This window comes from Lupinus angustifolius, chromosome LG14, assembly GCF_001865875.1.
Source record: "Lupinus angustifolius cultivar Tanjil chromosome LG14, LupAngTanjil_v1.0, whole genome shotgun sequence".
Classification (NCBI taxonomy): domain Eukaryota; kingdom Viridiplantae; phylum Streptophyta; class Magnoliopsida; order Fabales; family Fabaceae; genus Lupinus; species Lupinus angustifolius.
In genome coordinates, this window is record NC_032022.1 from 13,772,259 (window position 1) to 13,844,347 (window position 72,089).

Below are 72,089 nucleotides of genomic sequence, written 5' to 3' on the forward strand. Positions count from 1 at the left end.
TTGAGAACAAATAGGTATTCACAAAAATTTATATGGATCAAAATAGATATTTATTTACTTGTTAATGATAAGTTAATAAAATATTGGTAAGTAATTTTGTTTTTAATAAAATAAACTTAAACAAATAATGTAGACACTGTTAGTAGAGATGATAAAAATACATGTGCCCATTAATATCCAAAGTAGAACTTATGAGTTGTAACCAATATTATAATACTTGTCATGCTAGTATCCACATATTGATAAATGTGGTCAACAACAAGAACATTTATGTTTTAATTCACACAATACAGAAAGTTTGAGTTGTAATATGAAGAAAAATGAAATATTATTATTTAAGGAATTACATAGAGAACAACTTTAGTTCAAAGTATTATCCAAAACTAAAGTTTATGAATAAACATTTCAAAGTAGTTCAAATATAAATAAAATGAAAATACATTGTATGATGAGTAATGAATGATAAGTACTTGACTAATGTCTCTTCACTTTTGAATTTCGTCATCTTATATGAGTTTTATTCGATTCCTTACCCACTAAACTTTTGCTAATGGAGACGTTACCTATAATATGAAGCACGCCATCTTCTCACAATTGTGATGCCTCATTCAATGTTTTGGACCAACCGTATCTTTCACAAAACTTTTTGTTTTTCTGTCCATCAAGGGTGAAGCATTAATGCATTTGTCATACTTATGATTTTATATGCCTCCACATTCATGAAACCCCACAATTTAACTTTTTGAAAATATTCTTCTTGATTTTACCATTTGTTTGTACTATCAATGATATATCTTCACATTTTTTATAAAGAATTAATCTCTTCCAGAATTTGTGGCTGCTCATTCCAACAAATGTCGCTTTCAGAAATTGAATCATCGACCTTAAGAATCCAGTTGGACCTTATATCACTAGATCAACGCCTTGTTGATATGTTTTTACCTTAATTTGCAATTAGCAACCAGTCAAAATAAAATTAATCAGCTATTTAAGAGACATTTTGTACCCAATATCTCTAAGAAGTTATTGGAAATTTGATGTGTGGGGTATTTTCCCAGGACTTCAATTTTTGGTAAACCTAATGAAAGAGTTAATTTGTTCACCACTAAAAAAAATAAGGAGTTCATATATATTGGTCAAGTTAAAGAGTAATTTTTTTATTGTTACTTTTCATGAAAAAGATATTGTTACTAATTACGTATTTCATTTTCAATTTTATTAAAAAAATGTTTACTAAATTAACTTAAAAAGTAAAAGTTTATAATCTGAAAAACACATAAGGCATACATGTTCTACTTTTTATAATTAATATATAATTATTATACGTAAAAATATTAAATATTTTAAATTAAATTTGAGGTATTTGATTGGGAAATAAATAAAAAAAGTTGAATTTCTTAACTTTTTTTTAGTGACATGTGCCACCTAGCTAGAGATTAATCTGATTGAAGACATAAAGTTAACCTAACTAGGTTTTTGCCATTCTATACAATACTCCTTTTAGGGCTAGGCTCTTCTCGGAGACCACAAATTTTAACATGTGATATTTATAAATAGTTAATGGTTCAAATTTTTTTATTTTTAAATTTAACAAAATAATAAAATCATATTTCCTCTTACTTTTCTATACTAGACTCTTTAGTATTAGAGAGGAGTCCAATTCCTCCTTCTCATGATCAAACTCCTATGATTATGTTCAAAGAACTTGACTGAGGGGTTGGATTTTAGAATATTTCAATTTGTCTATCAGCACTCTACATATCCAATCACAAAATTACAAAAACAAGAAACTACATGTTCATTGGTTACCATGTGAATAAACAAATTGGAATTTTAATATCCTCACCCTATACTTAATTAGCGTCACTATGTACTTATTATTGGTCTCGTCGGTATTCTTAATTAATAGTAGTGTGAATAAGTTCTAAATTTGAAGTCCTTTATAAATTATCAACTAACTTATAATACTAAAGCTAAAGTCGTTCTTAATTTGATACATTTTTGGGACTCAAAAATCATGAGCTCTAAGTAAATTAGTAAAATGTTTTGGTTGTGAAGCCATTAATTAGAAGAGAAAATTATCGATAAAGAATTTTTATATTATCAATACATCACATTTCATTATTAAGAATTTTCCATTTATATAATAATTGTCTTGACTTGAAAAATAGAGTATACATATCAATAATAAGTAATTTATTGATAGTATTACATTAACAATACATATTATATTATGAAACTATAATTAAAAAGAGGTTAAAATTTGTTCACTAATAAGTGTAAAGTTTTTACATTGTGAGTACATTATTCATTATTGATTTGTATTATTTTTGTTTAATAGTCAATAATAGTCAATAAATTAATGGTAAATGATTTGCTGACATTATAAAAAAACACTTATATTGTTAGTGTGTAGATATTAAATCCAATTAAAAATCAAAATTAAATGTTAATGGCAAGAATGAAGCAGATCATGGCCCATTAGTTAATTTTGAAGATGACAGAATGATTTAAAATTCGTGCTACTTGTCAATTTTATATAATCATTTTTTTGAAACATTTGAGACAACATTTTCCAGTAGTAAAAAACTATAAGTTTTGTGCTTTGTTAAATTTTTCACACTGAATTTGTCTAATGAGAAAGGAAGAAAAATAGGTAGTAACATACCGCTCCAAGTTATATAGTATTTACTTAACTTTGTTTGTCTTGTTAATTATTATTTAGATTACTATTATCTTATCGCTTGTAACAATTTTTTTGACTATATAATAAATTACTTAGACTATCTCATATTTGAGTTTAACCAATATTTAACATCCTAAACTTCTATATAATTAATGGTCCTTTGGCATTGGCTTCCTCCATTGCACTTTAGAAGATCTAAGGAATAAAACACTATACAATTGTGTAATACCAACCATCACTATCGACTATACAACACAACTAAACCTATTCCTCATGCATGCATAAGTACACCCTTCTTCCTAATAATTCATTACCTTATCAACTTCTCAAATTGCCATCATAAGCTTTTTTGTTCAGAACAAGTCCTGCTTATTTTCTGTTTTCAAGTTGCTTTCTTAAATTGCTTTTCTTTAATTTTATTTTCTCGGGTAAGTCTCAACACAACAATAAGATTCTACGGGAGTAAAAAAACCTCTAATAACAAAAAAAAAACAGGAGTACTTTTAAAATAGCAACATTAAAAATAAAAACACATAAATTTCTCATATCACAAATGTAAATACACAAGCAAAAAACAACATTAATACCACACCAACCAAATTGAAATTACATTACACACAATACAAGCCCATCAACATAAATAGGCACTTAAAAAGACACACACACATATATAAATATACATGTTTATCATAGGCAAGCTAACATAACTTCAACATCAATCAAGTGGAAATTGTGAAAATGAGTGCCCAGGGTCCCATAGCTAGTGAAAATTTGTGATTATGGAAAAGCCAAAACCCACAAAGGATTTTCAACATGATAATGATACAAAAGAGTAAGTTAGAAAGGGTCCCATAACAGCAAAGAAGCGCGCACTCTCATCTTTTGGGTCTTTATCTGGATTAACCAATTTTCTCATTCAAAATAACCTCACATTCCATGCTCTTGTGTGAATGCTACTTTCTGTACACGAGGGGACTCATCATTCACTTTTCCTTTATTGTGACAAATAGACTCATACCTCCCTTTTTCTTTGCACACTACTGTTCAGGAATTACACTAGCCAAACCAGCTTATTTTCAAGTTTCAAACTCGATAACCGAGGAAGGGCTTCCGAAGTGGAACAAGTGACTATTTTAAGAAAGAGGGAGGATGGTGGTTACTTAGTTTATTCTGCAGACTCCAGGAACAACAACATACCAGAACATATAAAGCACTAATACTACTACATAGGTGATTAGTGACATGTATGGCTAAGATTTCTTCAACTTACAAAAGGCATCAAGTCCAAGCGATTTAGCCTTGAGTTTCAAGGATTTCAAGCATTGTATGGCATCACCGAAAAGCATGACCGGGTCCTTGTCCGTCCCACCGGGAATTATGCTCTGTAGAATGCTCAGAACGTCTCTTATCTTCTCCTTTCTCATCTTCTTACTGCCTGGCAAGGAACCCATTTCACCTGATCCTTCACCTTTGCTGCCAGAACATCTTGATTCCGCATCGTTTTCCATGGAAAAGGATTGGTTCTGCTGATTCAGAGAACTAGCGGTATCCATGAGTTGTATGTCATCATAATAACAATCTGATAGCCTCCGCTTCTTGGTTTTCCCAGCAGAGCTCGCAACTTCTTCTGCAGTTTTCTTTAAGGTTTCGTGGATATCATTATGAGTGGTCATTGTACTGGGAGAATGCCCCGTACTAGTAACTTCATCATCCTCATCGTCTTCTTCAGTAGGATAAACATCACTGTCCGAATAAAGCAATGCATTAATTTCTTCTGTGTCTTCATGCATCTCACTTTCGATGCCAGTTCCCTGATTCTCATCAACTTTATCAACCAAAATTGGCTCAGTCATATGATTCAAATATGTTCTTAATAAAGGTTCATTCCCATTCAAATTGTTAGCATCATGCAGCTTTGAATGCAAAGAAGAAAGGCACGCATTGGGACTCCCAAACCTAGAGCTATAGAACACAGTTGTTTGACCAGCCGTCTGGTCAATAACAACAAACTGCTTCTGAGAGGAGATTGATTCACCATAGGGAGCACTAACAATATCATCCCTAAAATGTTTCACATGGTCAGTAGGGAGTTTTTCCTCGGCAGTGAAGTCTGGAGCAGGAGTAAATCCCTGCCGAAAGCGAGGCAAACAATAAAACCAACCATGAGGTTCATTAGAATGTCCTAACTGCATACGAGGTAGCGCAGAGGATGCATAAACTGGCATTGTCTCATTTCTTGAGGCCATATTGATGGCAGGGTTCATAGCTTCAGAAATACCGTTATGTTTCATCACACCAATGGGACTCAAATTTGGTGATTGCCAACCAAATTGCAGATGTGGTATCCAGGTTCCACAATCTTCTCCCATTCAATCAGAACAATCACCTAAACATTAAACAACATATATCAAAGAAATCAATAATTAAAAAAAACGAAGGACGCTTTTAATAAGAATAATAATCAATAATGTTGAACATACCTGAATAAAAGCGATTTCAATCCAAGAGCTATCTGTTACAATTGATTTTTTTTTCTTCACAAACAAGGAAAACAACTAAATCCACCGGCTTAACCCACCCAAACAGAACAAAGTAAAACTATTCTACGTGACAGGCTTGAGCAATTGACGGAAATATTCAGCCTGGACAATAGCAAAAAAAACAAGCAATTAAAACTAGCTGATATGTTGTTTGTAGATCAACAAATATGGTCATAACAAAAAGAACATAAAGAGAAAGTTGGTGAATCAACATTGGACCACATACCTGGCATTCTCTGAGAGTTTGAAAGCAAGCAATGACTCTAACTATAATGGTGGAGCTCCCGGCACATCCATTCTCATGTTTCAATGCCCGAAATTTCGTTTGACTTGCTGCTTGGCACACCATAACTACACTTCCCAACCCTCTTCAATTCAAAACAGAAGAACCACGATCTTGCTGAAGACAAATAATCTAAACACTCCACCTTCCAGTACAGAAGGTCTTGATGAATCAAATGATAATAAAAATTGCACTTACTAACTAATAGAGACTGCAACAACTACACTCCTAGATTGGAAAATGCTAACGACGATTTTTTTATGCTATCCTTCAGCTGATCTGACGGACGTAGCAAGGAATAACAACAAAGAAATTGGATCCCATTTGGAAATAATGCAAAACAAAACTGATATAAAATGTTAAGAATATGAAATCACAAGATACAAACTACAGAATCACTTTGCAATACAGATTCAAAGAAATCCCTTTGCGAAATAAATCAACAGATTGTGTAAGCCACCACCGCATGCTTTTGTGTCCTCACCCACAGAGAGATAGTTAAAGCCACCAATAATTCTTCACTAAAACCAATTTAGCACCCTGCAATACAATTTCAACATTAAATATCTTGTTGCAATTTGTACATGTACGATGTAACACTTTAGATTCATTTCATGATATAATCAAAGCATAAAACAACATAAAGATTAAAACTTTTCCTGAATCCTAGAACATCCCAGCAAGATTATTCATGGGCTTCTGCTCAATCTAAGAAATATACTCTGAACCATGGAATAGATTTAAAAAAAACAAAATTTATTATAACAACACTAAAACCTTGAAAAACGAAAAAATGTGTAATTTAACATGAAATCACGCCCAAAAATCCAACTACAAAGGTGAAAAAGAAAATCAGCCCAACAATGATTGACAAAGGAAAGAAATTTAGAAGTATTACCAATAAACAATACTGAGCAAGATAAATGAAACTGAGGAAAAGAAAAGGTATGCACAAAATGAAGAACTTACAAGAGAGAGAGAATTGAGAAGTGAAAGTGAATCCCAAAACGAAAAAGTTAGGCAGAGAAAAAGAAGATGAGAAGAGCAAGCGTGAATGGCTACAGTCAAAGTAGAAACTCCAACCCACAACTCAGCAATGGAGTTTAATTATATATAAATATGTTTTGACATATATACCCTTCATTCATGTCCATCATAAAGTTGAGTTACCTTAACAAGTTTCATGATAACATAAGTTAAGGAATACATGTTCATAAAATTAATCTTAAAAATCCAAATGTAACCTTTCTCCAAATATTAAATGTAATTTTAAGCATAATGTCTTGTGGAGAGAAAGAACAACTTCAATTGATTTTTCAGAAATTAATTTTTTTTTGTGTCTCATAGATATCTTCGCACTAGATGTAATCATATCCGAATCGAGAACATCCACATATACATTGAGAAATTATTTACTATCCACCATATATGTTTATAATAATTATAACTATAGCCTATAAAATAGGTAACCTAGTCAAATGGAGTATGTATTGCTTCTAATTATGTGACTCTTCTCTTATGAACAGTTTTTAAGCTTGTTTGGTGTGGATGTTGCTATTTTTTTAAGCAAATTTAACACCATATTCTTATCTCACTTTGTGGTCTCTAATTATATTACATATTACATAGTAGATTGTGTGTCTAGATTAAAAACAAATATTAATCACCAATAAAGTGGGGGAAATATGAGAAAAATGTATGTACTAAGAGTTTTATATATTATGAGACTACTGTTTATTTTAAATTATTATTTATTCTTTAAAAAATATAATATAAATGAATGGTCGATGTATATTGAATATGTATAGATCTTTATACTAACAATGTATAATAATATACTCAAAAAAACTATATTTAGTAATCTTCACTTGTGAAAAACTTGTACATGCTCTTAGCTATGAACTATAAATTAGTGTTTATATAATATAAAAATTAATAAAATTTATTGTGGGTGTGGATTGATTGATTCATACGTGCGTGTGAGTAGTGCAAGCAAAAGATTTTTAAGTTGACAATGATGAATGACAATGGCTTATTAGGGAGGTTGTGGAAGAAAAGAGAGAAAGATGCATGTCCCCGTGGGTGGTTCTATAATGACATAACCTTGTGAATATTTTTTGTTTGGAATTGGTATGGGTCCAAGTAACCATGTGACTTGTTCATCATAACCATAGGTTTAAACCTAACCACTCTGTCTGGTTAGTCTGGTTGGCCTTGTCTCCATTTTACTGGACGAATCTAAAACCCATCATGTGCAGTTTTACACACGTATCTTCAAATGCCTATACATAGCCTCCAACACTGACCATAATGCTTATGATAATTCAAAACTCTCTCAACTTATTCTTTATTTTTAGATAAGGAACTAACTCATTTGAGATGTGTGACTGTCTCTCTTCCAACATGTGTCACTCTCAGAAATTAAATTATTAACTTTTTGGTCATTCTAAAGATCTAATAGAGTTTTATACTACTAGACTAACACATGATTTCTAAAAGAAAATTTAACTATTAATTAAAAAATGTTTTGAATGCATTTTACATTTCCAAAATAGTGTGCATTTTTTTTCATTTTATAGTTTATTTAATATTAAAATATTTTCTGGAGATTATTTTTTTAAATTATGAGTGTTCACAAGTTGATTCCAGAACTAATGCTTAGGAAATCCAAGCATGGCAGTCTCACTTCTCCGTCTAGTTTAATACTTTGTTCAGAGTTTTTATCACATTTTGTATTATTGATTGTATTATTCTATTATTAGAGCATCTTCGATGGTTGTCTAAAGCTTTTCCGGAAATTTTTTGAATGGTCCTTAAAAATGATGCACCTCTAGGAAATGTTTATATTTGTCCATAATTTGCTATAGTAAAGCAAACACACCACTATCCATAAATTTAGGTTCATTTTTATGCTATAAAATAATACCAAGATATTATATTGATTCAGAAAGATCAAAAGGTCAAGAGCTCAATTCTTATTAACGATACTTATTGAAAAGAGTAATCATATATTCTAAAATAGATTAGTTCTTACCCATATGATAAAGAGATATATTTGATAGTACCAAAAGATTATTGTTTGATTTAATTATATATTTCATAATATAAATGTGGGGTCTATTATTTGAAGGAAAAATTGTAAATTGTAGGATTAGAGTGGAAATGAAGGAAGTTGTTTAATTTATTAAAAAAATAACAATAATTATCAACTTATTTAAAGTGGATTTTTTTTTTGGATTGTGGAGGTTGTTGCTAACCTCATGATCCCTATGTAATAACCATTAGAGTGGATGTATTGTGCCTCGTGAAGATGTGATTGACATCCTAAATCATGCAATAATTTCTCCATGTAAGTCATGCAACAGTTGATTTCTCCAGAGTTATGGATTCTGATGTAAACTAAAGGGAGCACCATGTGATTTTTGGAAGACAGATCATTCGACTGGGAGAATTTCTTGGATACAATGTTATTAATAAATGAGAATTTAATTTTCATGTAGTTTTAGAATTTATGTTTATTTTTCATTCAAGTATTTTAGTATTTAATTTGATGTATTTTGGGATTGGGAAATTATTTATTTCCTTGTAATTTGATGTATTTTGGTATAACATAAATAATGTGGCATGAAAATAAGAAGGATGTAAGAGCACAAGAGGGCACATCTACAAATATGCAAGGCTTGAAAGATAAATAGGGAGATTTATTCAATTTCCTTGGCCAAATCAGATTGGTTTAATCACCATATGGTTACTCCTTGGGATAAGGTAATGCACAAGTTAAGGAGATGATAAGAGACTGATTGGAACAAGTCAAGGCCCTACTTGGCTTTCAATTTCAGAACCAACTTGTGGCTATACTTAAGGGATGAAGATAAGATGATCAAGTCCAATCAAGCAAGAAAACTCTATGATTAAATTCGGCCAAATTAATTGGAGGAATTTTTAAGGCTAATTCAAATCCAAATCTTCAACCGTTCAACAACTCAATCCAACCGAAATTGATCAAATCAAATTAGATTAGGCTTGTTAGGATTATGTTGGTTAGAATTTTATCTTCAAATTTCAATTTGTTAAATTAGATCTTATCTTTATCTTTTTAGCAAGACAAATCTACCTATTTATAATTTTGCTTATTCATTAATAAAGTTAAGTTTAATTTTGAGAAAACCTTGTGTTTATTTTAGTTTAGAGAATTCTACTAAAAACCTCCATCGTTGGCTATGGCTACTATTGATGAATTCTTATAATGCTTCCTAGCTTGTGACGAATAACACAAGCTTATCAAGCATTCTTGCTTCTAGTGCTTCCTCCTTCTAATCTTTTCCATTTCCCTCACCAAAACAACCCCAAATTCACCATAATTCACCAAAACTGAATTACAACTTAAAAACTCAAGACTTCAAGCTAAAAAGTTCCTAATTCTAAGGCAGCCCCCTTGAGGTTGTCATCAAGTGGTCATCAGAGCTAGTTTTAGCTTGAAATCCAAGTCATGGCCAATGAGACCAACCAAAGGACAAATATCTTCCATTTTAGGTGTTTGGTCCAAGGAAATGTCTGCTTATTAAGTATTGATGGGGGTTGTACCAACATGGTTAGTTCAAGGTTAGTTTCAAAACTAAACTTTGCGACTAAACTACATCCCACTCCTTACCAACTACAATGGTTAGGTGAGATTGGGAGATTATTTTGAACCAGCAAGAGGAGGTTCCCTTTTCAATAGGAAAATATGAAGATGTAGTTCTTTGTGGTGTGGTTCACATGGAGACCAGTCATATATGTTTGGGTCGTCCATGGCAAATGGATAAGAGAACCATCCATGATGGATTCTCATACAAATATATCTTTTTCACAAAAACCGAAAGATGGTGTTATGTCCCTTATCTCCTGCACAAGTGATTGAATACCAGAAGACTATGAAGAAAAGAATTGAGGAGGAGAAAAAAGAAATTGTGTGTAAAAAGGAGATTGAAGAAGAGGGAATTGGAAATATTTTGGTTTCAAAACAGCCCCTACCCCCACTCCAGGGTAAAGAATTTTTTTTACCACTAACAAGTCTTTGTCTAGTTTTATTCATAAAATTTTGCAATACTTTGGAGTAATCCTCATTAAAGAAAAAGTACATACATATTAATCCATACTTATGGGAGGCTGACTTTTACATCGGGCAAATTGTTCCTATGGATGTGATTAGGACAAGCCATGATGACTCAACTCTTATGGAGTTTTCTAAGGATTAACTTTCCCCACAAAAATATTTTTTGGTGCATGTGTTATTGCTGGATTATTCATCAAGAGTATAACCAATAATGAATATGTGGAGAATTGGTTCAAACAATTCAAGAAAATGGTCTTTGATCTAGGAGATGATGGTACCTCAAATTTGAGGACAAATTCTTTTCAAGAATGAGGGTATGATGTAAACCAAGGGGGATCAACCTATGATTTTTGGAAGACAAATCATTCGACTAGGAGAACCCCTTGGAGACCATGTTCTTGCAAAGAATTCATAATATAGTTTGATTTATTATATTTGCATTGTTATTAATAAATGAGAATTTAATTCTCATGTAGTCTTAGGATTTATGTTTATTTTTCATTCAAGTATTTTAGTATTTAATTTGATGTATTTTGAGGATTGGGAAATTATTTATTTCCTTGTAATTGGCCTAGTAGTGGCTAAGTGGTATAGCATAAACAATGTGGCATGAAAATAGGAAGGATGTAAGAGCACAAGAGGACACATCTACAAATATGCAAGACTTAAAAGATAAATAGGAAGATTTATTCAATTTCCTTGGCCAAATCAGATTGGTTTAATCAACATATGGTTACTCCTTGGCATAAGGCAATGCACAAATTAAGGAGATGATAAGAGACTGATTGGAACAAATCAAGGCTCTACTTGGCTTTCAATTTCAGAACCAACTTGTGGCTATACTTAAGGGATGAAGATAAGATGATCAAGTCCAATCAAGCAAGAAAATTCTATGATTAAATTCAGTCAGATTAATGAGAGGAATTTTCAAGGCTAATTCAAATCCAAATCTTCAACCATTCAACAAGTCAATCCAACCGAAATTGATCAAATCAAATTAGATTAGGCTTGTTAAGATTATGTTGGTTACGATTTTATCTTCAGATTTCAATTTGTTGAATTAGATCTTATCTTTATATTTTCAGCAAGACAAATCTACCTATTTATAATTTTGCTTATTCATTAATAAAGTTAAGTTTAGTTTTGAGAAAACCTTGTGTTTATTTTAGTCGAGAGAATTCTCCTAAAAACCTCCATCGTTGGCTATGGCTACTATTGATGAATTCTTATCAAGCTTCCTAGCTTGTGGCGAATAACACTAGTTTATCAAGCGTTCTTGCTTGTGGCGCTTCTCCTTCTAATTTTTTCCATGTCCCTCACCAAAACAACCCCAAATTCACCAAAACTGAATTACAACTTAAAAAGCTCAAGACTTCAAACTAAAACGATCATAATTCTAAAGCAACCCCTTGAGGTTGTCATCAGATTCACATTAGATAATATAACTTACCCTTCCTTTAAATATTGAAGATAAAAAACAAACATATAAACATGCAATACGTATAATATGGAAGGTACAAGAATAAAAAAGAAGATTTTTGTAAGAACATAATGTTGGATATATTTTGATTGATAGATTGCTATCCCATCTAGGATTTAGTTAATTCCATTTTATTTAAATTTATACATAGTTTATGTTTATTATTATTTAAGTTTATTATCATATCATTTGTTATGCTTTCTACTTATATAATAAATTATTTGTTATTAACTCATATTAAGTTGATCAATCATTATTATCTTTAATTTCCATATATAGAAGGAAAAGGATGTGAATGGAGGCAATGATGGGAACCATAGGATTGAAAAGAAGAAATGGTATCCAACGTTTAACATGAACAGTCAATAATTTTTAGGTTGACCGTTCAAATTATGAATTATGGAGATTTAATTTGGGGACCCACTCATGAACTAGTGGTATATCATGTCTCTCATATGAATAGCAACGGGCGGGTTGGGGTCGGGTTTGCACATACTCAAACCCGCACCCGAAATTCAAAACCCAATCTTGAACCCAAACTCAATGGAATTGAAAATAAAAATATCATTTCCGAACTCGTTGGGTTTCGGGTAACCCTAACCTGAAAAAAACTCAAAAATGATAAAGTATTAAGGAAAATATGATATTATTTCGTGTAATTTTCTCTAACATTTCTATTTTCTCTTGTATTATTTCATTTCTTTTATGTTTGAAGATCCAATAGTATGTAAAGTAAAATTAGAAATTAAAAACATTTGGCAAATAGTAGAAATTTCAATTTTAAATTGAATTTACCTTACTTCGGGGCGAGTTCGGGTTAAAGTCTTTACTATACCAAACCCGAAATTTAAACCCGAGTAAAACCCAATCACATAGAGTTTTTCCATTAAATTCGAGATCGGTTCGAACAGGTACCCACAGATTCGATTTTTATTGTCATCCCTAGTCTCTCACACTCATCCTACTTGAGGTATATTACTATATATCTCGTTATTAACCATAGATATGGCTAAGTTTGGGTGAAAAAAGTTCACTAGGGTTTGGTCCCGCCATGGAGTACAATAATACTTTTCATTGATGTGATATATGTATGTGCCTAAGCCACAAAATAGTACTCATCAGTATGGTTGGTTCAGGGTTATGCAATTCTTTGATTAATGTTTCATAATTTATTGCATTACATATATCCTTAATTAACCATATTGGAGTAGGGATTGAAATACTATTTTTACACTTAATTTAAGCATAAAATGACATTATAAATATAAATAAATAGAAAGATATAATTGCTATTTCATTTTGTTTTTTGTTTTATTTTGCATACCACTTTTTTCTCCAATAATAAAAAATAGTCTTACTTACTTTGTAGATTTTAACCAAGAGCAGTTGTGAGTCCCATTTTTTTCTGTTATCCAATACAGGAAATGCAACCTCAAGTCTTAGCCTTATAGCAATTAATGAGTCAGTGATCAAAGAAATCGTTGCTTGATGGCTGAATTTTTCATGAACAATGACCATCTTTATTACTGGAGAGATAAATATTTAATTTTATTTGTGTTTTCAATGATAAAAATATTATTTTATTGTATATAAAAGAATAAAAATGTCTTACCATATTATTATTATTATTATTATTATTATTATTATTTTGTAGTATTTGCAATAGAGATCATCCTTACTTTCCATTTTTGACATACATGTGATATGGAATTAAGTGTGTGGTATTTGGTGAATACTTATCAACATATCACATCAACTAGGAGTATTTTGTTTGGTAAATTTTAAGCACACCAATGTGTTCGATGGTTCTTGAATCTTGATACAACAAAGTTTCCGAGCATTCTATTGAAGATTGCTCACTGCACATCTAAAAAATCATGGATATTTTATCATCATTTTTATACAAATTAAACATCATACATAAGAATAGTATATGACATTTTTTTTTTGATAATGTAAAAAAATGAATGATAATCAAATTCTATTTAAAAGAAAAAATAGGTTGTTCACAAAACCATGTACAAGAAGTGAGTAGATCTAAATGGTTTGAATTAGTGAGTAGATTCAATAGTTTGAATTAGTGAGTAGATCTAAACTATTGAATGTCCATAAAATTAATAACTAGAATGAGAAGGTGGATCTCCACTCATTGAAAAATGGCAATATTAACCTATACCCTTTTCTAAAAGTTTGTAAAAGTAAAAAAAAATTATGTGCCTCTTGATGTCTTGTATTTAACTTTTCCATTCAAGCAGGTTCTTTTTTTACCCATTCATATATCGATAGGCCCTTTATTTCGTATTAACCTCTCCATTCACTAAAGGGTAACTATGTTGGTGACCATGCTAAGGTAACTTGTTAATCAAACTTAAATAACTGCTCATTTTAACATGCCAGTTGAGATATTCTTCTCGATTTTTTTTTTATATTATCAATATAATATATCTTTATTCTTTTTAGATAAAGAACTAATCTCTTTTAGGGATGTGATTGTCACTCTCATACATGTAGGTAATTCTTTACCATTTTGTTGTTGTTACACTAACTCGAACCAACTTTTATTTTTTGTTCTGATTTGAACTCTGACTTTTACTTTTCCAGAAGACCAAAGCCACTCCTTGCTAGCTTTTTTGTGATCCAGGTGTTTCATTTTATCATCCCAGAGAAGCATAACTTTATTACCATCTAGTTAATTTTGTTTTATGTTTTTATTATTTCTCCCTTTCTCGAATACTCATCAATTTGGTGTATCAAAGTACCAAACCATTGAAAGAATACTATTGTAAAGCCATTTTGGCTTATAATAAGTTAAAATTAGCTACAGATAAATTTAATGCTATGTTTGGCAGACTTGCAATTATATAGTAACATAAACTTCGTAATGAAACTTGGATTTTACTCATTTGAAGTTTTATTATTTTTTCATTGAATTATTTTAATATCAAAATTATTATTTTAATATTTAAAACGTGTCCGTGATGAAAATAATAATATGCAAAATATAATTATTAAAAGATTTTCATCCATATTCTAAAGTATTGTTTTATAAGTTAAGTGAACAAAACATATAAGTGGTTCCATATCTACCAAAAATCTTAAAATACTTAATCTATAGATTTATTCACTTATACGTTAACTCATCAACTTTAACATACTTTTGAACTTGTTCCTAATTCTTGTAATATCAAACAATAATACACTTCAAATAAATAACTTAAAATATGTTTTGTGTGAGCTAATTATCTTTAACAACATTTTTAACAGGTAATTAATTTTGTGAAGGTAAGATGCTACCAAACATCTACTAGAACTGAACTAGTGGCACTTTCCATGATTTCACAAGACCTAATAGCATACTAGAACCTTAATTATAATGAATAAATAAAAGAGAAAGCACATATATGACAGGGTATGGTACCACCCCAACAAGAAAAATACAAAAGGGTATGCGACCCATGATTTGGTCACCTGAAAGAAATCTTATGCACAGAGAAGAAGATCTCTACACACCCAAATACATAGGCATCTAGGCTTATTAAATTCATTAGAATATGCATATCTCATCCCCTTTTGTTTGGAGTGGAGGGAACAATAAACGAGCCCAATCAAGTTCTTCACTTTAGTCCCAATCCCATTGGGTCTAACCTTTTGGTGGCACTAAAATAGCTACACCACATACAAGTTCAAAGTACAAACGATCATCTCTGTTAATAAAAAGACAAAAGTATAATTTTACTGTAATCAATAGAATAAATATATTATTAAAAATTATATTTTTATTTGTTTTTTGAAGTACTTGTCTCTCTATTATTCTAATTCCGATTGAAATGCAAACTTGCAAAGCATCCATTGCTTTACTGATTAAAAACTTGTATTGGTATGGATAAGTTAATCGATAATGATAAATTAAAAGAATTTCTCTGCACGTCTGTGTGTTGTTTTATCATCATGGTCACTTTATTTACCAAATTTCTTTAATTTACCTTTTTTTATTATTATTTTAATATGGTCTCAATTTGGCCAATAACATATTTGTAATGACATGAGCATGCTTGTTGTGGACCCTAGCAACAAATCCCCAAGATGCAGCTCAAACTTCCTTGAATTTTTTATATTGTATTTGTCTCTTTTTGTGTGTGAAAATTGTCTCTGTCTCTTTATGTATGTCATTTTATAGGTAGTAAATTTATTTATCGGGAGAAAACTTTGGGATTCGAATTGTTAGCACATTTTATATTCTTTAACATTGCCAAATCCTCAATGCAACGGCATAGATTGAGACATGTGTCATATTATTTTTTCTTTTGAAGTAATTATAGTTATTAAAACTCAAATAAAATAAAATGAAATACAAGGGGAAGTTAATAAAAAAGAAAACAAAGGAAAATGTTGGATTTCACAGCACAACCTTGCATTGTTATTAATACCGTATCTATCATCAAACCAGTTAGAGTACTGATATAGTGATATAGTAGTTCAACTGATAGTTCAGTAATTAAATTGTATATCGGCGAAATTAGATATACATATGTAATATATTACATTAATATTGAAAAATCAATAAAAATCAATATTTTTTATTTTCATAAAAATACTAATTTTAAATAAAAACCGACTGATATAACTGGTACTTTTCAATTGAAAACTGACTGGTATGACCGATTTTAATCAATTTTAATAAGTATGATTGCATGACCGGTATAATTATTATATCATATTAATATTGGGACCAGTTTACCGATTAAATTGACCGACACAAATCAATTTTTACAACACTTCAACCTTTGCATTACAATTGAACCAACACCGCCCAATCTACCCACTCACAAATGTTGACCTAATAAGAAGCTTAACATCCTTGTTTTCTTGTCCAACTAGTTTTGAAACAAGTGATGACATTATTCCTCACCATTGGATTGTAAGGAGAGTTATGAGGGTAGATTAGATGAATGGTTGTCCAATTACTAAAGGCATAAGAGAGACAATGAAAAAGTACAAGTAAAACTAAAAAGAAAATTTTGGAAATTTAGTGAGTTTTCAATGGATGTGATTTGTAATAAAAATATAATAGTATCGTTGTCCGATTCATATAGCAACCCCAACTATTGATAATATTGATTGTTGATAATTTTAAAATTTTCTAATTAGTTTCACTTATATGATGAGATCAATTTATATTAGTTTAAGTATTTTTTCCTTAACACTAATTTTTTCTCTTGGTCTTATTTTTATAGAACATTATAAATGACTAAGTCGTCACAATTAAGAGATAAAAATGAGATTAGCAAGTTAAGTATAAATAAAATATTGGTTACACAGATGTAAATGAATCATCCTTTATAAAAAATATGATTAATTAGTCTTATAATAATGTTGGCAAGATTCAAATATCAAAGATATGATTGCATGAATACCAAGTTACCAACAATTTATTGATCTATAGTGTAAAGTAATATTAGATTTTTAAATAAGTCAAACATTTAATTTTTTAGTGTGATACTAATGGGAGAGGGAATTAAACACTCCAAAAAAACTAATTTCTCACCCATAAATATTTTTAATTATACCAAAAAATAATATGGTTGCTTTAAGCGGTAGATATTTGTTTTATCTCATTAAAATATTTGGATTCAAGGGAAAACCCTCACCTCAAGCTAGTCCCACTAAACTTATAATATTATTGAACGAAAAAAGAGTAATAATATTCTGATAAAAATCATACAATGTTCTAATTATTTTTATTACGGTGCATCCAAATACATTACTGTTATGAATTCTTTTACATATATTTTCAAATTAAGGAAGCTAAAATTAATAAATTAAACAATAACCGATCTCTATCCATGGTGTTATATTGTACTCGTATTTTTTATTTCATTACAGTAAGTATGTAAATGAGTATACTAAATTAGTTATTATTAATTAATAAAATGCACTAAACCTAAATACTAAGTTTAAACAATAGTATAAACAAGGACAAAACTTATATGCAGTTCTGTACATGCTGGTTATACTGGTTTCCAATTAAAACTTGCCACGTAGATAAATTGTTTTACACCAAAAACAGGTGATTATTATCTTTCTTCTTTTCCATTTTTCATTCATAATATTTCTTCCTTAGGTCATCAAGTTCACCAATAACATAACAAAAAACAAGGATAATACAGATAAATTTTCAAAGATTCCTTTGTGTATGCATTTTTCATTCGTCATCAAGTTCTTCTTTTGTGTATGCATTTTTCATTCCTAATATTTTTGCAGATTGGGGAAAAAGTTACAAATAAAAAATGAAATTTGAAAATTTGGGATTGCAGAAAACAATACAGATAATTTTTCAAAGATTTCTTTGTGTTTTTATCAAACCAGTTCTGTTTAGTATCAGTTATGTCAATGATATTGGACTTTTAAGTTTTTATCAAATCAGTCCTCATTTGTTAATATTTGTGGGAAGTATTTTGTGTGATTTGTCTTTTGTGATTTGGATGGCTAATATATGATTGATTTGGATTGCTCGAAATGATGTCATATTTAGTGACAAGATGGTATTTGTGAAAAATATTGTGGATAATATAAAACTCAAATTATAATTATAGATTAAAGGTAAACTCAAAAATACAATTATATTTTGGTTTAAATAGATCTCTAATTTAATTTTGTGCTGTTATTATTGTTGTTGTAAGGTTAGGCGAGGATCTCCGATGAATATTGTAGGGTTTTATCTTCTCCGAGAATTGTATATTTGATTTTTTCATCATTATAATTGTTATTCTTTTTAATAAAATTTTCACTTATAAAAAAAATAGTCTGGCTACATTGCATTACATATGTAAATGTGAAATATGATGCAACCAGTTTTCCAACAAGCGATATCATAAGTGAGTAAGTGACACTCCTTATTTTGTCATTTTAATGTGTACACTTGTTAGACCAAAATATTCTCCTGATGCAACTCTTTTATTCTCATCTATCTATATTTATATATATTCATATAGATGTCATCCTTTAATTTGGTTAACATGCCTCGTATACAACTTTAAACAAAGTTATTAAAATCAGAGAGGGTGAGAGAAAATATGTAATTAGAAAGTATACATAATGGATAAACATATGTTGTCCCACACTTTGCACACTTCATGTCTCATAGGCAGTTAGTGGCGGATCTTGAAATAAAGTTCGGAGGGGCAACACTATTTAATTACACTTTATAAGTTAGATTAATTAAATAATAAAAATATAAAAAATATATCTTCGTGTTATTCTTTGGTCTTTTAAAAACTTAAACTTATCAATGATTGAATTAGTGGTAAAAGTTTCAGCTTTTCCTTTTCAATATAAATCATCATATTGTGTATAAGAATTTCATCTTCTATCTTACTATATAATTTTATTTAGGTGTCTTTGCTGAAAATGATCTTTTTTATAGTAGTTAAACAATAATAGTTAAGATAGGACATATAAATAGATCAAACAAATAATATGCACTATTTTTCTAAAATTGTCAAAGTTGGACTTAGTTTGGAGATGGTTGATAGTATTTCAAACATGAATGACTAATGACATCAATAATAAAATATTGATATTGACATTTCAAGCTAATCTTCTTTTGCTCATTTAAATATATAGGTTAGCATAGGTTATCAATATTAAATGATTTACAAAAATTCATTTGATCTTTTTGTTGAATGAGTATGTGATGTTTATAATCTATTTCATAAATATAAAATTATTATGAACTCAAATGAAATAATATTATTATTATAAGGAATATCAACATTTATATATGTAAGAAAACTTGGTCCATTATTTATAATTTTTAGAAGTATCATATAAATTGAAGAAAGAAAAAAAATATTTGAAAAAAATAAATAAGTAAAAAACTGGGGTAAAAATCCAGGGGGGCAATTGCCCCCACCTGCCCCCAAGATAATCTGCCACTGTGGGCAGTGATTGGTCACAAAAAATATATTTTATTTAAAATTTAATTATTAAATATTTTTCTAACCAATCATAAACACATGATATATGAAGTAACGTGATACAAAGTGTGTGAGAACAACTCATACACAATAACTGGGAAAGAGAAAGAAGACGTGGATGTATCCAAAAGAAAACAAATATAGAAGAAAAATATGAAGAAGCTGAGGATGAAAAGAAAAGGTGAAGACGTTCTCTACATGGTTTAGTACAAATAAATTGTTTGTTTATGGCATAGATAAACATATTTTTCCCCCATGTTTTCTGCCACTAATGTTAGTAATTATCACTTTCAAAGCAAAACTTCCCATGCCATGATACAACTTAGGAAGAAAACCTTAAACTTAATTTCTATGCTCACTAATCAATCATTTTGTGAGTTGTATGTGTTATTTAACACACATGATACTCTCTAATTTGCCATGTTATTTTTCTAAGGAGGATTGATTTTTTATCCTTTTTGTTCATTCTTTTATCCATAATAATATTCTACTTCAAGTAAATAGTCCTGGATCATTTCATGAAGTATCAATATTTCCTCTTTTTATAATGCTACGCTAATTGCTCAATCAGAAAACAGTCAGTCTCAAAAAGGACATTTGTGAAGCCTAGATGGGTGACAACTGTGATATATAAAATTATTATCCGGCGCAATAAATATTTGATGAAAAGATGTACAAATTCGTAAGTTATAAAAATTATGTTTAAAAAAAATTAGTTTTTACTATTATGCTTATATTTTTTTTTACCAACAATGAAAACTTTATTAATCAAGAGATAAAATATTAGAATGAGTGGTACATCTATCCACTGAATCCCTGAAATTAACAAAGAGAAAGACAAGTTGATGGATGTCTCATCCAATCAACATAAGAGTAAGAGAATAAAGAAAAGCGGACAATAATGAGGTTCCAGGAATGCAGAAAAAATAAACTCCACCATCTCCTCTATTTGGAACCTCAAATTTTCATAGATAACTTTGTTCCTAATGTATCAAATAGTCCAAATTATGACAAACCAAAGAGTCACTCATAACTATTTTTTCTTCTTCTCCAACCATATGCAAAGAGAGACATTACATCATTATGAATGATAGATGTAAGACCAAAAAAAGAAGCTTTTGCTAGACGAGATAGGATATTAAACAAGAAAAAAACAAGTGACTAGTAGTTTCCTCCAACTCACCACAAAGAGAACAAATAAGGGGATCTTGCATAGATAATCCACCTCTAGGACCAAGATTCACTTTAGATGATACCCCATCCAAAGCAATTCTCCACACTATGCATTTCATCTTTGATGTAACATTAGAAGTCCAAAGCCTCTTGAAGAAAACAAGATCATGACTTCCTTCCACATGATGTAAAGATTGGTAAGCACTCTTAACCGAGTATTGCCCACTTATGTCATGAATCCAAGTCCAAGAATATTTTTAATTTTGATTTTTTTTAGTAATTGTGGTAATATGAGTTTCTAGGATTTTTTTCCACTATAGTGCTAAGTAATCCCAATTCAAGTCACCCAGGTGTCAGGCATGGAAAATAATTCTTTAAAATGATATAGTCATGGTTTCAAGTGTGGCTGATTTACTTTTGGTTGAAAAATTCCCCATTCCTATTGAGTAAATTATTTTGTATACTTTTAAAAAAAAATCGCCAAAACTTAGCTTTTACTAAAAACTTGTCATGTTGCTCTTATTAAGCAATCAAGACAATTGTATTATTAAGAACTCAAGTTTAAGAACTTTAAATAAGTAAGAACAAATTTGTACCAGTAAATATAAACTTCTGATGGTATCCAATAAAATCTTTAATTATTAAAAACTTCGACTATTGGATGTCAATGCAATTTTACAGAATATGAAAGCTTTTGTAAGAAAAGAACTAAAAAACTACAAACATCTTATAATATATAGAATAATCAATTTATATTAAAATAAATTAGAGGAAGCATATTCATTGTCTCTATAAACATCATTTTAATTTGTAACAAATAATATTTATTGATTATTAATTTTAGCTAAACTTAGTTGCTTACAGTTACATGATCAAAGCCAAAAGGGCATGAGAATGTGACACATCTAAGTCCTGCATTAAGTGATATATAAAAAATATTACTTTTTTTTACCCTACCTTTAAGCCTCATTTCCCTTCTCATAAATACATGGAGAGAATGAAAGAATGGGTGAAGACTTTGCTTTTTGGAAGGGTCATTGGCCATTAAAATGCATTCGAGTTTGGTGGGGAAACTAGGACATGAGGCTATGGATCCTTTTGGTTGTGGATTCTCCAACAATGACATTCACGCTTGGAAAGCTAAACAAACACCCTCTCCATCCATCACTCACACTAAAAAGCTTAGTGTGTGATTACCTTTTTAAAAATACCACAAACCAATGCAAAGTTAGACAAAAAAGACATGGTAGAATTCATGCCCCCTTCTTTCATTATGTTATATACTATAACTTATTTTATCAACAACTTTCCTATGAATATTATTAAGTATCCTATGAATATTGTTTCTAAGTCCAACACTTCATAAAATGTTAAATATTAATACATCATTTTTTGATACGAAATTATTTTCCTAATTTACTTAAATATAATGACCTAAAAGTATTGGTTAACATTACCCAATAGTCCAAAACTAAATAGCATCCCCTTTGTTAGACTTTTATCCCACCCAACTTTTTTTAAAGTCCATATTTTCTCTCTCCAAAGAAAAAAGGTAGATTAGAACTTTCAATCCTCTCCTTGTATATTTTATCAAAAGAAATAATTCCGGCACCTTTTCTTTTATTGGGGGTGTACTGAAGCTGGTTAAAATTATTTGGTTAGATTAAGCAATTATTTCTTTAGGTTAGGTTTTAGTATTTTTCATCATCAATACACGTGTGACAGGCATGCTTGTAATTATCATATTCCATACTCCATAGTAAATTACTTCCTCTTCCTCAAGTGAATTTAAATATAGAACTAACTTATACAATATTCTTATGCATTATTAATCATACTCCTCCATTTCAATTTTTTTCAAAACCATAAATCAAAATGCACAAAACACACACAAAAAATCAACCACTGTTTTAAATATGTAACGGAAATTTTGTATTTGTACCAGTGTTATGAGAATCGGATTAAACCGGATGGTCTTATCGCCGACTAGATATGAAAATGGTTCTAGTTTACGATCTTAACCGAATGAAGGATTGGACCGCTTTAAATCAATGACATTTTAATCCGATTGTGTTAATAACCGAGTTTCACAACATTAATTTGTACCGCTGTCTATATAGATATATATCTTAAATATTACTACTCATTGTTATCTATTTTGAATGTATCTTTGCTTAAAATGAAGATCATGAACATACATTGCACTAGTGGTTGAAAACATAATTGAGATGTGTTGTTGTGGGTACTGTGCCCCTTATATGGCAAGAAAATAGAGGAGCCTTGATAAGGTAATCTTAAACATGTACTGTTAGGCAATAACTTCAAATATCTTCCACCATGAGTGAGGCATGCATTGAAGTGATTGGAGAATTTCCTTTTTGTGATAAATCATATGGTTTTTGAAATGTTTGAGTACAAGGGTGGTTCTAATCATTTCAGACCCTATTTTGTTATGGATTATTGATAAACACTAGGAGTCCATCCAGTATTTTTTACAAGTCAACCGACAATAGTGATTTCATTTTTATAAAGTTGCACTAAATATAGGATGTATCCCAAGAATTTTTATTTCATACATGTGATGTCTTCATTATTTTTTATTTGTCAATATTGTCTACATTTTCAGAAAAGGGTGGAAATGGAGAAAAGTTAAAATGGAAGTGGACCAGAGCTGTTAATTATTCGATTCCTAAGAATGACACATATTAAGAGAGACAATCATGCACTCTGAATCAGTTTCCGGTACTATAATAACCAAGAACTTCTAATGAGTTGCAGCGTGTGGCCATTTCTTAAAAATAATATGGGCATTGCCAATTCCACTGATAATTCCCTATACCCACCAACTTCACACTACTTTAGTTTATGTCTATATAAGCTTGAAATTTCAATGTCATCATTAGCCTTTTACTATTATATTCAATGCTTAACTAAAGCAATGGTTAAATTATCCATGCTTGAAGTGGGGTTAAAATTATGGTTTTCATTTACATTACAAAGTCAAAATTATCCACGTGCAATAGTAATGTAATTATCCTAGGAACAATGTCTCATAAATCAAAGTATAAAAATTGTATTAAAAATATTTCTAAATATATTAATGGGGAGGGGAAGAGGGTTAGGATTGAGGGATAGTTTTGTTTTGTAAATTCAAATTATGAAAATGCTCATGTTTTCTAAAACCTATTGCAACTACAGATTCTTAAACATTAATTTGAATATTTTAAATTTTAGCATATTTCCGTTAGATTCTTAAACATTATATCTACACAGACATTTATTAATCTGAAATTATTTTAATTTCCATTTTTAACTAGATTTACCATTGAACCATACTTTTTATTATTGTTTGACCAAATGAAGTTTAGAGTAGAGTGAAAAGTATGTGCAAATATGACTTTCACATTTATGTTATAATATTACGAAAAGATTTTAAATTATTTAGTTAATAAATAATTACTCAGTTTTACTAACTACCATTGCTCTAAAATAACATTAGCTAAAATATAATTTATTGATATTTAAGTACAAAAAATAAACTAAATATAATTTATTGATATTTAAGTACAAAAAATAAACTAACCCACTTTTTTTTTGTAGCTAGCAATGTTGTTAAAACCGTTTCATATCGGCTGGTTCAACCGGTAAACCGGTCATAATACCGGTAAGGTACAGTAATTATATTGACCATGCAATCATACTGGTTAAAACTGGCTAAAACTTGTCTTATTGGCCGGTTTTTAATTGAACCGTACCGGTCATACCAACCGGTTTTTATTTAAAATTAATTTTTTAACGAAAATAAAAAAGAATTGGTATTTTATTGATTTTTCACCAATGTATTATCTAATTTCACGGGTATGTAGTTTAATTAGTGAATCACCAATTGAATCATTATATCAATATATTAGTACTCTAACCGATTTAATGATTTTACAGTATTAATAATATTGGTAGTTTAGTTATTAATTATGCTTGACATTTATGATTTTCCCATGTCAACATTTCAATAACCAAGGTGCTGTTCAGAAGAACTTATTTTTTTTGTTGCTTATTTTAACTTATCTTGTCATATAAGAACTTACACAAATGTTTGAAACAACTTATATATTGTTTGCATGAGATTGTTAACAGATGCATTATACGAGAGTCTTAGGTAGACAATTTTTAAGGAGTGAGGATTTAGGGAGTGAAATAATAAGGAGGTGGTGAGTTCAAATCTTACTCACCAAAATTATAAGATACTAATATTTACCTATAAAAAGATGCATTATAGAATTAATCATAGGGTATATAGTATTATTTTATGGTATATGGTAAACAATCCCATCAAATTATGATATTTAATTAAATTTTAAAAGACCTTTTGATGTGTTGTTGTACCAAACATACTGAATATGGCATAAAAATTGAGTCAAATGCAATTGGTTTTTTTTAATCATTAATTTGCTGACATGTAATATAATAATTGAGTAGTATTTTTTTAAAATTTCTAATAATACTCAAACCGACTTAAGGCTCACCTTGAAATCCTTAAAATTTTAGTCTATATTATCAGGGCTCTTATATAATTAATATAATACTATATAAAAATTTAAAAAAATAATAAAGAGTGATATGTTATAAAAGAAGTGAAAATCACTTTTGGAATGAGCCTAAGAAAGAATCCTAAAAATCAATAAACTTAAACACACAAGTTTTAAATTAAGGTTACCAAAAAATTCCTTAAGACAAGGATAAAGATTCCTTATAATATTTTAGTAGTAAATTAAACGATATCTATTTTATAACTTCATATAGTACACGCATTCAAATATAATACTAATGTCATTCTTATTATTCCGTTATAAAATTGATTATCGGGAACAAAAAGAGAGCATGCAGAAGAAAAAAATAATGGAGGAAAATCTTGCAGTCCACAGCAACCAAATCTAGGGCACAGTTAGAAGATGCAGACTTTATTTACAGAAAGTGCATCACGCAATGAGAATTGAGCGTGAAAACTGAACAATGTCAGTGATTCATCGCAATGCTATGTAATATTAATACTTTTTTTGTTGTTTTATCTATATGCTAAAAGGTGTTGGGTGATAATTAAAAAAAAAGTTTATAACTGATTTAAATATCTATTTTTCAAGGCTTCTAAGCACGGTACATAGAAATTATTTATCGAGTTTTCATGTTAGTAACTCATATTTTAATGAAAATCATATCATCTCTAGTAGTAAAAGGATCACTACCTATTTTTAATATTAAAAAATATTTAATTATCCTAATTTTTATTGCATCAGGTTTTTTTATTTTTATTTTTATTATTTCATTAAAACTAAATTGAATTATAGCATTTAATTTTATTGCTGAGACAAATCTCATCTCATCCTGCTTAAGGTGATGGTTGCGTTTTTTGGTGATACATGGGCCTGTGGTGGTGATTTTATTCAAAATGATGACAAATAAATATTGGTGTGATTATGTGCTTAATGGTTGTTCTAGATCGAACTAGAGGCCCAACATTGATTATTATCAACATGAGTTATTTTAATTTTTTCTTTTGAATGATACTTGTGAGTTAAAATTATAAAAAATTAACATTAAAATAACTGGTAGAGCAAAAAATTGAATCTCAACATTTTAAAATTATCTATAAGACTTTGAAAATAGTCAAGTATAAGGAACTATGCTTTGATAAGCTTGATCTTGTATTTAATATTTTCACTTCAAGAAAATAAATATCTGTCCAGAAAATATTGATTTTTATTTACAAAACTAAATTATTTTCTTTATTACTATGATATCCTTTAAAATTATGTTTATATTCTATTTTAGTATATATTTTTAGCTTGGACTAAGTCTAAAACAACCCACACTTGTAGAAATAAGGGATATAATAGTACATCATTGTATATGTCATGATTGGTGATTCACAATGTAATTGTGTCCATGGTAAAGTGGAAAATACATGTGTGATGTACCAACAAAATCTAACACTAGATAAATGGTTCGGTTCATTAAAAATGATGCACAAGTTTGATAGATTGTTATTATGTGTAAAAACCCGTTACATTTTTGCCGTATGAGATAAAGTTCATCCATGTAATTTCTACAGTTCCAAAGAAATTAATTATCAACTTGAGATATAATCTATATTTCAAAAACATAAAATACACATGTGAAATAACTTCAGATACATACATGATGCACAACGAACATAATACACATTACACTCTTTAGAGACTTATTTGATAAACATAATCTTTGAGGGATTAAACAACTAATATCTCAAGAGCTAATGAAAATTCGATAAATAAATAAAAACTGATTCAAGAACCAAAACTAATTAAATATTGGTGGAATAAAAGATAATGACATAATTGATAAACACAATATTTCCCGCACATATACCTTATGCCTAGCTCTGCATTTTTTTGGGTATATTTTCTCTCATCTCCCTCATTATAAAAGTAAATAACCAAATCCTTATTCCCCCTCTCCTCCTTCACTTACTCTATTCTCTTTATATAAGAACTAAAATATTTAACAGCTAGTGATACTGATTTAATGCCAACTTCATGCAAAGCTTAGACTATACTAATTTGATATTATATCTTTCACTCATCTCATGGCCCATCTTATTATATGATCTTATAATTTATAGTAAATCTAATTTCAGTCTCTCATGTTTCTCGACCACACCTTCAAAATTTGAAAAACTCAAAATGATTCCCATAACTTTCAAATGGGGTCAAATTAGTCTCTTTTAACATGTTTTACAACATCTGATGAGAACTAGTTGACCCTAAAAAAGATTAATTTGACCCGCATTTGAAAATTTTATGAATCATTTTGGGTTTTTCAACATATGAAGGGGTAAATAGGTAAAGTCGAAAAATATGAAGAATTGAAATGTGTATTTTACTCTATAGTTTATGTTTTAAGCTCATTTTTTCTTTGTTTTTTTCTAGCTATCTCTTCCTGCCATTCCTTACAACAGGGGGTAACCTTCCATGAAACATATATAATGTCCTTATCAGGAAAAGTATCCTATGGATGATGGTAAAAATGTAACCATATCACTACAAAAGCTCTGATCCACAGGTTTTGTTTAGCTTCCTCTTTTTAGCATCAGGGCTATTATGTGAAGAATTTGCACATGAACCAGCATTTGTATCATCACTTTTGTAGCTGAAGCTCAATGCATCCAACACCCCTATTGGACTTTGAGGCACACAAGGTACAGAAGCACTTGAATCTTTGGCAATGCTAGTGTTCAGTGATAGCTCTTGAACCATTTTAATACACTTCAAGACTCTCTCCTGCAAAAAGCACAAATAAGACAACATAAATATGAGAAAACACAAGTATTTGTTGCTAAGTGTTTGTGGTGTTGTTATTTAATAAAGACATAACATATTAACAATTGATCAATGAAAATATAACAGGCATAAATAAGTGTTGCACATTATATTTGTATTGGAAAATAATGCCCCAAAACATAAGTTTTGTCCTTAAAAGTAATCATACTCAAAATGATCAAGGAATAAATGAAGTGCAACTATCATTTATGTTCACTTTTTTTCCTCAATTAGACCACTATCTTTACCTCTTCTACTTGCTGAATCAGAACAGAAATTGTTTTTTTAGTGTCAAGAGTTTTGGTTTTCCCCACAATAGATATAGCAACGGCTGCTGCGATCTCTGATGCTTTGAATTCCAAGAAATCAATCCCTGCATTGAATTCACACCAACCAAATCACCTTCTGTAACTCCACCAATTCAAGATCATTTGTGCAATGCAATTAAGAGATGTGAACAGACATGTACCTTTTGCAGTGCTCAATATAAGTTGGATGGACTGCAAAATTGAAGATCTTAATTGACTTTGATCATCATTGATCTTGCAAAGGAAACGGTCGATGAATGAAAACGGAGTAATTGCTTGCATTCTCCATCTCAACTTGGTCAGTACAAGAAGCTCCATTCTTTGAATGGCTTTAGCTTCAAATACAAATTTGGATTCACCCACCTACACGAAAGACGAAAATCACCAAATGCACAATAAATACATGTCCCTTAGACTAACATAACATTCTCGGGAACCCGAGAATTGAAGATAAGTTTTTCTACCTGCAAATCAACACTCATTGGAACATCAGATTCATCCATTTTAGCAGCCAGAGATAAACATGCCACAGCCAACAATTGCATTGTCCAAGCTCTTCCCTTCTGCAATGCAATCCGCTAAGACTATATCAAAACCGATGGATAGCAAAACAAAACAAAAAATGATATGTTTTCCTCTTTATTCAACAACTTTTACCGGCAATCGATACGCAGAAAGGAAGCGATCCAAGTAATTTATTGATAGGTATGCACAGAGAGGTCCAAACCCAAATTGTACCCGAACCTACACCATGTGCAAAGGACAATCAGATAAATATAAAGCAACCTTCAATTTAAGGTAAATCCAAGCCATAAGAACAAAAATCAAATGTAATCCTAGTTTTGAACACCTTAAAATACATGCACAATAAAACTCTATTCCATTGCATTCAATCAACTTCAGAATATAAGGAAAATCTAAGCATCTAAACTTACCAATGAAATCATCATCATCTAATAATCTAACCATGGATAAAGTCCAAAGTTTTACAATGATTTCATTAATTGAAATCCAAAACTAATGGTTCCGATTTCATTTCAGACCAACAAAATCAAATATTAAGATTTCATAAACACCCCATTTTTTCACAATGAAAAAACAGAAAAAATGGATTTTGGACTTACTATTATGACAAAAAGAGGAAACAAAATCAAAGAAATATTGAACCCACCTTTTCAATCCAATCAACAACTTCATTTCTTGCCCCAAAATCCAAATCCCCGCTATGTAGCCTATTCAAGTAAACAACACCAGGCCAGTGTTCATGTTCCTTTTCAACCATCATCGCAAAACACTCATCATCCTGCAATGGTAACTCATCTGATTCATCAAAATGATTCCTTTGATGGTTCCTACGATGATGCCACGTGTCCTCGTACATAGAAGACTTGTCATCGAAAACGCTGTTGCTGTCTTCTGCACAGAGAAGGCTTGAAACACAGTCAAAACTGGGTGCCATTGCAAAAGCTCAGAGTCAATGAAAAAAAACAATACCCAGATTAAGAAAACGATCACTGATGCTAAAGATTAAGTCTTTTTTAGATTTTAGATGATGGGGTGTGTAGTTGTTGAGATCTTTTAAGAGATGAATTAAGTTAAAATATGTGAATGAATAAGAACAAGAACACAATAGGGAGAGAGAGAGAGAGAGTGAAGAGTTAATTGGTTCTATGTATCTACTTTTTCTTCTTCTTCTTCTTCTCTGTTTGTATCTCTCTCTTTATTTTGTTTCAGAGTTTGGCTGTAAAGGCTGCAAGAAGAAAGAGGGTTTTATGAAGGAAATGAACACAACTTTTCAGGGTAAGAGAGAGAGAGAGAGAGTGGAGTGAGGACAGAGGGGTGTGTGAAGTGTTGTGTATCTATGTTAAATCATAGAAGAAATGGGTCATTACTAATTACCATTTTGTAACTCAGATAGAGACCTCTATAGAAAAAAAAACACAGTTCAGTGTAATTAAAAAACTTATTATAATGAATAGGGTCAAGTTGAAGGATATGTATCATATCTCTCTAATCAATCATATATATTGTCATATTAATAAATAAATAAAATTAAGAGAGTAACTTTATTATGGTTTGAGACAGAAAATATGATATTATTTGGGACAAATGATTTTTGTCCAAATTAAGTATGAGTGAATGTTTTAAGTATAATATTAAGAGATAAGAATATATGTACTCAGTGTGTATAAATTTTATACAATATTTGTTTAATATTCATTATTATTTTAAGTTATTACGACTCTTTAAAAAAGTAATACAAATAAATAATATATTGAGTTTATACTGAAATTATATATATATATATATATATATATATATTACATTTTAATATTAATGTATATGGACAAAAATTAGTGAGAAACAAAATCTATTTTAATAATACCGGCAACTTAAATAAATTATCTTCTAGGTGTTAGAGATACTCCCAAAATAAAAAAGACTGATGCAATATCTTAATCAATGTTTGGTCAACATGAAAAACTTTCTTTAAAAAAATTCAAAATTATTTAATTATTGGTTGTCATTAAAAAATACCTTTTCTTGTGAAACAAATATCATCTTCTGAATCAAATGATGTAAAACTCCATAATAAATAATGTTTATTGAGAAAGTATAAATATATAAATATTTCCTAATTATTTTACCTATATATTCTATTAATCTCCTTTTGTCGCTAAAAATCAAATAAACTTTATTTTATATATTCTTATTTTCTTGTGGTCTCTTTCGCATTTATTGAAAATCAGTAACATGTGATTTTGTCATCTTTACTATATAATATGGGGTTATCCTAACTTTCTCCTCAATGTTTTCGTTTATAACATATGTTGTTTAGTGTGTTCACTCATACAATACAATATTTTCATATTTAATATATTAATTTTACTATATCATTTGATATTTTATCATTCAACATTCAATGTCATATAGCAAGTCTTATAGTTATCGGGTAAAATTCCCCTTAAAGTTTGAGGACACATTTCCATCACATATGATGGATGGGGATCACCTGTCGCATACTTAAAAAGAAAAAATATTAAAAAAAAACAAAATTTGTTTATGTTAGTCAGTGAAATTTCATTGGTTTGGGATATGGCAAGAATGTTTGAGGATAGAGAATCTTGGTTCCACATATGATACCTTAAGCACTCAATCATTTCATCTATTCAGCTTCAGTCCCATGGTTCACATCTCCCTTATTTTCCTTATTGTCATGTATAATTGACCAAATATACTTAAAACTGGTAACATATGGTATTATATGATCTCCATTATCTACTCCTATCTTAGATGTGTTTGCCTCTAGCTAAATTACATTTCATATGTTTTCTTTTAATTTCACTTATACGAAAGTCATGTACTCTAAAGTTTGTCTCGACATTTATGACTTCTTATTTAATTTATCTTTCAAGTCACCAACTAAGAAGATATCATTCACAAAAGCATAAATTGTGGCATTAGTTCTTGGATATGCTCACTAGCACATCCAAAACAACAATAAAGAGTTTATAGACTCCATCTTATTTTAGTACTACCAATGATATTTTATCACTTTTTGAGGAATGAATTAATCTTTTTAGTATACGTGATTGTCCATCCCAACAAGTATGGCTTCCAGACTCTATCTTATGATATCATATTCGTATTGATCTTATCATATATGTCTTTGATTGTTAGATTATATGGAAATGGAACTACTTTCTTCTTGTGTACTTTCCACAACACATCTATAGATTGAGTGATTTAAGATATTTTTGTTCACTTTCCTCTTTAATGTATTTCACTTGATTAAAGTCTCTTGTATTTATTTTTCTACCTTTTGCCCGTCTTTTGACATTTATTTACACTATCGTGATGCCTAGAGATTTGTTAAAGATATGTTTATACTCTATATCGTGTTGCTAAACATTTTCTTGGTGCCTTTCTTATATTTGTTTAAGACTATGCTTCATAATCATTTATTTTTACCTTAATTTTGTTTTGGACTTTTTTGTATTGTTTACTGAAAAAAGTAAAAGCGGAGAAAATTATATTATGTTCTCTAATAAAAGGAGAGACTAGTTGTTACATTTAGAAGAATCAAAATATAGTTGAAATAAATAAAAGATAAATTTGTTAATTTAGTTATTATTGATTAAAAATCATGAGCATATTTCCTAATTTTTTAATAATGTATTATATTTATTTTATTATAATAAAAAACTTTTAGTTATTTTCAGTGGTTTTTTTTCATCAAAAAAAAAATCTCATATAAGTATCCGATGTACAATGTGTTTGCGATGAAAACGTGGCGCAAATACACAAATAAACCGAGGGACAATAGACATGACTCCTCAACTAGGAGAAACAATTTTGTATGATGAGTCTTGTGTTTCTACTCAACCACACGCACACAACGTTAAGGTGTAACAGGTGGAAGGTGGAGAAGGAGTAATAGAGAATGTTACAAGTAAGTATTGTCCTATACCATATCTCAAATCAATAATAATAAGACCCCAAAAAATTAATTGACATAATATATTTTTATTGACTCGGAATATGGTATTTGGCAAAATGTGAGACAACAAATAGATCTATGTTAGAGCAATAGGACGTGGATAGTGATGTTGTTCTGTCCCGTATCGACGCGTGTATACACTTACATTGTTGTACAATCAAATGAGCGTTCGTTTCTCTAGCTGTCATTTCCCTCCATCCTTACCCGCCAAATTATAACATTTCATCAACACTGCTCATAGAAAGAAAGAAAAAAAGAACTATGTGTTTGAATTTTTTTACTCATTTATCTGCAGCTGGAAAAAAAATATAAATGCAATCAATTTCGTTGAGATTTAATTTTTTAAAAGTACTTTTATTTGAAATGAAAATCAAAATTGTATAATCTGTTTATCTCATTTTTTCCACATATGGGTAAATGGGTAATCAAACTTGAAATTAACCTACCATGAGGAGGAAGAGACCAAGTTTAATTTTCCTCATGTGACAAAAACTAAAAGCAGGATTTAATTTTATTTCCTTCAACATATTCTCTCATATGAGATAGGAAGGGTCAATCTTTTGAAATCCAAGATAAACTGATTTTGTAATAACATCATTCACATTATTATTGTATATAAATGAATAGTATATAGTATATTGATTGTATAATTTTTTTTATATTATCACTCTATATAAATTTTTAAAATGATAGTCTATAAATATTACATTTTTTCAAACGATACCCTTCTTAATGATATTTTTAGATAGATAAGAGCATCTACAATAATGAAAAAAGTGAGTTTATAGCCAAAGAATGTTCTTCTTCCAATTTCACTATTGGAGAAGAACCATTCTTGTGCTTAATTCGCAACATTGAACTAAATAAACATTGTTCTTATAGTTGAGACAACATTAAAAAATGAAAAAATTGTTAAAAAATGAAAAAATTGTTAAAAAAGAGAGATCAATATTAATGTGAATGTAAATATGTGGTAGGTTTGTGAGTTCTATTTAAGAACGGAAATGAAAATAGAGTTACATTATTGGAGGTAATTTTGACTTGAATTACTTAAGTTGTTCGAATGTGTAATCAAATATAAAATAATTAGACTCATTTAAAAACAAAAAAAATGGGTTGCATTCGGTAAGGATTCAAAGGGGGAAACCAATACCGCAGCCACAGTAATAACTTAGCCATTAACATTGTTGTTATCACCACCTTGTTATTGTTATCACCACCACCATTATCTCTATCCTCCACTATTATCAACACCCCACGATTATTGTTACACCAATGTCATCACAACTTTCAATTTTAATTATAAATGAACTTGGAACAATAACTTAGCACTTTAGTTCTTTGCACAATGCAAACATAGAAGTTATAATTCGAAATCAATTACGATTATGATACAATTGGAATTTAAATTAGTTCCATATAATACATGAGATACTTGCTAGTGTATTAAAAGGTTAAAACAAATAATAAAATCAATAAATCCTCTAAATTATTTTAAATTAAATCTATCTCCAAAGTGAATGAATAGACATTTTTGCATACCTTATTATAACAAAACGATATTGAACAATGACTTAGATGGTCAACTTATTAGGCCACATAACATTTTTAAATAATTGAAGTTTTTTTCTAAATCTGAATGAGCTTTTCATATTGTAAAACATTTTATAATCTGTAATAATAGGAAATCAAAAACCATGAAAATAAACAATCATTATTCTCCGAAATAAAACTGTAAAAAGAGAGAAACAAATTTAACATATTGTCTCTTATGCTTTCTCTGTGGTGAATCCATTCTGATTCCACAGAAATTGCAAAATGAGATGTACTTTTTGCTCTCTTCTCACTTTTAAACGCCCCTCCTTTTGGATCTGTCAATATTGGTTTGCAAGTACAAAATTGTTATCAACATTAAGCATTGTAGGACCTCATCGTCCTATTCACTCATTTACAATAAGGACGACTACATGTGAATTACTCACTCCACAACAACTGATAATTGGTTGGATTGCTACAAAATTTATACTATTAAGAGTATTCATCAATCTATTCCAACAATTATTATTTCCAAAAATCGAACATTTAACATTTTGGTTATTCTGATATTTAACGGGTCTTACATTACTAAATCAATATATTGTTGGTTCAGATTACTAGTTTAACCATAATAATGATTACATGATAAAAAAAGACTTATAGTTTAATGTTTTAATAATAAAACGACAGAATATTATAATGTTGTTCGATTCATATAACTAATTTAACATAGTTTAAGCATTGCTAATTACAATTTAGAGATGGCAAAGTTTTAAACCGATGCCTCCTTAGACAATTAGGCATTGCGTATTTTTCGTTGGTAATGGGTATGGTAATGTCATATTTATATTTTGTGTATTTTTTATTTGATAGAAAGAGGTGGGGACTTGAACGTGTTTTCTGAAATTTGTGAAGAAAGATGAGATCAAATAGATTTTATAGACAAAGTTGGTCCAATACAACGTATTTTTGGTTACTATAATTCATTGAGATGCGCCTCGACTAGGCAATGATATCGCACGTCACAATAGTTTTTAATATCTATATATGCTCTTTGATTATTGTTTGTGGGCAAAGTAATATTTTTGTCTTGGTTTCTAATATCTTCCTTTGGGTTTTTCTAAAAAGATTAATGTATATATGATAAGTGAAATGAACTCTATACATATGTCATGAATTGCAGTTCTCAATTTGTTTTTTAATGTCAACATAATGCAGCTGTCCAACATTTTCAACATGAGTGTACCAATAAGTTTTAATGAGGTTAGATAAAAAAATGAAGTTAGTAAAAAAAAAGTGTACCACCAGCTGTTTCCAATATTCAAACACAAATTAAGATAACTAATATAATTTTTTATATTTGGCATTTATAGTATGCAAACTACATATTATAAATAATAAGAAATGATATTGAGAGACATGAGAGTGTTGGAGTCAAAACTAAATCATAAATAAATTTCAATTAATTTTTTATATACAAGACTATAAAAGTATGGCTTTGATGTTCAATTTTTTATATAAATAAGACAACTATTACCTATAGATATTGTCCCATATATATATGTAGAAGAGTCTACGTACCTTGTGAAACACTCCTTGTTAATCTCAGCAAAATGGTTATGGCCAACTAAGCTAAGCTTTATATATTTAATGTTTTTATTGTCTCTCTTGAATTTGTATTTTATATGCCTACACTAGTCTCATTGTTAAAGCACAAAATAACATGGGGACTTTAACAATATCAAGCTAAGAAATCACTTCAATGGTTAATTTAAAACATTAATATGACTCGGTTAATCAACATATATATATTTCTCACTTTATCTCACTCACAAATTCCTAACATTTACCATATGAGAACACTCTAACCAATACTCTATCAATTTTGACCCTTACTTATCTAGTGGTAAATCATGATCACCAATCAAAGCAATGAAAGTGAAACATATATCGTCCGTCTCGAATGATGTCTCATTTTATGTCTTAAACTATTCAAAATATTATTTACTTTACATTCTCCTATTTTGTAACCGTTTTGACCACAAATCATGATTTTGGATGACCAGTTATAAACAAAATCAATGGTAACAATTGAGATTGAATTGGACCATAAAACCATAGGAATTGAAAGCTCAGTTTCATTTTCACTTAGGATGCCTGTTTCTTGGATTCAGTAAGCAAGCAAGGAACGTGCTTAAGCATGGATTTCCCAAAAGAGACTTTAGGACACAAATTTCTAACACTTTTTCTAATCTAATTTTTTAAATTCTCCTTTTTTATATCTAATATCTTAAATTCAAAATTTTCTTCTGCTTTTGTTGTGTCCTTCTTTATGGTCATTGGACTAGCAAAACACAAAATTATCCCATATGTTCATGTCAGTTTTTGTACAAATTTCAAAGCCTATGTTCCTACCCTTTTTGTTTATTTTACCCTCTTCCTAAGACTTTTCCTTATGGTCCAAAAGAGAGTCTTCTTCAATATTGTTTGATATCTGTGCCTATCACACTAACATTGTATCATTTACACCGACCCCTTATTTATTTTTAACTCATTCCTTCTTGTAGTTACTTTTATTTCTTAGTTTTTGGTTATTATATCATGATGCTACTTGCCCGAGGTCTAGTCAAATGTTTTTTGGCATATGACATTGTTTTAACTCTAATGTTAGTGCTTTATGTGTGGGCATGTTGGATGAACAAGCTTTTATAGTACTTATATGTGTTATGCAGGGTTGAAGGTTTTAATTATACAGGGGAGAGTCTAATTCAAAAGGCTTTAAATATTATTTTGAGTTTGCTATGTTATCCTATGTAAGATTCTTAATGTTGTTGTTTCCTTGAAGGATGATGTTTACAACGACTTTCAATCTAATGACACTAACTCAATGATAGCTCAATCTCTTTTGTGAGATTTACTCAACTATCAGTATTCGGTAATATACATTAATCCAATTTATAACTAGTCCTTTATGTTACACAAATCTCAATGAAAGACATCAGAACTTAAACATATGAGGATAATCTAACCCAAAAGACTAATTTATTAGATAACAAAATTCATGGCTCAAATACCACATTAAATTTGCTATTCTAAGTTGCTAGCTAATGTGATATTAGACTATTGGTGTGTTCGGTAGAGCTGAATAAATTAGACTTGATTATATATGTCTATAATTATAATATGAAAAAAAAACATATCTTATTTGAAGTATTATAAAAATGTTTCTTTTTCTAATATAAGAAATTCTTTTATAATTTAAGCTAGTTACAAAAACAAATTTAAATTGCATAAGGAATTTATAATCCAAAAATAAGATGAATAAAAAAGCTTCTACCAAAGGCCAATATCCTAGTTTATAAAATATTGAATTTAGTTTTGATTAAAAATTACTAACCACTTGATTAGGGAAATTTATATGAAATGGATTTTCACACCCATAAACTAGGACCATTTTACTTTATTCGGATTGTTCACATGAGTTTCAACTCACATGGGTTTAGATTTGAAAACTAAACTTTGCAACTTGGCATGTTTTCTTTACATTTATGTGACATTGGATCCAAGCTTATGTCCCAAAAATTATTAATAAATTTAAACTAAATAATGGAAACTTTCTAACTTTAGCAACCAAGCTTATTGTACATTGAAAATTCTTCAGTATGTATTCCTTACAAAGTAGGATAGATCTTTATACAACTCTTCTTAAAGAGAAAATTGTGCAGTATATTAATCATATTTTTTTTATATTTGTTTTTGTTCTTACCAATGTATCAATGCACAAATTAGTACTTCATATAGCAATAATTGTAGTTATGTAAATACTACTATTGCTGTATCTCCATGAAAATGACCACTCATATCACACTCGTTATGCCTGTCTTTTATGTTTAAAGTGTTCGTTGCTGAGGCTACACGAAATTTAATACAACTGAATAATAAATAGAAATTATGGGAAGTGGAAATAAAAATGTTCATAGGGTGAAAAAGATTGAGTTTGTCTCTCTTAAAGATTTCTAGCCATTCAAAAAAGTCATTGAGATTCAGTACCTTATCGGGAACCCCCTATTCTAATGCAAGGCAAAGAAATTCGTATTAAGAAATTGACTAATATTTAAACAAACAAATATATATAATCAAAATTGACTAAAACTATTACACTTGCATTCTATTTTTATTTTTTGATATGATGATAAGAATAATCAAAATTAGTGACATATGTGTTTCTTTCATCTTCAACAATCATGACATAATATATGCATATTATGATACCATACTAGAACTAAATAAGATGTGACTCAAATTGAGGTTGAAGTACTCTTACCTACTTAACATTTCAATCTGTAACTTCTTGCTAACTCTTGAATTCTGTTTCTGCTGCTGCTTCGCCTAATTGTCCAATTGGTTTGTCTGTTGAAATAAATTTTTTCTTGGGCTCGCCAACTTAAATAATTTTCGGCCCACATGTGCTGTCAATTTTAGCCACAACATAACCTTTTTTTTATTGTAATTTTTGGTACTACTAAGAATATATTTACTTTTGTAGGTAATGAACTAATCTATTTCAGGCTTGTGTAACTGTTATTTCTAATAAGTATCGCTCACGAAAATCAAATCATTGACCTTTTAATCATTCTAAAAATCTAGCAAGTCTTATACACTGAATCAACGTATTCATCATAGTTGTTTTGCGGTATATGTAGGGTGAGTGTTTTTTGTTTGTTTGTAAAAGTAGACAAATGCTATTTTTTGTTGTTAAATTTAATCAATTAGTAATTTTTTTCTTTTCAATCCATGAGAATATTTCCATAAAAAAATCAACTATTATACAGAAAGTTTTACTAAAATTAAAATCTTAAAAAAATAAAAAGTAGTAGTGCCCAAATATATTTTTTATGGTTAAACTAATTTTAAGATTATTTGTTTGGAGGATATATAATTGCTAATATTCCTGTTATCTTTTATGGCTTCCACTTCCACACTCTCCTTTTGTACATTACGACGTCGTCTCCCTCTAGTTGGGGCGTTTTGTATGCTCACTTTAGGACTCTCCAATCTCAGAACGGGGTTGGTTCATTCTCTCCCTCTCTTTCGGTACTCTCTCTAAAACCTTCATCATAACCTTATTTTCATTATTTCTATATTAATGTAGAGTATATATAATGAGTGTAAAATTTATATACAGTCAGATAATATATTATCCATCACTAATTTGTATTATTTTTTTGATGTTGTATAAACTTTTACACTATTGTTACATACATTTTGTTATGTTCAATGTAACTGAATTCATTCTCTTTCAGATCCAAATTAGGTTACTCTACAAACACCGTTCAATCTCACTCTATCAGAATGGAAGCAAACAACAACACTGTCCCAAGCATTGTTGTCTATGTTACTGTTCCCAACAAAGAATCAGGTCCCACCCAATTCCCCTTCATTTGTATAAAAAAGAGTTTAGTTTTCATATTGAAATAAGCTATGAGCTTATTGAAAGGATATAACTTACAAGCTATTTTCATAATTTATCATGGAAAGCTCAAATAAATTATCTGCAAGCACTTTCAAAAGTTCCCTCTATTGGTTTTGCAGGTAAGAAGTTGGCAGAAAGCATTGTGAAAGAAAAGCTTGCAGCTTGTGTAAACAGGGTTCCAGGTAACATTTTCATACTTGCCGTGTGTTATTATATCCACTTTCTTTAATGTGGTTTTGTTAAGTGTCCCACATTGAGCGAAATAGTATGCCCGTACTTAAGTCGAGCCGCTCCCACCTAATGAACTAGTTTTTTGAGCCGAGCTCTCCATAAATGCTTAACTCTTAACAGGTTTGCTTGTATTTACCTTGTTTTTATGTGGTTTAAAAGTAACATTGGGGATAGACTTTGGAAGTTGTACAAAGTGATTATTGTAATCATTAGTTCTATCTTTGTCGAACTTAAAACTGAAGTCCACATGTTTTCAAAAGCTTCAAAATCAACTTACTATGTTATGATTTTAAGAGCTTGTTTGATTTCGTGTCCTTTCCTTGTTCCCCATGAATACCAGATGGAGGATGAAACTACTTTTGCATAATGATTATTATGCATGTGGTGTGCAATTCCATCATTGGTTAGGTTTTTCTACCGAATACCATGGTGCACATTAAAAAAATCACTCTTTATTAAGGGTTTCTTTGTTCGTATCTGTCTGCAAAAGTTGGTGGTCTAGGGAATACTCTACCAATCCAGAGATTGTGGATTTGTCAGACAAAATTTGAAAGCTTTCTTAATCTTTTTGTGCTATTTATTTTCCGTACTCTGTTCTCCACAATCGCAAACTACTTGTTGCAACTTGCAACCTTTGTCACAACCTTAACCATTGGCCTGAGCATGTAGGTGAGTTGAACTTGAATGGGTTCTACTACCTTTCACATCTTTCTTCGCTTTGTGTGTACTTGTTTCATATATGGTGTGCATGACCTTGTAAAGTACTCACACGACGGTTTACCACTTTACCAAGCGAGTTCGATGTAGTCTGAGGTTAATCTGTTTATATAACCGAGTTAATTGTACAAGTTGCATCCCAGGTATGACTTTCAAATGCCATGTTTACTATGCCTTTGTGCAGGTATTGAGTCAGTATACCAGTGGAAGGGGGAGGTATGAACTTCGAGTTCTCAGTTGACCTAGAATGTTGTTTGATTCATACATTACTACTACAGAGTAATAGTAATTGAAACTTCTGCGTTCTAGCGTGTATTAAGGTTCTCGTGGACTAGTTTCAAGGAAATTTATTTCAAAGTAATGTTGTAGCTTGATTTTGCCAGCTTTGTGTTGCAAATTGACAGATCCAAACTGATTCTGAGGAACTTCTAATAATCAAGACTAGGCAATCCCTTCTGGAAGCACTGACAGAGCATGTCAAAGCAAATCATGAATATGAGTAAGTCTGATGCATTTAGTAAATAACCTTGCAATAGAATTTACATCTGCTTTGTAGAGTTTGAATTGTGTTTGCTATTTCATCCTAAAAGAAAGCTTGAACAAAGGAACACTTATTATACATGATATCTACCAAGACTAAAGAAATTCGGCATTAAAACATGCTGAATTGAACTGTGGTGCAATTGTGGAAAACAGTATTGCATTTAGTTGCTTCTTACCTCTTCCTTTTTTTCCAGTGTGCCAGAAGTGATTTCCTTACCCATCAATGGGGGCAATCTTAAATATTTAGAATGGATTAAAGAGAGCACAAGGGAGTAACTATGAAGTTTGAAGCCAGAGGGTAAGTTCAGTTCTGTCTGTGTTAAATAAAGCTGGCACACCATATATGTAGCTAGGTATTGAGATCTGGATATTTTATGTAGAGGATGAAACTTGAATTACTGCAAATGAATAATGACATTATATTTCTGAAAGAAAAAAAGAAGAATTCTGAAGAAACAAAGTGTAAGTATTTTTTTTGACATGCTTATGCGTGTGTTCCCCATTTTTCTCATGGTTCCATTAAAGTGAAAAACTTAACTAGCTTCATGAGCGATACTTGGTAATTGGTACAATTAAATGCATTCAGTTACCAAGACAAACATTTTGAGAAAATATTAGCTCTCCTACAATATCCTTATCCTCACATATGAAACTACAAGTGGCCTAATATGAAAGTTAAACTGCTGCTATTCGTTGTTCCTCCAACCAACTATTATGGGTAAGAGCATGTGCAACTAAAGATAGATTCATACAAACTTTTTTTAGTCTTGTTATGTCATATCATTTTGCAATCTATAAGCTAATTTTGACTCCAATGAGATGATTGAAATGTGATGATGATTATTTCAATGCATGCACTGTATAAAGAAAGATAAGCACTTTCACTCCTCTGAAAACAGAATTGAGTAGAATTGCTTTCCTCTAATTTTGATGCGTCACCCTCAAGGTAACTTAGCCATGTTCATGTCTATTGGTAGAGATCTTAAGGAGTTTGTTGCAACTCAAATTTTCTTTTGATATGGAGTCAATGCAGGATTATCACTGTAGTTTCAAATATTATACATTTGAACCTTCTCATAAAACTAAAAATGTTATTAATACCATACCAATAAACAAATTTGTCAGGATACATGTATATTGGTAAATTGGTTCAATCAATGGTTAATTGTTGGTATAACATTTGGTAAAATTAAGACATTTTCAAATTATTTATTTTTTATTTGAGATTTAATATGTATACACTGTCAGTGTAAATATGTTTTTTACACTGTCATCGATTTATTAACTACCATTGATCAATGGTGAATGATGTGTTGACAGTGTAAAATGATGTGTTGACAGTTTAAAACAATGCACAAATTTTAAACTCTTTTAATTGTATAAAACAACGTTTACATTACAATCTAAAATGGGTCATATAACCAATTTTGATCAATTTTATCTAGTTTTGATATATTAGCTATGTGATATACATAGGGTACAAATATGAGGTCCAATTTGTCCGTACAGTAGTACAATCCAGTTGCTTGAAATAGGGCAGATACATGTTACAGAAGTTGCTATTCCTAATGTATGGTACCTTCTATTTGCTAAAGAGACAATAACAGGTAGGGACAATAGAATAAATAATCTACAGAATATTCCCTCCACATTCGATTCAAATAACATTAAAAAAATAACAATAGCAATCATACATAATGGATGATTAAAACTAAGAACAAAAATATATAATGGACGATTAATAAACTACAAAATATATAATGGACAATTGCAAAATATAATTTTGATTGTATCTTTAACCTAATATACTACCTTTGACAACAAACAACATAGTGATGTAAGACCCTACTACATCATAGGATGATTAAAATGTTAAATGTTTGATTTCTGAGAATAATATTTATTGGAAGAGATAATCATACATTCCGAAAGAAATTAGTTTCTTATCCAAAATGTGAAAAAAATTCATCGATAGTATAAAAAAAAATACTACCTTTGACCAGCAATCTAGCACAATCATCATGCTTTTGCAGAAAAAGACATGGTTGAGGTATTTTCGTAATAGCGGAAGAAACGGAGACGAAATTTGGTAACAAAACAGATACACGAACACACGTAGTTTTCATTATTCTTAAATTGAAACCAACCAATGAATTGAGTATGTTGGATATGAATATCATCGCCGCCACCACAAAGAACACAAGGAAACAGAACCAACCAGACTAAACGACAAAACTCCTCTTCTCACCTAACTCAAACTTAACTAAAAAAACTTCTTGGTTTCTTCAAATTCAACTCCATCACTTACCTTCCCTATGTATCAAATTCCCATGCCGCAACTTTTTTCACTTTCAAGATATCATGTAAGAACTGATCGCTTTCCATATTCGTGACTGCCCATGAAATATTAATTCCGAGAATTAAAAAAACTTTTATGATTATTGGGTATATTTTAAGAATTAATCACTTTATGAATACGTGACTACCCCTGAAGTATTAGTCGTGAGAATTAATTAAAAAAACTTTTTTAACTACCAAAACATCATTTACAAACTAATCATTTTTAAGATATGTGGCTGCCCTGAAGTAAAAGTCCCAAGATCTATTGTCATTTCGTCATCTAAGTAGTCTTATACTGCTAGACTAATTCATTCTCATGACCCAACTACTACCACCACCCTTAACTTAAAAAGGACCTTTACACTTTTCATTTTCATCCCTGAACTATCATGGCTTCAATTTCACTCAAACTTTATTCATCTTCTCCAACTCTCAAACTCCAACACCATTCCCCAACCTTCCTCCGCAAACAACTCATCTCCTTCCCTACCCGTCCCAAACTCGCCGCTGAACGGACCCTTCCTCTCTCCGTAGCCCGTGAAGTCCCGGCGGAGCTATCAACCGTTAACGACGGCGCCATCACCAATGAAAACAAAAAAAATCCAGGGTTGGTGAAAGACCCAATTGCACTATGGCAAAGATATGTGGAGTGGTTGTACCAAAACAAGGAACTTGGGCTTTACATCGATGTGAGTCGAATTGGGTTCAGTGATGAGTTCGTGCAGCAAATGGAGAAACGTTTCGAGAAAGCGTTTCGTGCAATGGAGGGGCTTGAGAAAGGTGCGATCGCTAACCCAGATGAGGGTAGAATGGTTGGACATTATTGGTTGAGGGATCCTAATCGTGCACCTAATCCTTTTCTCAAGAATCAGATTCAGAATACTCTTGAAGATATTTGTAACTTTGCAAATGATATCATCACTGCTAAGGTTACTTCAATTTAATTTTCTCTGTATACTTGTTATGTTTGTATTATGTTGACCAAAAATTTATGGGTAGATGTCTCTTTGGAGAAAATTTTAGTTGTTCAAAAATAAAGTTGTAATTGTTAACATTATATTAGAGTATGAGAAAATAGTCTATGCATGATAGTGTACGAGTTTTTTACATTGTCAGCTTATCATTTATGTGATGAACCTTATATAAAAGCTATATACATGGATGGTGGATGATGCAGTGGTCATATAAAAAACTTTACCCTTTTAGTTGTTTGTCTCTTGTTCTTGTAGTAATTTGTGTTTGGTGATGAATGTACCATGACAGATTAAGCCTCCATCATCTCCCGAGGGCCGCTTTACTCAAGTACTGTGTGTTGGAATTGGAGGTTCGGCTCTTGGGCCCCAATTTGTTGCAGAGGCATTGGCTCCGGATAATCCTCCACTCAAGGTATTCTGTTGGTGGAATCTTCATGTGTATTTCATTTCTCACATGCATTCAATAATGTTGTATTTTACGTATATACTTTTGCCTCTGTGTACTGCCTGCTATCAAAAGTTTATGTTATTTGCCAAATATATGAGTAATCAGTGTTATTAACTATGAAAAGAGTATCTTTTGTGGGGGGCTCACAAAATTGTTTGGACTTTTGGCAGATAAGATTTGTTGACAATACAGATCCTGCTGGAATTGATCATCAGATTGCACAACTTGGCCCTGAACTTGCTTCAACACTTGTAATAGTGACATCAAAGGTCTGCGCGGAGATTGTATTTTGTTTATGATGTTATTGGTCCATAGAATATGTTATTGACTTGAAAATGTCAATTCTCTTCAGAGTGGAGGTACCCCTGAGACTAGAAATGGTTTATTAGAAGTACAAAAGGCCTTTCGTGAAGCAGGCTTGGATTTTTCAAAACAGGTTTAATATCAGGTTTTCCTTTTTTATAATTGTTTATTTCACATCATTCGAATGAAAGTTTTATGAGGGTGAACATGCTGCTCATATATAGATTGATTTGCATATACCAGTGCAAAGATACTCAGTTCCAATTTTCATCAATGTTGACTTTTCAAATTTGTTGTCATATAGTTTCTCATGTTGTACTATTTGTTTTGCTTGTTTCATGATTAATTGAAGTCTTTAAATTGTAGAGAATTATTCTCTTTATTAGTAGATTAATATTGACGGTGAGCCTCGTCGCAACGGTCACATTGTTGCTTCATGACCAAGGAGTCACGAGTTCAAATTCTAGAAGCAACTTTTCCATTTGCAAGATAGTTGCGGTTTTATGCATCTTTTTTATCATTAGAAGCAATGTTTATTGTAATGGTGCCACATTGGTTAAAAAATAAAATCCCCCAATGAATCCATAAATACTATCGGTGTACATCACTGACACAAGAAATATAAAATCAGTTCATGGGCTTCTCTGATAATTTGCTAATGCATGCTATAATGCAGGGTGTTGCTATAACACAAGAAAACTCTTTGTTGGATAACACTGCTAGAATTGAGGGCTGGTTAGCTAGGTTCCCCATGTTTGATTGGGTCGGAGGTAGAACATCGGAGATGTCTGCAGTTGGGCTGCTACCAGCTGCTCTTCAGGTAAATGGCCATAAATATATATTCAATGTGTTTATACTTCGACATTGTATCAACTTACAATGCTTCTTAATTCAGGGCATTGACATTAGAGAGATGCTTACCGGTGCAGCATTGATGGATGAGGCAAATAGAAGTACTGTGGTATGCATCAGTTTCTATCTCAATTTTGTTGAATTTTAAAATCCAAGTCATGGCTGTTTAGGCGAAGGACTAACATATATGATAATGCAAAGTGTTGTACTAGACATAGAATTAATCTTAATGACTTTCTCTACCTATAGTACTACTGGGCTTCTCATGGCAAATATATGAATGGTGGCTGGATGTTATAATTTCATTTTTTATAGAAAACCTTGTCTTCCTAAGAACTGACATTAAATGATTGATTGTGAAATGACAATCAATTGTATAGTACCGGTATATTTTTATTATTTTGCCCTACTTTACCATCTTATTGGCTTATCCTTGCTTCTCTCCTGTATAACGAAGCAAAGGATCTCTGGTTAATATATGATTTTGTGCAGTTAAAGAGTAATCCTGCAGCTCTTCTGGCTTTATCCTGGTATTGGGCCACTGACGGTGTAGGATCCAAGGTGAGGATTTGTTATTTTATTAAGGATTAGCATCTTGTAAACTTGTGTTTTTGTTTCAACATTGCTAATTGTTTTCTTTATACTCTGTAGGATATGGTTATCCTTCCATACAAGGACAGCCTGTTATTATTTAGTAGATACTTGCAGCAGCTTGTGATGGAATCACTTGGCAAGGAGTTTGACTTGGACGGTAATCGGGTATGTCTTACTCTAATGTGCAACAAATCTGAATAACAACACATTTTGTGCTTTGTCCCGCATTTTGGGGTGAATCTATAGATGCCTTTAATCACTCAATACGTTATAGTTGTGCATGTATCAGGAAGTAGCGTAGTGGACTCTGTAAGACTGTAATTTCTAGTTGACGGTTTTTGTCTTCGTACTGTGTATACATTGCTGTACTTGTATATGGCGCCCTCTTGTATCACATTTGACATATTCTTAAACTTGACTGGACATTGTTGGTAAGGTATTCTAGTTTTCATAGGATCATGAAACTTGAGCTACATGTTATGTTACGTTTGTTAACTATGTTTTCCCTTGCATGCTTCAGTCTTGCATGAGTGAATGATGTATTTCCAATCCAACTTTGGGATTCCACAGGTTAATCAAGGAATCAGTGTTTATGGAAATAAAGGAAGCACAGATCAGCATGCGTGAGTTTTCATGCTAATTTTGAAGTTAGTATGATATTTTATTGATTTGATTAACACCTAATAAAGTTCTGCCCCCTTTCAGCTATATTCAACAATTGAGGGAAGGAGTGCACAATTTCTTTGCAACATTCATTGAGGTGCTGCGTGATAGACCCCCTGGTCATGATTGGGAACTCGAACCTGGTGTCACATGTGGTGACTACCTGTTTGGTATGCTACAGGTCTGATCTACTTATCAAGCTCAGTGCCTTATCAATCTCGGTGTTTCATTTCAAAACGGTTGTTGTCAGTTTATCTTTGCACTAAAATTAGAGTTTCTGCAGGGAACAAGGTCAGCCCTGTACGCTAATAACCGAGAGTCTATCACAGTCACTGTTGAAGAAGTGACACCAAGATCAGTTGGTGCTCTTATTGCCCTCTACGAGCGAGCAGTAGGAATATATGCATTCCTTGTCAACATAAATGCTTACCATCAACCTGGTAAAACATGATCGATCTCTTTAGCCGGATTTAAGATTTTCTTGTTATCTATTAAAGGATTATGAAAATAATTTACCCTATCAATTATTTGTGCGCTTCTAAATTATGATAATCACTTAGGTGTGGAAGCTGGTAAAAAAGCAGCAGGTGAAGTATTAGCACTTCAGAAGCGAGTGTTGGCAGTGTTGAATGAGGCGAGGTATGGTGTATATTAGAAAATATCAGGATTTTCTTTGTCTTAGAGCTAGGTAACGTTATTATAACTTCTGCACAAGATCAAATTCTTGAGAAGAGTTTTTTTGAAATGTGTGTTGGCCCTTCTTCTCAACAGCACAAAACGATACCCTGCCTGCGACCAAGTCCAACAATGTTGTGATGCGATGTGTATCGTACTCGATATTCACAAGCGAAAATTACACAAATATTCCCCCAAGTTTTATCTTCATTACACTTGTAACCCTTTTGTTTTAAAAGCTACACTCACCTCCACTTATAAGAGGTCGGTGCGATTTCAATCAACTGCAATTTCACCACTGAGTAGAAGTGAGTGTAACTTTCGAAACAAGATGATTGTGGACTGCGTAGTATAATTAAGTCAAATATCATCAAATGTTAGTGCAATTTCACCTACTTTTACATTTCTTGAGGATGATAATCACTGAGTGCTTAGCATTATACACACACATGTTCACTTGTCACTTAGGTCTATCATTATACTTATATATTTCTGATTTCAGCTGCAAACAACCTGTTGAGCCATTGACGCTCGAAGAAGTAGCTGAGCGTTGCCATGCTTCCGAAGATGTACATAGCCTTACTCGTTACTTTTCTCTATTATTATGTTTACTAATCACTTTATTAAAAAATATCGGATAGGTTTAGTAACGTTTTTACTTGCACGCAGATTGAAATGATTTACAAGATCATTGCTCATATGGCTGCGAATGACAGAGCGCTAATTGCTGAAGGAAGCTGCGGTTCACCACGGAGTATCAAGGTTTTCCTTGGAGAGTGTAACGTTGATGACTTATATGCATGAGTTAGATGAATGTAATTCTTGTATCATTAAGTTATAGCCATATTTGAATATTGTTCAAAAGAAAGGAAACATCCTCTAATAATTTGGTTTTGATTTTGAAGAATCAAGGTTTTTCTTGCAGAGTGTAACATTGTTGACTTGTATGATTGAGTTAAATGAATAAATTCTTGTCTCATTACATTGTAATTGTAGTTGTGTTTTGATTAGATTTTATTGAAATATATTATTATAAAAAGTCTTAAATTCGAAAGATTAGAATAGAGAGAATTAAAGACTATATATTGGACTTAAATTTTTTGTTATATCTTAAACCAATTAGAAACACATCTATTAGAGCTTGTAATACTAATATTTATATATTGGTAGTTGATTTATACTATCATAGATATAGATAATTATTGGTTAAAATTCATCAACAAATTCTTTTGTCTCTTATTTATTTTTTAAACTTTATTTGATTGTTTGCATCAACATTATGGAACAATGACTTATGCTTAACCAACATGTTTGAATACGGTTCAAAAAAAGGAAACAGCCTCTACTAATTTGGTTTTGATGTTGAAATTTTTATCATGAATGAAATTGGAGATTTTTGTTTAAATATTCTTAGAAGTGACAAATTTTTATTATTTGAAGAGGAATTGATGAAAATCATATTCATACAAATAACTTGAATACTAACCTGTTCTCTTTCTGGCCATGTGGATGGGAATAGCGCAATAACTAGAATTGAAATCCAATTACAAAATAGATGTCATTCTTTGTTTCATTGTTGAGAATATTAATACTCTTTTAATAAATACTCTTTTTCATATTGGGCATTGCAACTTTCTCCTAATAGCTTCATCGTGAGTTGGTTATTGGAGGGTATAGAAGGATAAAGAAAACTTTTTAATTATGAAATATATTTATGAGATGACTCTCAAGTTTTCATTTTCTCCTCCTCTTCTAAATACTAAGCCGCAAACAAATTCCAGAAGAAATTTGATACAAAATTACTCTTGCAAGCTTCATTTATCATATCAAACATAATCACCAAGCCATCCTATGGTGATTATTTTTTGTGTGAAATCATCACTAACTATATTTGATATAACAAGATCCATGATTCAATTCTCCTAGTATTTCATTTTATATATCAAAGTAGAACATGTATTATACTTTGTACAACATCACCATATTACTCTTTGTGCACGAGTAATCATTCTAGTTAGACTAATATACAAGTACTTTACACGATTTCAACTCTCATAAGTTTGAGAATGCATTATTGGTTATTGTATAAATTTAAAACAATTTTAGAATTTTATACCATTTCAAAACTTTTCAGGTTCCCTCTTTCTGATAAAAAAATGAGGGGAAAATGAGTTAATATACATATGGCGTGCTTCAATGCAAGCCCCAAGCCTTTGTTTAATCCTGAACAGAGGTCACATGTTATAAACAGTGTCACATTCCCTATCTTGAGCCAATCAAAATATTACATTTTATTCATATGATTGACATAAGATTGAGAATGAAACACCATTGGAGAAAGATAATATATGTTCTTTAATCCTTACTTCTTCAAAATATAGCTATATGCACATTCTAATATCTGAATCGAGAAAAAAACATTGTTTTTTATTTTGATTTTTTATAATTTTATATATAAATCATCCCTCCAATCATCGTTGAATACATCCCTCCAATGTGATCATTAACACATTATAACAATTCTCACAAACGACCACACAATACACAAATAAAATGTTATAGCAAAGAATTACAACTCCCACAAAAGAAAGTAAGTCACAAAATGAAAAAATGAGAATCTCCTTAGTGCTTTTTTTGCTAGAGCCAACAATCCCCACTCTCAATATTTCTCTCTATCTCTTTAAACCCTCCATGTCTTCCTCTTCATATATACACATAAAATGGTACTTCATTAATTTTCTATCTTTTCCATTTCACACCACTTTTCTTTCATTCTAACCCCACCATTGATGCACTGCTACACCTTCATCTCTCAACTTTCCATACAATGCTAAGCATTCCCAATAAGCCCTTCTACTTTTACTATTCTTTTGCTTAGGACCATGTGGCTTGCACTCCAAGAAAAGTTCATCCACTAACCCTATCAACTTATTTCTCATCATTTCTTCAACCACTTCAGCCTCAGCTTTCATCACAACATACTCTTCCTCCTTTACATTATTTCTCACCCAATCTGACATTCCTATTTGAGGAACTTCTTTCCCTGAAGCTTCATCGGTTGTCGTTTCTATCTTGTATATTTCGAAGTTCTTGTTTCTTGTTGGGTAATTCTTTTCAAACCAATCACTTTCACTTCCTCTATCTTTCTCTCGTAACCCTACGTCGATGAAAACACGACGAGAGTAGCTTTCAAGGGAATCACCCATCAAGTCTGGTAGGTACCTATATTATGCAACATTCTTCGTGTTAGTGATGATTAGGGTTTTAAATAATAGTATAAAACTATAATTAAGACTATGATATTATAGTTTTGATTAGTTTCACAACCATAATGATAGTACAACTACTTCAACAATCATACTTTAAAACCTTATAAAGATGTAAGTGTTTTGAAAAATAATTAGTAGATGAATGAAAGCATGTTATGGCAATTGAAAAGATTAAACATTTATTTTTTTTCTTTTTTTGTTTCAATATTATTGATGCGAGACATGATTTAAGACGACAGTCATTGTTCATCCTTGTTCATCCTACAATCATATAGGATAAGTCTGCATCTTTCTCTTTCCAACAAAACCACATGAGATAGAGGTCAATAAACCCAGATAACCATTCATAGTGGGTCCTTATATGAAATAGTTTATGTCTTTCTATATTTAATGGGAGCATGCTATAGTTTCTAGGGTATGAGAGGGTCCAAAAATTGATCTTCTAATAGTATTTAATACAATGCATGTATGTTATTTGTTAGATAAAAAACAAATTCTAGTAAGTACCTGGTGCGCTTCAAATAAACTCTTGATTTCCCTGATGCTGCTCTAGGTGGCTCTAACAACACATCTTCAAGGTTCAGAAGTGCAGCTTTCTTTGCCTCTGATGCATAACCAAATAGCTTTCTTGGCGCAGCGAAGTTTACTTCATCAACTCCACTTGTTTTCTTCAAAGCTACCGCAATGAAATCAAACCTTCTCTTATAAACAATCCTATAGTTTTCTGGCTTGTAGAAAGTGGCAGAAGGGTTGTTGTTCAGAAGAATAGTGACAACACCATCAGTTTTCAGAGTCCTTTCAATGAATTCCAAAGATTCGGGGAAATTAGTAGTAAAAACAAAATCAAGTGTGTTGTCTAGCACGGAGTTTTGCTTGACAATATCATTCAAAGGAACAAGGTCCATGTTGTAATCATTCACAACCTGAGACACTTCTCCTTCCTTATCATTACTAATGAAAACTGCTTTCTGTTGTGTTTGTTTCATGACCCCTTCATTGATCAAGTCATGGAACAAAATAGACAAAAGCTGGTCCATGGAAGAAGAATAGTGGACCCTCTCAACGACTTGTTGGGTAGTAGAAGAAGAGTATCTATCAACGAAGGATAATGATCCTTGGAATGAAGCAAAAACCAATGCCAAAAGAAGCAAGCGATAACATATCTTAGAGAATTGTGAATTTGGAACCCTAATGATTAAATAACGTGATTCTGTGTACAAATCAACAGGCTTATTGTTCTTCTTATTATTAAAGAAAATTTTAGTTTCCATTCTCATGGTAGTAGCATCAATGAGATCAATCGACATGTTGAACAAAATCTATATATTGCAGTCGAACTGATAATAGGCGACTCAATACACCAGACTTTTCACCAGAAATAATATGAGGAGAATATATAGGTCGAAAGTTTGCTTCTAAGATTGAATTAATATTATGAAAATAGGGCTATGAATGTAATGTATATAGGTAGAAGAAGAAAAAGAGAGGTAGAAAGAGGGAGAGAGGTTGTAAGCAAGATAAAAATAATGTTCTAGCGAGTGCAAAATCTAGATGAAGTGTGGTTTCCACCCACTAGGGCAACATAGTTAATTTGCAATCTTGACCAAAGTGTCATCAATTCCCTCATCCGTTGCACCTCCATTTATTGAATTTATGACCCAGATCGATGATTTTAGTTTAGGACCTATTTTATTTCAGGATAATATGCTTGGATAATTGGACATTGAACATAGTACTAATCAATTGTTATATATATATATATCACCCCTTTTCATCGATCACTTAATGCATGGAGGGTGGGAGAGGAAAGGGATGGATTAAGGTTTTGTGCACTCTAGCAATTTGGTTTTAGGAGGGATACAAATTTGGTGGGATGAAGGGGTGGTAAAAGACTATGGAGGGATTTTATGGGTGAGAGGAAAGGGTTGTATTAAGGGATAGTCTAAATTTGTTTATGGAAAAAAAGTTGTTGGTGCCACGAAAATTAAGTTACACCATTCATACCAATTTTACCTGTTTTGGTGATCCTATATTTTTTAATTTTGCATGTACATGCATGGTATAAGGTGGGATTGGTCCTATTAAAATGCAAGATTGATACATAGGTTTTGGTTGCCATTTGGTACTTGCATTCATTTGCTATAGAGAACAACAATAAGGTATTCTATAAATGGGGTACTGTGGCTTTAAAGTTAGTTGTTTTAAAGATCGCATATGTCTTTAACTAGTTGCTTTGTGAACCAAATTTGGTAAATTTAGTATATTGTTATGGAGCATACCCCTTTTACTCTCCATACAAAATATAAACGAAAAAAATATTCCAAAAAGACCATGTTTCCATGTCTCTAATTAATACTATTTTCAAAAATAATATAAAATATTAATTTATGTTTTTTATTAAAAAAATCAATTAAGTAACATATTTTAATTAATTTGATACATCATTGGAGACGCTAATGGGTACAGGATATCTTCATTCCAAATATAAAGCCTTATAATTGTTTATATGTTTATCTAATAAAATCACATTAAATAATATAAAAATATTTTTTTTAATTAAATAACATATTTTAATTGATCATGACCATGTTTCCATGTCTCTAATTAATAATATTTTTGAAAATAATATAAAATATTAATTTATGTTTTTTATTAAAAAAATCAATTTAGTAACATATTTTAATTAATTTGATACATCATTGGAGACACTAATGGGTACAGGATATCTTCATTCCAAATATAAATCTTTATAATTGTTTTAGGAGAAATCATTAGTGGATTCTATTCTAAAAAATTATATGTTTATCTAATAAAATCACATTAAATAATATAAATTTTTTTTTAATTAAGTGACATATTTTAATTGATCATGAATACAAATAAAGATACAACTAGAGAAAGAGAGATAGGAGATCTCCATTTTTTGTATGACTTGCATTACTATCTTTATCAAAAATAAGTAAAACAAGAAAGTAATTAAGGGTCAATTAATGGGAAAAAGTAAGTGCTTCTAGCACTTTACACTAAAGAGGAATAGTTATATCTAATTTGCACGGTTTTTTGGGCTAGAGTTAAATTATGTATATAATTAAATTATGTATATAACTAATGTGTATAAGTAAGGCTGACAATGAACTGAACCAATTCAGTATTCGTTCAAAATTCGATCTATTATTTACCTCGATAAACTTGGTTCATGAACCAAATGAACTGAACTTGAGCTGAAAATTGAGCTCGTTAAATAAACGAGTCAAACTTGAGTTGGATATGATTCGACTCGTTAGGTTCATCAGCTGGCTCGATATATATATATATTTTAAATTCTATGATCCATACATTATTTTTTATATTTATTGTTATTTTATATATAAACAAAATTATATTTATATATAAAAAAACTTTTTGCAATATTTTTAAAATTTTAATTAATTATTTGAGTTGTCCAAATAATTATTCGAACTGAACCGAATAATTCATGAACTTTAATCAAGCTGAACTCGAGCTAAAAATGTAATTCGTATCAAATTCGAGTCTAGTTTCAAACTGAGTCAATCCTTATTGAGCTAAACCGAGTTTAAATATAGTTTAACTCATTTTCAGCCCTATGTGCAAGTAATATAACAAATAATATAATATATGTTCTCTCTCAATTTAAAAAGATGTATATGCAATTAGTACATCATTTATCTATATTATTTTTTGTAAAGACAATAATAAAATATAAATACTGGATGAAGGAATGCATACATCTTTTTTATAATATAAATAACTTCCTTTTAGCATAAGACTCCATTCACAACTTTGAGCACCAAAATGGCATCGTTGCATATATGATTCCAAAAACGGTCCAATAAAAGGATGAGGAGCAAGTTGATTGTAGAATTATGAATCACAATCACAACAAAATTTCAAAGAAGAGAACGTTTAGGATTAATTTGAAGGGTTTTTACTTTATTTGTGTGTGTGTGCAGATGGAGTAATTTACTTTCCTGATTTTTTTCTTTCCCATTTTACTCACCCATCTAATTTATCTCTATCATTTGTTTAATGCATGATTTCTCAGTATTTTCATTCAATAAACTCATAAAGGGACACAATGACCTGTTGTCTGTTGTCCTTCTCCACAATGTTCCGAACCACTGAAAACTTGTAAAATTAAGATTAAATATTTATTAATTTTTTATTTTTACTTCAATATCATTAGTTCGAAACATATTTTGATATACGGTTTAGGATAAGAGATCTTTATCATCACATCTCTTGAAAATGGCCTTTTAGAACCGTTGAGATGGATGGACATTGGGATGTTTTGAATAAAAGAAGGTACGTCAGAAACAAGATTCCAATACACACGATGGGTCCATGAAGGTAAGTTTTCAGATTTCACAAAAGCCAAACACTAAACATCATGATTGATCTTAGATTAATTTAATCAAATATCATTATAACGATGGGTCCTCTTTGTAGCTAATAAAGACACATAAATGTAGCACCTAGTTACAAAGTTCACGGGCTATACCAACCTTATTATTAACGGTATCAAACAAAATTCTAAGGTTCTGTTGCTGCAGGTTGGCAATGACGTTCAACACTGAGTTCACATTATTGGGCGCCGCCGCCATTGCGAGACAAGCCAATGATCCTGAACTGCTATGTATCAAGCTATTCTCCAATGGCAGCGTCAGATCCAATCCTTGGAAGTGTAATGTAACCGGTGGTGCTAACGTCTCGTATGACTTCACGAAACATGTGTCAAATGCTCCCAGACTCGAGAATGAGCCTGACACCTGTTTCCTGAACTCGTCTCTCACTACGTTGTAAATGGGCTCAACGAATCGGGTTATGACCGTGCCTGAATCGATCACAGTTCCAGATCCGGTAGTGGAGTCAAAAGCGAGGTATTCGGTTGGTATGGGTACGAGGACGTGGCCCACACTGATACCTGTGAGGTTCACGTAGTATAGAGAAGGTCGATGTGGGTTTCGTAAAAGTGGGGTTGTTCTTATGTTCTTGGGCTGGCCCACAGGCCCGAGTTTGAGTGAGCCGGAGAAATAGTATGATTTGAAGCTTGGGAGGCAATAGGAGAATACACCGGAGTAGAGTGCACCAGACTGTGAAAGCAATGACAAAGGCCCACGACCCAAGCCTAAGAGCCCTTGGGCCGGAACAGAACCTCCAGAAATGGCATTGACACATCCGAATGAGTAATTAGGAATGACGTCGGTGGCTAATCTTAGTGAATCTTGGACTAGTGTTGCGGAGAACGAGGAGCCCGCATAGGATTGGTTGAAGGAGCATGGGCTTGTTCCTTCGGCCAGGCAAGGTAGCCCATGGACTTGACCACATTGTGGGACGGAGCAGTCCAGTGAGCCATAGCTACTAGACACATTGGGCAAAAAAGTGGTGGCGGCGCAACCTTGGCAGCCCAAGCACGGGGCGAAGGCCTCATCGGTACTAGTATCCAAGACCATGAAGAGGAGTTGTCCCGGGGTTCCGATTTTAACCCGGACTATGTAGTTGCCGATGTTGAAGGCCTGGCCCGAAGCAATTGGGGCTGAGGTGACTGTTTTTTGGCCCACAAGGGTGGACAAGTACTTCAAACGGGCTGGGTCTTTGGATGCCATATTGATGAGGGTGTTAGCCCATGAGTCTGTGTTTGGTGAGCTGAAGGGTGAGCATTTACCATAGATGGGAATCATGTTGAGGTCTGAGCCATCGGTTTGAGAGGCACAAGGGTCAAGGGCAGTGGTAGTAGTGAGATAAATAAGGTATAAAAGTATTAAGGTAGTGATGAACTTAACATCCATGGTTGATAGAATAGAAGGAATGGAGGATGCTACTATGTGTTGTTAGAGTGCATGCATGGCTGGTTATGAGACCTTTAATATATATGCAAGAGCCTTGGGAAAGGGTAGTCAATTTACGTAAATATCCTTACATTATTGGGGTTTTTTATTCTAGATTTGCATGATTTAAATATCCAACAAAAATTCTCACATGCTATGCTTAAGCTTAACCCACATATTATCTTACTGTATGAGGAATGCGAGTGTGAAATGATAACCGTTTGGATTAAAAATTAATGGTTTATATTTTAATAATTTCATAATTTATTATACATATAGACATATCTTTTCATAATCTGTACCATTGATTTTACAATCACTAGTTAGATAATTTATAATTTATCTTCCAATGTTTACACCTTGTAATTTTGATGAGCCAGATCCTATATTAAGTGTGTCTATTTTTATTTTGCATGTGGCTAATGACAATATCCAACCATACCTTCATGAAGAATAATGTCCCATTAAGTGTTGAATTTGGGTTGCAAAATATAAACTATGTTACAAATTATAATAATTGTATGATAATGCAAGCTGAGCTAGCTGTTTTATGTGTGGACCAATCTAGATTGGAAGGAGAGGCCAGAAAATAGAACAAACTGTACAGCTTTTGGAATACAGATTCATTATATGTGTAAAAAACAAAAGGAAGCATCTTCAAAAGGTATTTGATCATTTAGTGTTTAGTACAGCGATGCTAAGAGTGATACTGAGTTCAATAAGCTGATTCAGCAGCACTTACTCAGCTCTTAAAAGAACAAAGATCCCTTGCCCAGACAATGAAATAAAAACATAAATAATAATATGTTTAGATTTTTTAATTAACATTACATGTTTTCATTGGTGCAGGACAAAATTTGACACATAGTTTGACACAACATATCTTTGATCTTTTTAAAAATCTTAGGTGGGTCTTGAATTCTATTGTTGAAATTATTTGGAAAAAGATTCTTCTCCAATAATGGAAAGACAAATTATTAATTTTACCTTTATATTTAAGGGTAAAATATCATCGCTTTACATATAAATGGTAAAACCCTTTCCTCCCGCCCAATTATTAGACCTTTTTTACTATGAAGTTATGCACTTGTGATATCAGTTTTGTGGTTTTTGGAGACATTATAGATTGACAGAGCTTGATAATTGTCCATACATGCACGAGATGCGGTCGGTCACGGGCATATGAAGACGTTTTTGGCTCAAAATTCATGAATGCATGGGTCCACTATTTCCACATCTACATAACTACTAGCTGGTGTTGATCAACATGCAAATCAATCAAACTAATTAAATCTACTTAGATAATACTAATAGAATATGCCAAGTTGTTAACCCCACTGCCTCCAACAAAAATTATGGCACCTTTGTTTAAGAAAAAGAAAGAAACAAACATTTAATTTTTTGGATCTAGCTCGTCCTTTTTAAGATCATAACACTTAATTTTTTGGACAAAACATAAGCCTCTTTCGTATCCAATTGTGAATAAAATATTTATGTCGCTTTTAAATGGCTATTTTCATGCTTCCGTGTTCAACGAAATTGGTACACAAATGGAATTAAACTTATTTTATAAAACAAGATGGCTTACTAGCTAGCTAGGCAGTACGAATCCAATGACAAAATGATCAAGATTGTAATATCTACACAATATCAACCTAAAGATTTATATATAATTAATATATATCTAATATTAATTTATATTACTTTTTGGAAAAATAATAATAGTAATTAAACCTAAATTATGAATAATAAAGTAATAATATATTATCATACATTTTTTTCTTAAACATAAAATATTGTGACAAATAGTGGCAGATATATGAGTTCGGGCAAGATATGTGTGTCACTACAATAGGTTTGAGGGCAACATATATGTTGGGCTTTTCTCAAGGATGAGTTTGTGGGTCATTGGGATATGCATGTGTACACCTTAATCGATTATGAATTATTCAATTAAATTTATATGTATATTGATTAGTATGTACAGGTACTTTGTGCCTGTTGATCTATATTGTATGAAACTACATATTCAATTTTTGTATATTTCATTTTTTAGAGTTATAATGTATTTAATGTGTTTGGTGTACTTTATATTATAATTTTTGTGTTTATGATAATGTTCAAGTTAATATGAGATATGTGATTTATTTATGCGTTGTTGGTAGTTAGTCATGATTACATGATTTTTTGTAAAATTAAATAACGTTGAGGGTAAAAAAGAAGTGAAAATTATACCATGATGAAAATTAAATAATAATACTATAAATATAATAAATAGTATAAATATGTCCCCACACTAATTCCTCGGATCCAAGGGAGATTAATAGATTTTTCTTAGTTTCCATTATTAAAAAGAATGAGTATCACATAAAGGCAATAGAAAGTTCAACATTTAGTTGGCACAATTATTATTGGAGAAAGGCCAATATACATTCACGAGGTTGCAGTGTTGCACAGCATAAGCATAGTCCAGTATCAAATACGCACTCACAGATCTAACGGTTAAGATTGTTTTAGTTTTATTTTCAAAATTTCTTCATACAAATTCTGTGGCTAGGATCGCATATGCAGATCCATGTCCCGTGTTTCAAGGTGATTACTGTACAGCAAATTTTAAAATGGTTAATTTATGTTTTTATAATTTTAAAATCAAGTAATATAAAATTGTTAATTTATGCTTTTATAATTTTTATTTTTAAAGTGAGTATAATTTTTTAATTGGATGGAAACAGCAAATAAAACAAATTATATCCATGTGGATATGGGTATTTGCAACAATCTTGATAACAAATACTTATAGTAATAGCTTATATGTGATAAGGGATATCATGATATTCACAATAGGCATATTAATAAATTTATTCTAAATTAAATATTATACTTTTATCAATTTAAGAGTATATATAATATATTTTATAAGTATCTAGTAATAAATTTCAATAAATAAACTATAAAATGACAAATTTATAATATATTTATCTTATTATTCATATAATAATTATTTTTATATATTAATTATACGAAAGAGAAAAAATATACATCTATACTATATATAAAGCCAAAACTTAAAATAACTTTTCTCATTGTGTAACTTTTATTTCCTATTTTGCCCTTCACAATATTTAATTTTTACAAAAAAACTATATAATCATAAGCAACCACCACCAATACATTAATTAACCACACATCTCACCTTAAATTAAACATTATCATAAACACAAAAAAATATAATATAAAGTATACCAAACACAACAAATACATTCTAATTAAAAAAATGAAATATATAAAAATTGAATATGTAGTATCATACAATATTCGTCGGCAGGTACGAAGTGTCTGTACACACTAGTTATAATAAAATTAAAAGAAGTTAGTAGTTCCACCAATATTTTGTGATGTCATATTTTACTATTATTCATTAAAATATTATATTTTCATCATATATCACTATCTATCTAAAATTAAACCAATCATTATCATTAATGGCAAATTATATATATATATATATATATATATATTATTTTTAAAATTTTAGCTTTTATATACATAACTTTTATTTATATCAATGTAAATATATAATAATCAATTTATTAAAATAAAAAGGTTGCAACTTCCTTTCAAAAGTTGTGTAAATAATTTATCCAAAATAAGTGGTCCCATAATCTAATTTTTTGCACCCAAAATTAACGAAGTAATTGACATTGTCATCATAGTAATTTTGGAGTTGATACTCAAATTACTGAAAAAACTCTCTTGACAACTAATATATATCTTGGATTAGTTGTTTATGAGCTTGCACATCCATAGTTTTTAGTGAATTATTATAAAATAATAATTTATTCAAATTCATTATAAAACTTAATAAATAAGTTTCCATATACACTGTAATTTATTATAGATATGGAAAACGATGTTTTTCTATTATATCCTCATATTAACTTTCACACCCACAAGTTTTATTAGGTTGTACCTCCAAAGTTTTTAATGAATTATTAAAAAATAATAATTTATTCAAATTCATCGTAAGGTTGTATATCCAAAGTTTCGACCAGCATTCTTAATTTTGTGAAATCAAGTGGGTACACAAAGTTTGTATAAATTTATTAACTTGTGACTCTAATGATTATTACTGTGTCATGGTTATTTTTTTGTGTAGGTCAAAGTTCTTCTTATTAGATTGACGAAGAGAGAAAATAGAAGTTGGAGAAGACATAGAATAGTAGTGATACATTATAGAAAAGAATAAAAACACATGGGAAAGTTTCTTGTAGTAGTAATAATGTAAAAGTTTTATAGAATATAATAATCGATAGAGGTACAAGAGTACAAGACATCAAGGATAAACATTTGGGTTAAAAAATGTTCTCTCCACTGAAAAGAATCTAACAGATACTATGATATAAAAAATGATGTTTGAATGGGTGCTGTATAAATTGAGATGTAAATGTAGTTTAACAAAGTGTTGTGGTATATTATTCCAAGTATTCAAATAATGTTAATCTTAATCCTATTCTTATGTTTCAATTATATAGTGTAATAATGTTATTTTATATTTTTATAACTTTTTTAATAAAGTGTTAATTTTTAATTGGATTAAGATACAAAATGAAATGTTAATTCCATATATGGACCCTTCCATTGCAAATATCCTATCCCCTACACGTGTTTGTATAAGTGTGTAATAAAAAAATTATTGTTAATGAGTGTCATTATGATGTTAGTTAAGGAAAACAGTTAGAAAAAACTAAACATGTTAACTCTTACAGTATTAAATTTATCATTTCCAATATAAAATATCTCTTCTACTATCTTGACTATTTCCTTTATAACATTTTATAACATCTCAGGATGAAAAACATCATACAAATAATGCAATCAAAGTTTTAATGTGATATATGTTAACAAGTTCATTTTGGATCAACCCCAATCCATTTGATAAATAAACAGCCTTTCCAACTATACCTAAGACCATTTTGGGCCTAATGTAATTAGGCTTGAAGTGGATAGCATGCTTGTTGTTTACTCAATTATACATGAAGAGTTACCTTAATTGGTTAATGCTCCTCCTAGGTTGAATAACTACTCACTAATAGTCATAAATTATCCATATAAAGAAAACTATATATTTCCCTCAACTTCCCACTTCAACTACTACTTTTCATTTATATGAGGACTAACTATGGGGTGTCAATTACATGTATGTTATTTCTTTGTAATAGTTGAGTTATATAGTTTTGAAACTAATTAAGTATTGTATTCTTCATGGGTACCTCACACTCTACATTTTAATGGTTTATATTGAGGAATACCCTAACACAATCAATGTGATTCAATGTTAGACAATTAAAGTTACAAAACATGAAGTGTGAATACTTAGGTTCAATTTGCCATATGGCTCTCACCATTCTCCTTCTCTTCCTACTCACTTTTACTTCGGTCCAAGGAGAGGCTCATAATAGGGCCCTTACAATGAGAGGAGGAGAAGGAATTAAAAAAAAATTAGAGTGTCATTCTCAGGATTTAACCTCAAATACTAATAAATAATGCCCCATTGCTTTATAAATTGAGTTGACTTTATAATTTTATAAAATGGCATATGTGCCTTTTGAAAAGGAAAAAAAAAACTCCTTATGGGCCTAGATTGTGCATAAAGCCAATAACCAAAGTTTAACCCACCACCACAAATTTAATGATCTCACTCCTTTTATTTTTCCGTACATCTTTAATTTTTTTAGTGTAATATATATACACTGACAATGTATATAGTCAGTGCACTATCTATAAATTTACTTATATTACTTTTCTTTAAAAGTCAATAATAATTAAAAATAAATGATAAATAATATGGTAACAATGTAATAAACTTTTATACTATCATTTCTCTTAATTTTTTTGGTACATTTTACTCCTTTTATTTAAACACTAATAAGTGAAAGAAAATAATTATGCTATGAAATATGAAAGTACAAATATTATCCACCATGTATATTTGTTTCGGAAATAATAATTTATCGTCTTCTCATTTCTATTATTTATTTACTAAGTACTTTTAGATATATTAATCATCAACATGTTCAATTAACGTGAAAATTCTTTGGCATATAAAAAATCAAAGACCCCATCAGAAATATGTATGAACACAATGTGATATATTTTTCTAATCATTTGTTCACCTGTTTATATATTGATTTAGTCACCCTTTTTTCCCTGCATGCTAGTGTTCCTATCATTCACAATAGCTAAAGGAAGAAGCAGCAGGAACAACATGTTGGCCAGATTTATGTAAGCATTTACATTCAGAAAGCAAGAAGTTAGGATATATATGAAGTATATATATTGGTGAGTTACTTGTTAGATCAGTGGGTCAATGGTTGAACCGGTTAAATCAATTTACATTAAAAATTCTAAAAAAATATTATATTATCTAACATTGTTTAATAACTCTATATTTCAAATTTAAAAATATTATCATATATAATTAAATAATGAAAAAATATATTTTACTACTAAAAAATGTCAAAAACAAGTTGAAAATGCTGCCAAACAACATATGTGGTATGTTTTAATTGCAAAAAAAAATGTGCATGGGTTTAGAATTTAGTTAAACAACAAATTTTTTACTATAATATAAGTTTAACAAATAACAAATATAATTACAAATAGTTAAAAAATATTTTTCTTAAAACGTTGTTGTTTTGATTGTACTTTTTTAAATAAAATTGATTGACTCAGGCCTCAAAGAAAGAAGAGATGAATGAAGGAATGAAAATCATAACTTCTTCTTGATTGAGAAGTTCTTGAGAACAAAAGAAATGAAGAATAAATGGAATGCTTTTACTTTTATTAGAATTGAACTTCATGATAATACAAAAATGAAATGCTAAACTTAGCAAGAGAACTCACAACAACTTGTTAACAAATTTGTCTAACTAATCAACTAACTAATTAGCACATGTTACACATGTTAAATATGATAAAAAACACTAAAACAATGATATGTTGGGTTGCAAGTAATGAAAAGCCCATTAATCATAAGCCCTTAATTATGCATAGGATGTCATGCCTAGTCTGTACATTGAATTGATGAGTGCCCTGAGTGGCCTTGCCTTTATGGGAGGCTCGAGTGGCCTGATGTGCGCCTAAGGCAGATCTGACCTGGTGCTGATGCGCCTTGGTGTGATGTTTGCGCACCTGATGCGCCCTGGCTTGGTGCTGCTGCACCTGATGCGGCGTGCCCTGGTGCTGATGCACCTGATGCGCTTTGGCCTGGTGCTGATGCATCTGATATGGCTCGGTCAGGAGCAAGGTGGAGGCCAAGAATGGTGCATCAACTTTCTTGGCAGTGTGGTTATTGTCCGTGATCATGGATAATCCCTACTTCGGCTTGGTTGCAACATCATCTGTCTTGGCTAGCAAGCATCATTGCTTCTAGTTATGCTCTATTTGGACATGTTATGCTTAGAAAAATTGCATACAATATTGTTAATGGTATGATCAAGAGAAGAGTTTGGATTGTGATCATTATTTAATTTTGATAGGGCTGTCCAACCGGTCCAACCATCTAAGTTACTGATTTTAGGCTTAAATCGACCGAGATGATTTGAGTCAATCCAATTTTAATGTAAAATCAATTACATGAGAGGCTCAGATTGGTCAGATGTCCGTTCGCGATTTAATTGGTCAACCGACCGATCTGAGCCAAGTTTTATAACATTGAATGAAAGTAATGGATGTGAACATGAATCCTTTCATGTATAGGAGAGGGTAGTCCTCATTTTATACTTAGTTTTAAGGGGAGACATCTCTTGATAACTTGATTGGAGTCTTAGCGCAGTGGATGCGGCTTTAGCTCTATCTTATGCTTATGTGTTTGTATTGATCCACACAGGATTGTGTCAACATCACGCACCTGATTCATCTTGAAACTAGAGATGATCCCTATAACTTGCTACCAGCTACTATAAACATTGTTCTGATAGCTAACAGCAGAATGTATGATTTTTTTCTTAAATATCATCTCATGTTGTTAATAGATTTCTTTATATCTTGTTAAATAAAGAAAATATCATAGATTCATCTATTACTTTGGAGACAATTCCAATTTTGTAGTGAGCGTTAATGCTTTGTTAATAAGTAGTTATTTATGTGCTTCATTTATTTGTAGAATACATTGATTGACAAAACTAACTTTTATTTTTATACAGCTATCTTAGCTGTTTTATTTGTATATAGACACACGCACATGTCAAAAGCACGTACAATTTGCAATTCTTTTTTTCCACAAAAAAACAGAACATGTTAGTGTTTCATTTCTTTCCAAAAAAAGAAGAGAAAAAGAGGATAATGCATGATTGAAGTAAATGGCGTAATATTAATAATCTATATCCATGTTGAAGAATGTTTTAAAATTGACGTGTGTAGTGATAGGGTTCTCTTAGTCAAGATATAATATTGCATGAACCAGCACACTGCCAATCTGTTTTGTCCTGCACTAAATCCAACGTGGGGTTACCTTTATCTCTATTTTCCCTCTATCTTCCTATGTATTATTTCACATAAACCATAATTCATCTAATATTTTTTGGTACTACTTATGATACTCATTTACCTTTTTTAGTAAGAAACTAATCTCATTTTAAAATTTATATAAACCATAATTTATCTAATATTTTTTGGTATTACTGATGATATTCATTCACCTTTTTTAGTATGAAACTTATCTAATTTTAAAATTTGGTTCCAACCATCTCAAATACATTTTCTATGTTAGATATTGAGAATGTAGTGGCTTTGCACCACCAAAGACCCCATTTCCACATTGTTCAAGCCTTCATTATTTGACCAAAGGTAAGTCTTTATTTCAATATTCCGATCGGTCACTAACCAAATTTATTATTTACCCAAAAAAAATATATTCAGACGTTGCCTACTGAAAAGAGATTTAAAAAATACATTCGAACCGAGTGGGCAGGACTCGTCTCTATCCACTCACCCAGTACGGCCCAATCATGATCGGGTCTAAATAAGGACGGGTCTCATCGGATTTAGGACTGAGTTTGAGTTCAAAAATTAGACCTGATCAATATTTAGGACCGGATAAAGATCAAATATGACCTTGCCTGACCCGACCCATGATCACTCACTCATTATATTTGTATGTGTCTCTATTGAAATATGAACAAAGTAATAACACTTTTTGGTCGGAAATATTATTGTTTCTCTAAAATTTTCATAATATATACATGATTAAAAAATATATACCTATATGATTTTATATATCAAATTACATATTCATAATAAAAAATAATATTGAGAAGACTTTATTTGAAATGAGTATATGTGATATTTAGTCAGGTCTATGGTCGGATTGAGTTTAAACTAACACAGTCAATATTTAGGGTTCGGGTTAACTTCGAGTCTAGGGTCAAGTCCGAATTCAAAAAATAACTTGATCATCATTTAGGACAGAATAAAAACAAGTTTTAACTCGTCCCAATCCATCTCATTCTAACCTCTACCACCTAATGTCGTAACACGTTTTATGCTGAATAATGCATTCTGACATTGGTTAGTTAGAATGTATTTTTTTCATGCTGACATCCTTCAATCGGGATATATCAGAATTAATTCAGACATTCGTTGGTCGGAATATTAATTTATGTATTTTTTAAAAATGTAATCATAACAAACAATTTCTATGTATATGCATTCATAAGCCAAATAATCTCTATTAATATCCATTCGTTCATGAAACTTCATATATTCATTCACAATTGGATCAAAATACAATTGTCATCCAAAAAATAAATATCAATTGCATGACATGTATATTATCCTTATATGTTGAATATATACAAAAATTGTTCTTTTGCGATTTGAAGGGGGCAATTACACTTCTTCAATTTGTAGGGGAATCACTCTTCCCTTGTGTATTCTGTGCAAAGATCAACCTCGATCATCCCAACATCTTTTCTTAACTTGCAAGTTTACTTGTTCAATTTGACAATTGTTCTACAACTAACTTGGTTTTAATGTTACCCTTTCAGAAGACACTCTTAGTCACTTAAACATATATGCATATGGGCTCATCTCTCAAAAAAAAATGTAGGAACGTTTAACGCATCATTTGATTAGCAACAATATGAGTTAAAAATAATATGGTTCATTTAGTTAGTATGAAACGACACTATCTTCAACTCACACAAGACTTCTATTCAAGACATTATCAAATCATTAACGTAAAGACATGACTTTGGATTGATAGATCTCGTGATAAATATTTGATGGCTTATCAAGATTGGATTGCCAGTTAAGGCGCATGTCTCATGCATTAGCCTAGTATGATATATTTTTATTGATACAAGACATGATTTGAGACACAATTTAGAATAGCAAATTTTTGTCCATCTCTTCGTACTTCTCTTTTTGTAATCCCAATATACATTTGGCTCATCAATAATAATAGTTTTTCTAATAAATATTATATATTTTAACACCTTTTCCCTGACTTGTCAACATCACCCTTTCACAAACAAGAGTAAGATCAACTTTGAGAAAATCCACATCAAGGAAATAATAATAATAATTTTCTATATTGATAATTGCAAAATAACTAAATATATATTTAAACTTGAAATATTGTACGGTATGGTGTATGGTGTGAGTATGGTGATGGTGATGGTGATGGTGAAGATGAGCAAGTATTTTAATAATAAAAAGGAGTAGGAATAGATAAATGATATTATGGAAAGTGTCATAAAATCTTGTCCCATACTTAGGACATTATGCATTATCCAATCCACATGCCTCTTTCTCATGTCCAACTCACACGTAGCTTTTAATAACGTCATTTTGGATTTCGGTGGCGGAAATTTCATCCATTTCAATTAAGATTAAGAAGCGACATTAGATAATGGAATGGTTTTTACACATTATTTCACATTTATATAACATAAACAAGATAAAATGCATACACCAATAATATCACTATATTATACCTCATTCATTTTTAATATTACTGACTCTTAGATAAAAATAACAATACAAATGAATGAATGATGATAAATTAAATGTGTATAAATTTTTATAAAATCTATACACATATCTTACACCCAAATTAGGAAAAAGGTACACTGTATGAATTTTATATATTACCATCGAATAATTCATCGTTTATATTTAATCAATATTACTCCTGAGTCTTTTTCTTTATTTCCTTTTCTTCTTTTTTTTTTAATGAAGAAAGAAAGGGAAATAAAAGTAACCTTGTACCTTACCATACCTAGATACATATTTGCCTGTCTAGACGCATGCTGTATCTTGCCCTAATTATATTATTATGCTCTCTCTTTTCTTAAGCGTGCATTACTTTTATTTTTGCAAAAAGCAAAAAGCTATATTCATTACTGTTTAAGAAATAAATCATACTTATATACTCTTATTTGTACCCTTCTAGTCAACACAGCAATCCAACTTTGATTCTTACACAGACATGCATGTAGTCAATTAATTAATACTAGAACACAAGAGCTGCCAAAAGAGAAAAAGTTGAATAGAAAGAAGAAGAACATTAAATGTAAATGTAGGAAGTCGGTGCTGACTTGCACAAACCCTTTGCTTTAGGAATTTGTCGATGAAAGCAGTAACACAAGGACAAGTTGATAGTAATAGAACTTCTTTGTTTAAACTTTAAATCACTTGTGAAATGAAGTGATTGTTACAGCAACCAAAACGTGTTGCAGAAGAAGAAAGGAATGAAAACAGAAATGAATGAAAGGTAGAGAAGAGATAGTGATTGAAGAGTAAAGATAATGCAAGAAGAGATTTGTTATTGATCAATGTAAATTGAATTACACAATGCATCAACTAACTTTCCTTATATAGCAACTACCAACTAACTATCAACTATAAATGGAAAGTATAAAAAAAAAACAGAAAACTGAATTACAAAAAACTCTCCTAATTTTAACACTATCACCCCTTAACATTATTAGTTTTTTATAATAGTTTCTATTTTCTTATCTTCTTAAACACTCTCCTTAACAATAATGGTCACACGAATTTTAATCTTTGAGGGCAAGAAACACAAATTTGTAAATTAACATACAACATATTACAGTTAGAAAACTCATATTAGATGCCTTCACAAGGGCATACTTGGATTTGCACCCAAATACATTTACATATGACACTCTTGATTTGGATCTTTGAAGCAACCTCATTTTTTCAATTATTGTTAGTCTTAAGTTTCAGTATTTTAAGAAAAAAAGAGAAAAAAATGAACTAATAATAATTAAAAATGAATAATAAATGATGAACTCGTAATGTATAAAACTCTTATATTGTGAATGTATACAGTTTTTCCTTAAGCTAATGCCTAAATTTTGGTGAGGTTGTTGCCATGGTCATCTATATTTGATAACTATAACATTGTGATTGGAGGGCACACTTGGCGACTCCTTTACTTCATGTAAAAATTCGAAATGAAGAAACAAGAGGCACAATAGATTCGAAATGTGTTAAAGAACAAATTTCAGTATTATTAGAAAGTAAAAAGGAGGAAACAAGAAAAAGAAAAAGGTTCCAGTAAGTAAGAAAATGTTAAATGCCAAATAAAGGAAAAACAAATATATTCAACGTGGTTTAATCATCTTTATTACATAATTTGCAAATTACTATAGGACAAATTATTCTAGTCAATAGTCTCAATCAAATTAGCATCTTATTCCAAATAATAATGAAAAAATGTATGGAGTAATAATATACACGAGTTTTATAAATGTTATTACGTTATTCACCATTTATCTTAAATTAATCTTAACACGTAAAAAAGTAAGAATTTAGTATGTATACATTAACACTCTAAATATTTTTGATAATGTCATTAAATCATTTATCATACATATGTTAATTATTATTGATTTTTAAACAAAAATAACATAAATCAATAATAGATAATGTACGGTGTAAAGAATTTATATGGATGGTGCAGAAATTTTAAACTCAAAATATAATACAAATAAATAATATATAATATAATTTTTATACCAATAATATATCCATATTAAAACAAAATATTGTTACAGTAACTTCCCATATTATTAAATACATGTATATTTGTGCATGTAAAAAGATGCTCCAATGTCTCTAAAATTACAGTTATGCCATTCCTTTACTCCTCAAAACCCCATCACCATTCTCTCTCAGACACAGTTCTGAATCCTTTTGGTTTCTCTCTCAAAACGGTGCACTTTATTACTCTCTCTCTCTTCTTTCTCTCTCTAAAATAACACAGCAACTTCAAGAGTCTCTATCTATTATCTATCTTATACGTAAAAAATGGAATACTTTGTCGGTGGCTATTTCGGTAACGGAGGTAACCAATTCTCGCCGGAGAAGCCAAAATCCGGCGAGCCTTTTGCCGTCGACGACCTCCTCGACTTCTCCAACGCCGACGCTATTATGTCCGACGGTTTCTTCGACAATGCCACCGGTAACTCCAACGAGTCCTCCACCGTCGCCGCTCCCGTTGACAGCGGTAATTCCACAATTTCCGGCACCATTGTCCCCTGCGCGTTTGCCGCCGGCGATTCTCAATTCTCCGGTAGTGAACTCTGTGTTCCGGTAAGTAATTATTCTCAATCCATTTCCCATCTCTTCAGAAGTCAAAACGTTTCAAGTTCAAAGCCACATTACTAATTTAACTAAAATAAATATTGGACCACCATTTTAATTCATGAATTTTTAAATAGAGGACATATTAGTTGGAAAATTATAATTGTAATATTTTATTTTACGGTTTAATATTCATGTCCTTTCAATATAAAACACAATTTCTATATCATTCACCATAAAAATATTAAATATTAAATATTTATGTACAGTTTAAAATATCCATTGTTCAATTTTATATAAGAGCCTAATAATTATTAGTATATGAATTATGGCTGGTAAGATTTTAATATTTATGCAATATTAATATAAAAATTATTATAGGATTAACATATTATTTATTATTTATATGGATTACTTATAATTAGCCAGTGATAATTAACACTTGGAAAAATTTTATATTAGTATATATATATATTTTTTAAATTAAAATAATAATCAAGTTTTTAATTATGTTATCACCAAAGCCAAAAGGTAAGGTTTTGATAGTTTTCAAAATAAACTAATTAGGTTGCATTTTATGGTAATATTATTAATTAATTTTGGTCAATGCAATTAAT

At 30.7% G+C, this 72,089-nt stretch overlaps 6 protein-coding genes and 1 long non-coding RNA gene across 8 annotated transcripts; 2 read left to right on the forward strand and 5 right to left on the reverse strand.

Moving 5' to 3' along the window:
* On the reverse strand, positions 3,204-5,285 carry LOC109326715 (transcription factor bHLH143-like). Its single transcript, XM_019559471.1, has 2 exons — positions 5,167-5,285; positions 3,204-5,072 (listed from the first exon to the last, which is right to left on the reverse strand). The coding sequence occupies exon 2, from the start codon at positions 5,053-5,055 to the stop codon at positions 3,937-3,939; it is 1,119 nt and encodes a 372-aa protein (XP_019415016.1). The 5' UTR covers positions 5,056-5,072; positions 5,167-5,285; the 3' UTR covers positions 3,204-3,936.
* On the reverse strand, positions 5,647-6,616 carry LOC109326717. Its single transcript, XR_002105283.1, has 2 exons — positions 6,479-6,616; positions 5,647-6,049 (listed from the first exon to the last, which is right to left on the reverse strand). It is a non-coding gene; the product is annotated as an uncharacterized LOC109326717 (long non-coding RNA).
* On the reverse strand, positions 28,185-30,764 carry LOC109326716 (cyclin-D4-2-like). Its single transcript, XM_019559473.1, has 6 exons — positions 30,065-30,764; positions 29,551-29,637; positions 29,358-29,456; positions 29,055-29,256; positions 28,834-28,958; positions 28,185-28,546 (listed from the first exon to the last, which is right to left on the reverse strand). The coding sequence occupies exons 1-6, from the start codon at positions 30,350-30,352 to the stop codon at positions 28,307-28,309; spliced, it is 1,041 nt and encodes a 346-aa protein (XP_019415018.1). The 5' UTR covers positions 30,353-30,764; the 3' UTR covers positions 28,185-28,306.
* Positions 39,888-42,316, forward strand: LOC109326253 (protein CutA 1, chloroplastic-like). Of its 2 annotated transcripts, none has more exons than XM_019558959.1 (6): positions 39,888-40,024; positions 40,234-40,349; positions 40,523-40,585; positions 41,536-41,567; positions 41,756-41,850; positions 42,089-42,316. In XM_019558959.1, exons 1-6 carry the CDS (start codon positions 39,894-39,896, stop codon positions 42,168-42,170), a joined length of 519 nt encoding a protein of 172 aa, XP_019414504.1. In that variant the 5' UTR covers positions 39,888-39,893; the 3' UTR covers positions 42,171-42,316. The 2 variants fall into 2 exon arrangements, with proteins under 2 accessions (XP_019414504.1, XP_019414505.1); XM_019558960.1 differs by having other exon boundaries at positions 39,888-39,997.
* LOC109327131 (glucose-6-phosphate isomerase 1, chloroplastic-like) lies at positions 44,549-49,678 on the forward strand. The gene is made up of 14 exons (XM_019560177.1): positions 44,549-45,163; positions 45,498-45,620; positions 45,827-45,925; positions 46,009-46,092; positions 46,636-46,779; positions 46,855-46,920; positions 47,304-47,372; positions 47,463-47,570; positions 47,976-48,028; positions 48,111-48,249; positions 48,352-48,508; positions 48,629-48,707; positions 49,246-49,312; positions 49,413-49,678. Exons 1-14 carry the CDS (start codon positions 44,624-44,626, stop codon positions 49,545-49,547), a joined length of 1,863 nt encoding a protein of 620 aa, XP_019415722.1. The 5' UTR covers positions 44,549-44,623; the 3' UTR covers positions 49,548-49,678.
* On the reverse strand, positions 51,241-53,407 carry LOC109326905. The gene is made up of 4 exons (XM_019559800.1): positions 53,300-53,407; positions 52,520-53,269; positions 51,505-51,965; positions 51,241-51,402 (listed from the first exon to the last, which is right to left on the reverse strand). The coding sequence occupies exons 1-3, from the start codon at positions 53,317-53,319 to the stop codon at positions 51,518-51,520; spliced, it is 1,218 nt and encodes a 405-aa protein (XP_019415345.1). The 5' UTR covers positions 53,320-53,407; the 3' UTR covers positions 51,241-51,402; positions 51,505-51,517.
* On the reverse strand, positions 56,368-57,920 carry LOC109326904 (aspartyl protease AED3-like). Its single transcript, XM_019559799.1, has one exon. The coding sequence runs from the start codon at positions 57,817-57,819 to the stop codon at positions 56,506-56,508; it is 1,314 nt and encodes a 437-aa protein (XP_019415344.1). The 5' UTR covers positions 57,820-57,920; the 3' UTR covers positions 56,368-56,505.

Coding starts and splice junctions, on each gene's coding strand:
- LOC109326715 (XM_019559471.1), bottom strand. CDS start 5,055: ATGGGAGAAGATTGTGGAACCTGGATACCACATCTGCAATTTGGTTGG.
- LOC109326904 (XM_019559799.1), bottom strand. CDS start 57,819: ATGGATGTTAAGTTCATCACTACCTTAATACTTTTATACCTTATTTAT.
- LOC109326253 (XM_019558959.1), top strand. CDS start 39,894: ATGGCTTCCACTTCCACACTCTCCTTTTGTACATTACGACGTCGTCTC. Junction 40,350..40,522: donor TGTTCCCAACAAAGAATCAG/GTCCCACCCAAT, acceptor TTGGTTTTGCAG/GTAAGAAGTTGGCAGAAAGC. Junction 41,851..42,088: donor AAAGCAAATCATGAATATGA/GTAAGTCTGATG, acceptor CTTTTTTTCCAG/TGTGCCAGAAGTGATTTCCT.
- LOC109326905 (XM_019559800.1), bottom strand. CDS start 53,319: ATGTCGATTGATCTCATTGA. Junction 53,270..53,299: donor ATGTCGATTGATCTCATTGA/TGCTACTACCAT, acceptor GGAAACTAAAAT/TTTCTTTAATAATAAGAAGA. Junction 51,966..52,519: donor GTTTATTTGAAGCGCACCAG/GTACTTACTAGA, acceptor TGCATAATATAG/GTACCTACCAGACTTGATGG.
- LOC109326716 (XM_019559473.1), bottom strand. CDS start 30,352: ATGGCACCCAGTTTTGACTGTGTTTCAAGCCTTCTCTGTGCAGAAGAC. Junction 29,257..29,357: donor CAATGAGTGTTGATTTGCAG/GTAGAAAAACTT, acceptor TCTTTCGTGTAG/GTGGGTGAATCCAAATTTGT. Junction 28,959..29,054: donor TATATTGAGCACTGCAAAAG/GTACATGTCTGT, acceptor AATTCAATGCAG/GGATTGATTTCTTGGAATTC.
- LOC109327131 (XM_019560177.1), top strand. CDS start 44,624: ATGGCTTCAATTTCACTCAAACTTTATTCATCTTCTCCAACTCTCAAA. Junction 46,921..47,303: donor AGGCAAATAGAAGTACTGTG/GTATGCATCAGT, acceptor GATTTTGTGCAG/TTAAAGAGTAATCCTGCAGC. Junction 48,708..49,245: donor GCAGTGTTGAATGAGGCGAG/GTATGGTGTATA, acceptor TTCTGATTTCAG/CTGCAAACAACCTGTTGAGC.